The sequence below is a fragment of the Leuresthes tenuis genome, unplaced genomic scaffold (assembly GCF_036924035.1).
Source record: "Leuresthes tenuis unplaced genomic scaffold, fLeuTen1.0.hap1 SCAF_23, whole genome shotgun sequence".
Classification (NCBI taxonomy): Eukaryota; Metazoa; Chordata; class Actinopteri; order Atheriniformes; family Atherinopsidae; genus Leuresthes; species Leuresthes tenuis.
The window spans coordinates 3,591,635-3,654,955 of NW_027325377.1; the positions used below are offsets into that span (position 1 = coordinate 3,591,635).

The 63,321-nt window shown below is 41.7% G+C and overlaps 4 protein-coding genes across 5 annotated transcripts; 3 read left to right on the forward strand and 1 right to left on the reverse strand.

The window, feature by feature from the left end:
* Positions 1-8,711: 8,711 nt before the first annotated feature.
* cct2 (chaperonin containing TCP1, subunit 2 (beta)) lies at positions 8,712-17,439 on the forward strand. The gene is made up of 16 exons (XM_072377270.1): positions 8,712-8,806; positions 10,458-10,532; positions 10,624-10,689; positions 10,865-10,976; positions 12,257-12,333; positions 12,418-12,530; positions 13,231-13,433; positions 13,519-13,619; positions 13,723-13,850; positions 14,483-14,586; positions 14,699-14,818; positions 14,971-15,099; positions 16,562-16,665; positions 16,794-16,893; positions 16,968-17,109; positions 17,187-17,439. The coding sequence occupies exons 1-16, from the start codon at positions 8,804-8,806 to the stop codon at positions 17,215-17,217; spliced, it is 1,608 nt and encodes a 535-aa protein (XP_072233371.1). The 5' UTR covers positions 8,712-8,803; the 3' UTR covers positions 17,218-17,439.
* Positions 17,440-19,852: 2,413 nt separating this feature from the next.
* nots (nothepsin) lies at positions 19,853-28,843 on the forward strand. The gene is made up of 9 exons (XM_072377916.1): positions 19,853-19,958; positions 20,311-20,491; positions 21,709-21,826; positions 22,723-22,841; positions 23,214-23,413; positions 24,673-24,798; positions 25,005-25,149; positions 26,867-26,965; positions 28,434-28,843. Exons 1-9 carry the CDS (start codon positions 19,903-19,905, stop codon positions 28,605-28,607), a joined length of 1,218 nt encoding a protein of 405 aa, XP_072234017.1. The 5' UTR covers positions 19,853-19,902; the 3' UTR covers positions 28,608-28,843.
* On the reverse strand, positions 28,539-49,609 carry LOC140283199 (bestrophin-3-like). The gene is made up of 13 exons (XM_072377910.1): positions 49,151-49,609; positions 46,144-46,238; positions 40,769-40,856; positions 39,667-39,812; positions 39,135-39,289; positions 37,959-38,036; positions 37,672-37,824; positions 34,391-34,471; positions 31,811-31,962; positions 31,463-31,553; positions 30,518-30,636; positions 30,104-30,364; positions 28,539-29,783 (listed from the first exon to the last, which is right to left on the reverse strand). Exons 1-13 carry the CDS (start codon positions 49,300-49,302, stop codon positions 29,396-29,398), a joined length of 1,959 nt encoding a protein of 652 aa, XP_072234011.1. The 5' UTR covers positions 49,303-49,609; the 3' UTR covers positions 28,539-29,395.
* A 2,339-nt stretch (positions 49,610-51,948) lies between these two features.
* Positions 51,949-56,764, forward strand: LOC140282768 (adenylate cyclase CyaB-like). 2 transcript variants are annotated; one of them, XM_072377322.1, is made up of 6 exons: positions 51,949-52,096; positions 53,372-53,534; positions 54,013-54,114; positions 54,191-54,316; positions 55,139-55,180; positions 56,494-56,762. In XM_072377322.1, exons 2-6 carry the CDS (start codon positions 53,379-53,381, stop codon positions 56,590-56,592), a joined length of 525 nt encoding a protein of 174 aa, XP_072233423.1. In that variant the 5' UTR covers positions 51,949-52,096; positions 53,372-53,378; the 3' UTR covers positions 56,593-56,762. The 2 variants fall into 2 exon arrangements, with proteins under 2 accessions (XP_072233423.1, XP_072233422.1); XM_072377321.1 differs by lacking the exon at positions 51,949-52,096 and adding an exon at positions 52,229-52,333 and having other exon boundaries at positions 56,494-56,764.
* The last annotated feature ends 6,557 nt before the right edge of the window (positions 56,765-63,321 follow it).

Genomic DNA, 63,321 nt, shown 5'->3' on the forward strand with positions numbered 1-63,321 from the left:
CTAATTAGCGCCGCGGCTGAAGCTCCAGCTCACTCGCTCTCCCTCCCAGCTCGTAGAAACTCGCTGCTCGGAGTGTTTTGGAACTTGTTTCTATATCCTGTGGCGCTGGGTGAGTCGCAGAATTCACTTTAGTGAGTGACTCATACAAACTCGAGGCAGTAAAAGGAATCGAGTATCCACTAATTCAAAGGAAGTACAGACAGTCCTGCTCTCAAGCACTTGGTGCTGTCTCTTCACGGGCTTCCAAGATTTAGCCAATCAGAAGAAAGCTCAGGGAGGGGACCTTAAAAAGACAGAAAGCTTACGGTGTGTCCTCACTTAACATGTTAAGTTTGATTAAACAAGCTCGAGTTGTTAAGTTTGAACACCATTATCCAAACTTTGGTGTGAATCAAACAGGGACACGACCCCCAGAAAATGTGGGCGTCTGCATCTAAGCACACCCTGATTCTTGATTTCAGTTTGTCTCATTTCTTTACATACAGGAGCCATTTTATCCATACAGAACACCTCTATCCAATCAGTATGTGACCCATGTGTCTGTTTGTTTGATGCCAGCATTGAACACACCCTGTGACCTCCTGCTGCAGACAGTTTAATGACTGAGAGGCTGCATAAAAACCCAGGTTAAGAGAAACAATCAATTCTTTACTTAGTCATTATGCAAAGCTACACAAGTGGGGTCCAAAAAAAGTCATTAAGGACTGACAGTGGGCCCAGAAGGGCCCCTTCAAAGACATTAAGATCATTTGGATTTTTATGGACCATGTGAAATGACAAACATCAGCATGAAAACGTTCGGATATTAGCATTTAGTTCAAGGTTTAAAGTGTTGGCTGTGGGTCAGGAGATGGAAGAGATGACCCACCAATCAGGCTGTTGCTCTGGTCCCTTGTTCAAAATACTGAAGGTGATTTTTAACACAGCCTAAGAGTTATTGATTTAGTATCGGTTTATAGTGAAGAACAAGCAAAACTCAGGTCTGGGACACTATAAACTGTGCAGAATGTTATATATAAAGGCAATTATTTTACAAATCCCAGCATCTTACCTCCAATAAACAGGCAGAGTTTAGAAGAATAAAGCCTGACCTGCTGTGGGGTGTCACTACATACATGTTTTCTATGTTAGATTGTTAACTGTAAGAATAATGTGTCTGTTTCCCTAACTTCTCATGGCTTTGGATACCTTCTTTTTTTTTTTTTTTTACACTCTTGTTCCAGGACATTTGTGCTCGAATCTATACGAGCACAATTTTAGTAGTTTCTCTTCTCCTGAAGATGTGAGTCACTCAGGACAATACTGACCCACAATGATGACTAATTCAGGTGGAGGAGGTGCAACAGAAACGCCGAACTAATTAGCTGTGTGAGTGAAACGTCTCGGCTGCAGAGAGGAAGGTAAAGTTGCAGGTCATGAGGACAGAGATGGACGCCCAGCAGGCCGTAAGTATCTGCTCAGTTAGACTCAGAAGAGGTGCTTTTTCAGACATATTCTTGGCTTTTTATTCATTACATAAGATAGTTTTAAAGAGTCTTAAGGGTGGATTGTAATTTACTCTTTAACCTGAGACGATTCTACACGTTTGGATCTCTTCACGCCTCTTTTCTTCTCAGAAACTGAAACGTATTATTCAGCTCCATCCTTAAATTTACTCTTGAAGCCCTTCGTGGCCTTTCACCTTATTTATCTGCATGTTTAGTCAAGTTTCGGTGCAATCTGTTGGTTTCCTTAGCTAGGATATTATTTTTTTAATTGGCTCCATATGAATTAATTGGATTATAATTACAATGAATTGAATTCCAATTGGCTTGAATTGGACTATATTATATAAGTGCCTTGAGATGACAATTGTTGTAATCTGGCGCTTTATAAATAAAATTTAATTGAATTGAATTGAATTGAATATAAGTCTGAACGTAGACAGATCCTCTGTCTGAGGACTTTTACTTGTTCCAGAAACCTGGTTTAAGTCCAGAAGTGACAAACATTCGTGGTCAAAGCTTCTTAATTCTGGAGCAAACTACCTGATGAGGTCAGATGTCTTCTTTTAAATCTCTTGACACTTAAAACTTGACTTTTCTGATTTAGTTTTTAGTGAACGATTGAAAGAAACTGCCCTAAAGTTTTATTACTTTGTTCATTGTTGCATTGATTTGTTTTAAGCTGTTTTTACTTGATTCTATTTTATCTGTAGCTATGAAGCATTTTGTAACGTTTAGGAAAATGCCAAATAAAGTTTATAATTTATTATAACCGAACATCCTGAATGGACATTTCTGTCTAAAGAGGTCCGATTGGTTGATGTCAGAGTTGAGAGTTTTACAGAGAAAGTAAAGAAGCATTAACGTTTTTAATTTTACAAGAGTTTAAAAATCTCTCCAAGAAAGTAAAGGACATTTTTGCCGTTCAATAGCATCTAATTGGTGATGATATCTATTTCATTAGAGCAACAAAGGGTCACTTAATGATAAAAGTATCAAAAATTGGCAAAGTAATGACGTAACCCACTTTTAGTATTACATATAGACCGGGGGCTCTAATAATTTTACTAATAAGACACTGTACAACCACTAAAGAATTAAATTAAAGGGTTAATAATGTAAGAAAGGATGTAAAGAGCTTCATTATTCATGTGGTGGAAAGTTTAAAGCACAAAATTACCATATTTTGTTAAAACAAACAAATAAATAAATGAAAAGGGCTTTATTGACCTCAGATATAGTCTAATTTATAATGCAATTTATAAGTTGTGTTATTCAAGATGTACTTAGTGGAAATGTGTGTTTAAAGGCTTCTAAACAATGCAATTTGTTTTATGAAACATAAATGTAGGAATCCGTGAGAAAAGGAAGACATTCTGAGCATTGCTTTGGAATTCAGGCCAAAACTGGGTCAGACTGATAGCATTTAGAGGTCCACTTTGTTCCGTTCTGCAGACGTTTCTATTGTACGTCTGCATTGGCTTCAGGTAACCAGGAGATCAGTGGATCTACAACTGTGCATTTCATCACAGCTGAATTATCTCTTGATTATCTCTTGATTTTCTTTGTTTTTTCTTATACAAACTCAGTATGTTTGCATGACACGAGAAAAAATGCATTTTTGTGTCAGTCTGACCAAATCCAGACTTGTAAAATGCATGTAAAGATGTTATTCTGACTGAAATTGTGCAAAATTTAGCTTCACAAGAGTGGATTAACACTCAGAGAGGACGTTCAAAGACATTTTCTGCACATACTTCAGTCAATAGCTTGATTTTCCTCCCTACATGTATACTTTGAGAAGGACAGCGGTCCAGTTAACTGGTCACATGGAGCTCTAACTGTAGTTCAACTCAGCTGGGTAACCGTGCTCAATGTGTAATATTACTAACTACCCACCTGCTAATCCTCAGTCATTAGGTTCTGTTTTGTGTCCTGTTTAATACTCCAGATGTAAACCTTCACCTGTAGTTTTGTTCAGCTCTGACATGTGATGACACACTTTACACTGGACTGTGAAAGCAGCTATTGACCACTGTTAGCTAATGTTGCTAACTTAGCAACACTTCTTCTCACGCTACATATAATTTCTGATTATTTTTCATGATGTTAGTCCTTCCTGGTTTATTTGACACTTATCAGACTTATAATAATCAATAGAAGTAAGATTTTTCATTGCATATACAGATGTTTTTTTTACAGCTATGTGTTTCTGCATGTTTACTTGTTGGATTAGCGAACCTGCTAAAGATTTTCATTTGGATCATTTTCATTTTCATTTCTAATAATCCACTTTTATTATGAATGCCAGCTGCCTTTTTTTGTTTTAACTCCACTTGTAAGCTATCTGAAACACTCTAAAAACTCTCCAACATTTCTTCTGCTTGCTCAGCCACAAGCATATTAACAGGCCTGACCAGTGTGGTTCTGTCACAGGAAGAATTTAGTTTGATGTCATGGGAAACATCAAAAGGTTTGTCAACTCACTGGAGTTAGCACGACTAAAATCCCATTTTTTACCAGGTCAGCAAAAGAGAGAGTGAAGCTGCCATTTCAGCTCTCAGACTTTTAATCCTTTATTTGAGTATTATAATGAAAAATCTGATCTATATAAGATTATTGATCATGACGAAAAAAACATTTGACTTGAAATAAAACAGAAAAATGTTGAGACTTTTTTTATTTTGTTGCTTCTGATCTAAAAATGTAGAAAAATGTATTGATTTATTCAAGCATAGAACATTTTTAAGTCCAACTTTGTGCTGCTGCCACACCTCTTGATATTGTGGAAAAACTAAAAAACTGATTAGTTTAACGTATCAAAGAACATCTAGTTGAGTTTTGTTCTGGTTAAATATGCAGCTGAGGCCTCCGGTGGCATAAAGTGCTGCAGAGACCCCTGTAGGCTCATTTGATTGGACCAGCGAGGTAAATTCACACAGAACAAAACAAGACAAAAACCGGGTGTAGCGTTCCTAAGCTGACACCGGTAACTAATCTCTACTGAGCTGCCAGTGTGTGTGTGTGTGTGTGTGTGTGTGTGTGTGTGTGTGTGTGTGTGTGTGTGTGTGTGTGTGTGTGTGTGTGTGTGTGTGTGTGGGGCCGAGCCTCGGTGTCGCCTGTCAGCCCAGAGGCTGATGGACAGATGTCTCCTGTCACCACGGTAACTGTCGTCGGGGGAAACTGTCTCACTCCTCTTTCAGGATCCGTCTGCCCCCTGTAAACATGTAATTAACTGACACCCTATCCCCTGTGGGTGTGCTTTTGTTCGTTCGTGTGTGTTTTAGGGCAGGATGGGTGTTCGACATCTCTCTCAGATTCAGGAGGAGTCGGACAGCAGAGAGCACAGGTAACGGGTGATCTGTAGGGCTGAGGATCTGTGGCTCTGCGTGGATGTCTGGGTTGTGTGATGGTTTACGCACCCTTTGCACCACATAGAAACACCAGGTTTAATTAAGAACATGTCCATGTTAATGTTGCTGCTATCTGCTGAGGAGACGGAAACTCCATCAGGTCAGATGAATTTGATAAGAGTGAAGTGTGGGTGTGTGTGATCCTGTCCAGTGAAGCACGATCTTGGCACACGGATACGTTACCCTTGTCAGACGTGTCTGAAAACTAATCTTAACGGTTTACATGGAGACATGTGACTGTTCTTGTTTATGTGTCTTAATGGGGACGCAGTGGCTCTTTGGACCTGAGATGTGAGGACATGTTGGGACAAACCTTTAAATGAGTGCCTGAGAGTTCAGACTTAGTTTTAGAGTCCATGTCAGACTCCGGTTTAGAAGACAAAGGTGTGATATATTTAAAGTACTGTGAAAAGCAGCTGTTAACAACCGTTAGCTCCTTTGCTAACACAGCTTTTCCACTGCTTCTTCTAACACTAACAAGTAATCCTGATGTTTGCCTCGTCTTGGTCTCTTTGACACTCATCAGACTCATAATCCCTCAAAAGGATTGTTCAAAACTGTCATAATAAAACAACTCTACATGTTTTTCCATTGCATTTTTGTCCTGCCACGTGTTTCTGCATGTTCAGCTGGTGGAAACTTTAAATAATCCACTTTTATTATAGCTGCCAGGTGCTTTTATTTTAGCACAAAAGTCCTCCAGTAAGCTATTTGAAATACTCTTGCATTTTAGAATGACTCCAATGTTATTGTTTGGGATTATATTTGAATTTAATTCACAAGAAAATGCCTGAATATTATGATGTTGACAGAAAGAAGCAGATTACAGTCAGCTTTGATTCCTCTGCTTAGGTCACCTCCGAGGACATCAACAGGCCTGTGGTTCTGTTGAAAAGACAAAGGTGTTATATAGTCCTCACAAAGATGGGCTGCATGTGTGCTGCTCAACTTCTACATGATGAGCTGAAATATGAACGCATCGCTCTCTCTGTCTGTCAGCACCAGTTTCCTGCCTCCAGTCGTCCAGCAGCAGCAGACAGGTGAAGCAGGTGATGTCCAGGAAGGGCGGCGTCTGTCTGATCCGGCCTCCCCAGCTCTGTGCCACCAGCAGGATGACAACAGAAGCCTGTTGGAGGAGGTAATGTCAATGAAAACCATGAGGTTTACAGAGTGAAACTGCGCCCTGGAGGACGGATTAATATCCCTGAGTTGATCTATCTGTAATTGAGTTAAACCTTCGTTTTGGATGTAAAATTGTAGAATTATCTGCTTTCTTTCAGCTAATATTGAATTTAAGGAATCGCATTTACAAAAAAGTTTACGTTACGTTAAGTTATTTTTGCTTATACGTGTTTTTTAATGCGTCTTTGAAAACATAAGCTTGGAAAATAGATCCCTAAAAGCCACATCTGCTCAGATTTATCCCAAAAGAATCAACAAAGTTGAGTCTAAGTCTTCGGCTCTACTGGAATGAGAGACTTTCTCTACTGCTTTTGGGATTTTATGGCTCTGGTCGCAGTATGTTTCACCATCTCCTAACTTGGAGAACTCAGTGAGGTTATAAAGTTAATAAAGTTCCTTATGCTGGCCTTCACCCACAGATGTTTTTAGGCGCCTCGGTCACACCTGCTTCCTGTTAATCACTCACCTGCCGTCACTCAGCTCATCAACCCTCTCAGTATTTATCACTCTCCGGTTTCCTCACTCATTTGCCAGTACTTTGTGTTCCTGTCCCTGTTTTTTTTTAGATTGTTTAGAGGTTTTTGTTAGTTCTGAATTTCCCGTTCTTCAGCAGGTAAAGAGAGTTTAATAAAGCCGTGGTAGTTTGCCACTGGCCCGTCTGCACGTGGGTCTGCAAAGTGTTGGGGAAAAACTGCATTTTCCAGCTGGTACATCGAGTCATCTGCAGAAATAACTGAATTTAAGGGTTCATATGGTGGGGAAGACATGCCGTTTTTTAAGGTCACTGTTATTTAATGTGGAGTAAAAAATAAGAAAAGCTGTTCTTTGTGTTGATCGAGCTAGAAAAAGACTAGAAAACTGTTAAACTTTGAGTATTTTAACGGGGAGACTTGTGTTTAATTTTCAGCTGGTTCATATCGAGGCGGAGCTTCGAGAGACTCTGCGTCTGGATGAGGAGCGACAGCAAGAGGCTGAATTTCTCCGTCGCCATGGAAACAAACTACTGTGGCAAAACCTGTGTTACCTGAGTCTGAGCCAGCGTGTCGCCAAGTACACGAAAACACAAACACACCAGAGCTCTGCATAATTCAGGATATTAATCTCAGTGTCCAGGCAGACAGTTGTGTTGAGAATTCATCCCTCAGTCGATCCACTTAAAAGCGACTTGAATTCCTCAAACGTCACAGAAGAAATGTGTTTGTTCGCATTTTAAAAGATGCGGTTGCACAACATATATGTTTGAACATAAATATATAAGAAAAGGACACATGTTCAGTCCAGGTAAGCTTCACCTAACTTTGGTCTCTCTTGTTATCTCCAACAGACCCTGGGTCAGCAGCTACTTCCGGGCGTTTCCGATGCACATCTACTGTCTGCCCGTCCAGGACGCCGGGCACAAAGGCAGGAGGCGGGGCCAGAGGAAGAGGAGATGATGGTTAACTGTACAAGGATCTTCTTTTTTTAACTTGGAAAATAAATGTGGTGCCCTAACTGATGACTTTCTGTGAAAAAAATGTGAATTTTCTGCAAACAAACGTTTAAGGAATATTGATTCAGGAGGATTTTAGGCCATTTTTTAAATAAAATAATTAAAGAATCAGTCTTTATGTAGATACAGAACCTTTTTACAAATTAAAAACACTTTGCAACTGCCTGCACACAAAGATACATTAATTAATGATAAATTATTTTAGGAATTGCATTTAAACTAAAAAAAAAACAATGTTAATCAATAACATGGAAAAAGGTTTTTTAATCAATCAATTTAACAATATAACATATCTGTTAACCTTTGAAAGAATAACTGTATTAAAAGAAAAGTAAATAATTTAATAATTTAAAGATTTATTTTTCGTTGTTGAAACAAACAATAAAATATGAATTGATTTGAAAAGGTTCTGAATAATTGGACAAAGAAAAGCATGAACAGCTATATCTATAACATCTTCTGACCATACTGGATTATACTTTTGTTTTTTGATGATATTTTACTGTGTATTTGATCGTCGAAGTTTTAGATTTTTTAGATTAGACGGAAGCAGCTGTTCAAGCTGCCGATTCTTTGGAAACAGATGGACGTTACTTTAACAGGACAACTGGTCCCAGTATGAACTTTGTGGCTTTAAATGGTCTGAGGCTTCCCTTCTCAATCACTCTTCACATTAAAATCGGTTTCATGAAATGAAGAAAACTCACAGGGAAGCAGCTGATGAAGATTGAACTATTAAATCCTTTAGACTTTGTGGACCGCTGATGCAGTTTGATGACATTCTGTTGGAAGAGCCTCTAATTCTTGTTTATTTAACATTTATTTATGTGGTTTGAATTAAATCAAGTGATATTAAATTGAAGGATAAAGTCGTAATCTTAACAAGTTTCTCAACCAAAACGTATTCAACCTGTATTCATTTAATAGCTTTATTAGTAATTGTAATTATCTGTTCAAATGTAAATATTAGAATAATTTGATTATTCTACTATTAAAATGACTGAAACCATATATAACTTATATATGTAACTCTTATTATTCCTCCCCTTCTGGTTTATACCGTATATGGTTCTCAAAACAATATCCAGACTCTGTTAAAAAGCAGATGAAGGCAGGAAGCTGCTTTCCACGATACGCCTTGAACACAGCATTACGCTTTTACGTCTGTGCGTCACTACTGCTTCCAGCCCTTCTTCTGTCTGCGTGCACGGCTTCAGCCTTGAATTACAGACATCATGGTGAGCTTCTGCCTTAATTTATCCTTTTATGAAACAGTTAGAGTCGGACGAAATACAGAGCGTCGCTGCAACAGACAGTTAAACACGTTTAGGTGCGGTTTCCAAGCCATTTGTGACGTTTTGGCGTGTTTTTTAGCTTTTTGTTAGCGATTGATGCTAACCGGCAAGCAAGCACATGGGCGTTGTAGCTGCGCTAGTGGCTAAGCTAGCAGCTTTATTGAAGATGTTAGTTTAAATAAACTGATATAAAGTTGTCGGGTGTTGTTCAGATAGCTTTGTTTTACGTCTTATTTGGTTGTTTCACAGTCTGATTGTTGGTGTTTATCTTAGTTAGCCTGTTAGTATGTTAGGTTAGCATGTCATCTGGTCTTTGTGACTGACAGGAACAAATCCGCAGTAATAGATATTTGTGAATTATCTGTTAAAATATATTAATTATGTATTATTAAAGAAGCAGCACAAACATTCTTCATCTTAACAATGTAATCACCCGCCTCATAGGTTTTTATTTTTTCCGTTTTTTATGTTTATTCCTATTTCATGAAAGCTTCTAGTGGGTTCCAGGATGAAATGGGCGGGGCATAACTGCTGATGCATTCAGTGATACTCGGAAAAATCAGATTTATCTAGTCAAAGCCCCGTGACGATTTATTTATTCTTTTATCAGGTGCTTTAAGCTTAATTTAAGTGAGAAGTTAGAGATGCAGCAAATTATTGTTTGATTAGATGACTGACAGCAGATTTATTTGGCAGCTTTGTGTCCCAACAAAGTGTTTTTCAAGATATCTTTTATAACTGTCTTCTGTGGTGGTCCATTTGTCAAAGCGGCCCAGTCAGGTGCTTTTTTATTTAGTTCATTCAGTTTACGGTCCTTAACCTCACTGTCATTCAGCTGCTTCCTCACACTTTCCTCATTATCTAATAAAATGTTGGAAGAAGGGAAATATCACATTTTAGCATCATTAGATGGCTTTCATTCTACAAAAAGACAACAACGAAGTAAGAGGCAATGATGCTATTTTGTGACTGATATAAATGGAAGTATATTTAAAGAATAAAGACCAAAAAAAGGGGGCGGGGCCCCTCCTTTTAGGCTTGGGTCCTCTACCAGAGGCCTGGATGCTGCCTTCACTTCCCACATCTTTTCACCTTCCTGCTTCAGCCCTTTGTGTTTTTCGTGCTGCTCGAGTTCCTTCTTCTTGGTGTTTGTGTCACTTCTCATCCTGTCCTGTTGTGTTTGTGACTGAATATTTTCTGATTTATTCTGAACATTTGTGGGTTTTGGACTCTCGTTCAGACGCATCCTTGCTTGTGTGACTCTGGAAAGGAGATTTATTTCTATTTTCTGCCGTAAATGAGTAAAAAATGAGGTTCGACTCCAAACTAAAGACTGTTTCTAAAATCCTGTGTTCACTTCTGCTGCTTATGTTCCAGTTTTTGTCGTTTTGTGCAACAAAATAAGAGTTTTTCTCGTTTTTATGAGCAGTAAATAAATGAATTGTTCACAAGTTGATTCTTATGTTGTTGAAACAATGTTGCGTCTGATTATTGTTGAAACTCTGTGGATAAATGCTGGTATTGGATCCCTAAACTTAAACAGGTTCCTTGTTGAGTCGTGATTCTGTCGGTAACTGATGGTTTTGTTCTGCAGGCGTCCTTATCGATGGCCCCGGTCAGCATCTTCAAACATGGAGCCGATGAAGAAAAAGCAGAAACAGCTCGACTGGTGGGTTTGTTTTCCTCAAACCTCTCAGGTTTTATTTTTATTTGGATTGATGGGCAGACTTCTGATGGTGTTTGTATTTTCTCCTCTGCAGTCGTCTTTCATTGGCGCCATCGCCATCGGAGATCTGGTGAAGAGCACTCTGGGACCAAAGGGGATGGTAAGCTCAGATTCTGCTGCCTCAGGTCTGTTATGCAATGGAGCAGGAAGAGAAATGGGAGGTGTAGAAGCCTTAAAGTCGCCACATCGGGCCTTTTTTCTGCAGCGTTTAGTTGGTTCTTGTGTTGCTCGGGTTCAGAAATAAAGACCCTCCGTCTCCTCTCGCCTCTCTGCAGGATAAGATCTTGCTGAGTGGAGGGAAAGGCAGCATAGTGACGGTGACCAACGACGGAGCGACCATCCTAAAAGCCATCGGCGTCGACAACCCAGCGGCCAAAGTTCTGGTTGGTGAGTGGAGACGTTAACTTTCTACGCTCACTTTCTGCTTATATCGGCCTGTTTTTGTGGAGCATTTCCTTCCATCATGTAAATGATGGTCAGGGCTTCGGTAACCCGCGGCGACAAAACGCTGACAGAGCTCAGATTGGTGGTTTTACTGAAGCAGTTTCTCTCAAACTGCCTTATAAAGGCAACGTTAGATCTTCACATTTTGCATAAAGCTGGAGGTGCTTCAGATAACTCCTCCTTCTTCTTCTTCTTCTTCTTCTTCTTCTGCGTTTTGCAGCATTTGAGCGCAGCGTCCTGTTTGTTTTCTCTCAAACTGCCTTATAAAGGCAACGTAAGATCTTCACATTTTGCATAAAGCTGGAGGTGCTTCAGATAACTCCTCCTCCTTCTTCTTCTTCTTCTTCTTCTGCGTTTTGCAGCATTTGAGCGCAGCGTCCTGTTTGTTTTCTCTCAAACTGCCTTATAAAGGCAACGTAAGATCTTCACATTTTGCCTGAAGCTGGAGGTGCTTCAGATAACTCCTCCTCCTTCTTCTTCTGCGTTTTGCAGCAGTTGAGCGCAGTGTACCGTTTGTTTTCTCTCAAACTGCCTTATAAAGGCAACGTAAGATCTTCACATTTTGCATAAAGCTGGAGGTGCTTCAGATAACTCCTCCTTCTTCTTCTTCTTCTTCTTCTTCTTCTGCGTTTTGCAGCATTTGAGCGCAGCGTCCTGTTTGTTTTCTCTCAAACTGCCTTATAAAGGCAACGTAAGATCTTCACATTTTGCATAAAGCTGGAGGTGCTTCAGATAACTCCTCCTCCTTCTTCTTCTTCTTCTTCTTCTGCGTTTTGCAGCATTTGAGCGCAGCGTCCTGTTTGTTTTCTCTCAAACTGCCTTATAAAGGCAACGTAAGATCTTCACATTTTGCCTGAAGCTGGAGGTGCTTCAGATAACTCCTCCTCCTTCTTCTTCTGCGTTTTGCAGCAGTTGAGCGCAGTGTACCGTTTGTTTTCTCTCAAACTGCCTTATAAAGGCAACGTTAGATCTTCACATTTTGCCTAAAGCTGGAGGTGCTTCAGATAACTCCTCCTCCTTCTTCTTCTTCTTCTTCTACGTTTTGCAGCAGTTGAGCGCAGCGTCCCGTTTGTTTTCTCTCATCATATCTGGTCGTTGAAACCGTGATTTTTCTCTAATGAAATGAGCTCCTAAAGCAGATTTCTAAGCAGGTGACACCAGGTGAGCGCTCAGATCGTTGTGGCGCTGCAGGTTGTTTCACGCTTGAATCGCTCTGTTTGCAGACATGTCGAAGGTTCAGGACGATGAAGTGGGAGATGGGACGACCTCCGTCACCGTGCTCGCTGCAGAGCTGCTGCGGGTAAACGCCAGAGCTCCTCCCTGTCTGCGTTATTCACAGGTTGCTGATGATGCTGTTCTTTAACCGTCACTTTTTCCTTCGCAGGAGGCGGAGCTTCTGATCGCCAAGAAGATTCACCCACAGACCATCATCTCCGGCTGGAGGAAGGCGACTCAGGCGGCCAGAGACGCTCTGAGGGAGGCTGCCGCCGACCACAGGTGAGATTCCACTCCAGGTTTCAGTCCGTCGTGTTATTGGTGCTAAATGTTGACTCGTGCATTTTATATTCAGCTGAAGTCATGTGACACATTCAACCCCCACAGGGATCTGTGATTGGTCCACGGCTAATTATTCACATTAATGGTGTAATATGAATAAGTTTTAAATCTAAATTTAGTTTTTGCACTGTTAGACTGTTCCAACACAGACAGGCTTTTGTGCAACATCAGCTGCTGTGACGTGGCATTTTTCTGCTGAATAAAATGATAAAAAGCACGAATGCACAGAAAATATCTTCCAACTGATGTTGTATAAAATTGTCCGTCAGGAAGCAAAAGAAACGGCATCACATCTGAGGTAGTTGGCTCCATGATCCGGTGATCAGCCTCTTTTAATGAAATTATGCTAGCTAGCTCATCGTTAGCATAGCTGCTGTTAGCGCCAGATGAAATATATCAGCAGAACTTACTGAACTTTATGGAGTTTTTGGGCTCAAATGTGTGGCTTCAGTAGTTCATCTGAAACCATCTGTGCACGTGAAAGGACTGCACCGTGCATGTCGGGGGCGTGGCCTACAGGAAGTAGCTGTGAATGGCGCAGATTCTTTCAGCCAAGATTAAGCTCCAATATGTTTTTACCAACTGCATTTCCAGTTAATTCTGATGGAAAGTCTTCTTCTTCTCCTCCCCGTCTCCATAGCAACGACGCAGCTCGTTTCCAGGAGGACCTGCTGAACATCGCCCGCACCACGCTGTCCTCCAAACTGCTGACTCACCACAAAGACCACTTCTCCAAGCTGGCTGTGGACGCCGTCATGAGGCTGAAGGGCTCCGGGAACCTGGAGGCCATCCATGTCATCAAGAAGCTGGGGGGCAGCCTCACCGACTCCTACCTGGATGAAGGTGAGGCCCCGTGACCTCATGGGGGGGGGCTCTGGTTCTGGATCTGTGGCCGACCCGTAAGGTTTTATGTTTTTGCTCCAACCAGGTTTCCTGTTGGACAAGAAGATCGGAGTAAACCAACCAAAAAGGCTGGAGAACGCCAAGATCCTGATTTCCAACACTGGCATGGACACGGATAAGATCAAGGTTTCCTCAGCATCTCCAGAAGCCGTTCATTTTACCGTCAGAGCCTGAATGTGAAGCTTTCTTTCTTTGGGACGTTTGTCTGAATTTTCATCGTTTGTCTCAGATTTTCGGCTCCAGAGTTCGAGTCGACTCGACGGCGAAGGTTGCAGAGATCGAACTGGCAGAGAAGGAGAAGATGAAGGAAAAGGTCGACCGGATCCTGAAACACGGCATCAACTGCTTCATCAACAGGTACAAACCTCAGCTGGAGGATGGATGCTCATCCAGGAAGATGACATGATCTGTTGAAGCAGGATCTGTTCACATGATCTGTTGAAGCAGGATCTGATCACACGATCTGTTGAAGCAGGATCTGATCACATGATCTGTTGAAGCAGGATCTGATCACACGATCTGTTGAAGTAGGATCTGATCACACGATCTGTTGAAGCAGGATCTGATCACATGATCTGTTGAAGCATGATCTGATCACACGATCTGTTGAAGCAGGATCTGATCACACGATCTGTTGAAGCAGGATCTGATCACACGATCTGTTGAAGCAGGATCTGATCACACGATCTGTTGAAGCAGGATCTGATCACACGATCTGTTGAAGCAGGATCTGATCACACGATCTGTTGAAGCAGGATCTGATCACACGATCTGTTGAAGCAGGATCTGATCACACGATCTGTTGAAGCAGGATCTGATCACACGATCTGTTGAAGCAGGATCTGATCACACGATCTGTTGAAGCAGGATCTGATCACATGATCTGTTGAAGCGGCCAATCACAGCGTCTGGAAAGTCTCCTGTTTCCTGTCTTTAACTTCTCTTCTTCTTCTTCTTCTTCTCCTTCTTCTTCTTCTCCTCCTTCACAGACAGTTGATCTACAACTACCCCGAGCAGCTGTTTGCTCAGGCTGGCGTCATGGCCATCGAGCACGCCGACTTCTCCGGCGTGGAGCGCCTCGCTCTCGTCACTGGTACGCATCTCATTAAGTGGAACCCCCCGGAGGCCGCTTTAATCACTGGGCTCTTTGAATTTTAAGGTAATCTGCATAAAAAGAGCTAAACCTCAGTCCTCTGTGTGATCAGGTGGGGAGATCACCTCCACCTTCGAGCACCCCGAGCTGGTGAAGCTCGGTCACTGCAAGCTGATCGAGGAGGTGATGATCGGGGAGGACACACTCATCCACTTCTCCGGCGTCGCCATGGGTACGTGAGAAACGGATTTAATGGGATTTATCACCGTCTGACCTGTGGAAGGTTGATAAATGATGCTTCAGATTCAGCTTCTTCAGATCTTCTTTGAAGAGGCGAAGCAGCCAAACGTAGACGGTGGTAACCTTTGACCCCTCCCCCCTCAGGTGAGGCGTGCACCATCGTCCTGCGCGGGGCGACTCAGCAGATTCTGGACGAGGCCGAGCGCTCGCTGCACGACGCTCTGTGCGTGTTGGCTCAGACTGTGAAGGAGCCACGCACCGTCTACGGAGGAGGTGAGCACACGCAGAACCCTGAAACCGCCACACTGCCCCCATCAGGCCGGGCTGGGAATTACAACATGGCTTTTAAGGTTGTCACAAACACCACAGAGGGAGAGAAGACTAATTATGGAGAGAAATGACACGGTTTTAATGGTTTTAATGGCTCCAGATCCTTCTTTTTTTCTTCTTAATGAAAATAGCAGCAGCGCGTAAATCAACTTGGATACAAAACCGATTCTTTCTCTTTACTGGACAACTGATGAAAGTAGATCATCTGCAGAATGACTACGACAAAAAGATGAGAATAAAAACATTTAAGGTCACTTGTAGAGATGAAAGAGTTCAGTAAATTAAGCGTTAACCCTTCAAGTGCTGAGGTTGACTTTTAAAAGGCTGCAGATTAAAATGGTCAGAGATAAAGATGCTGTAAAGGAGAAAAATACTGATGACATCACTGATGACATCACTGATGACATCAACACATTTCCACGTGGTTTTCTTTTCTTTTTGATCCTTTTCTGACTTCATGAACACAACTATGAACAAAGCTGTTCCAACTTGTGATCTTTTTCATGTTTTTCTGTCTTTTTATCCACATAAAAACGACAGAAAATCAGTAAAATTCACGTCAGTAAGAACCAATCAGGTCCTGGTTCTGGTTTCAGGGTTTGAGTGGCAGAGGACTGGTGTTCATATCTGTTAGTTTCATCTGTTCTCAGAGTCCAGAAATCAGCAGCTCAGTGGGCTCAGCATCTGTCACATCTGTCTCCTCCATGACCAACAGGCTCATCAAAGTGTCTGACCCCCCCCCCCCCCCCCCCCCCCCCTGTGCCCCATCTACATCCACCTTTTCCCCATCATTAAGGCCTCATCGACCGCTGCCTCCCTCACTGAACAACAGCTTAAAGTCGCTGTCCTCCCATCTGCTTTCACCAGTAAAGATTTTAACCAAAACATCTCGTCTTTTTAAACACTTTTTATACATTTTCTCTAAATTTCTTCCATATGAACACTTCCTGTTAGCTGCCTGAGCTAACGGCCGCCACTGAAACGGCTTTTTGGTTCATTCGCTTCCCCATCAGTTTACTGGAACATTTTGAATATGAAGACACCTTAACTTGGGCTGTTAATTCAAATAAAACATGTCTGCCATCTGGTTGAAACCAGGTCTGATGTTATGTGGGACTTTTAACCCGTTTTATCCAGTCTGGGGGCCCACAGGCTGTTTCAGCGCAGGTTGTTGGTTCTGAACTGTTTAACGATGTTCAGGTGGAATAAAGGTGAACCTGTTGGGCTGCGCACACATTATGTTGTTTCACTTTAACTGGAACTATATTCCAGGGTGTTCTGGCAGGGTGTTGATCTCAAATGTCGGGTGGTTCTGGTGCTGGAGCCTGAACTTTGGTGGATGGGACACAATCACCCCTCATACCTGCACATTCTGACCAGATTCATCTCCCCTTCTCCTCATCAGGCTGCTCTGAGATGCTGATGGCCAAGGTGGTGACTGATCTGGCCAACAGGACGCCAGGAAAGGAGGCGGTTGCCATGGAGTCCTTCGCCAAGGCTCTGAGGATGGTGCGTCTGTGGTTTTTCTGTCTGCTCCATGCTCGGCCGTCTCCTGCAGAACGCCTCGGGTCTCCCTTCATCTCAGGGAAGCTCAGATCTTACAGCTGTCAGACTATTCACTCACTTGTGTTTTCCAGCTGCCGACCATCATTGCAGACAACGCCGGCTACGACAGCGCCGACCTGGTGGCTCAGCTGAGAGCTGCACACCAAGAGAACAAGACCACATGTGGACTGAGTGAGTGAGCGCAGAGATTTGTGAAAGCTTTGGGGTGGGTTTGAGTCACATTGACGGGTAACGTGTTCCTGCAGACATGTCTGAAGGCACCCTGGGAGACATGACGGAGCTCGGCATCACCGAGTCCTTCCAGGTGAAGCGCCAGATGCTGCTGAGCGCCTCCGAGGCGGCCGAGATGATCCTGAGGGTGGACAACATCATCAAAGCTGCGCCCAGGTCTGTCCTCCGCCGCTCGTGGTCATCTTACGGTCAGCGTGTGCGTTTTCTGTGGCTAACGGAGCGTCTGTTTGCAGGAAGCGGGTCCCGGACCACCACCCCTGCTAGAGGAGGAAGCAGACGAGCAGCAGGCTGACTTTTATTCATCACCTCTGTGTAGCTCAGACTAAGAAGTGCTTCGCTGTTGTTTTCCCCCGCAGTTTTAAACCCTGTCGCACTGCGGGGGCTCGCCGGCCGCCGCTCGCCGGCCGCGCCCACACCGTTTAGAAAGGAAGTTTGGACGTTGTTTGTTTTTGTTTACTGAAATAAACGAAGTGGTCATTAACCGTTGGTCTCTTTGTGTCAGTCTCTTCACTTTAGTCATGAAAATGTGTGAAATTTAACTTAAATGAAGCACAAAAAGCTTTAGATGGAATTAAATATTTAATAAAAGCCTAAAAATATTCCTTTTTTCATTCCATATGCACGGATTCAGTTTATTTGTGAGCAACCTGTCGTCTGAAGGCGTTTTAACGAAGCGTACGAACCAGGTACAGGTGAGCACTTTAACTGAGTCTGATTATTTATATGCTTTGGTTGGAGGCTTTTATTCTACATGTGCCTCATTTTCACTTCATCTTGAGCTCATCTTACCCCACCCTCGCCTATAAATTACAGCCACAGCTGGAAACCAGCATTCAGAAGAGCAAAGCAGCCATTTTCTAGCTGCATTTTATGCTTTATATCATAAAATGTGGCCCTGAAAGCCTTTCTGCTGCAGATGTGTACTGAAGGCCTCCATCCTTTGGTGTTTTCCCCCTTTTACTTTGAATATTTGGTGTATTTGTGTTAATTTTAGCTGTGCACATGCACTTTATTGCAGTTCATGGTGCTAAAATCTACTTTTTCACAGCCGTACTGAGAACTCTTTACTATCTGCACACGTCTTTGTGTAAATTTGTCTTCCTGCATGTTGGTTTGTGTTCAAACTCATCAGGTCAGAGTGACTGAGTCCTGGCAGTGTCAACACACCGATGTTACTCAACCACACTGTCAACAACGAAGCCAACACACACACTCAGCTTTCAGTGTGTTTTTGAGCTCAAGGTGAGACTTCAGCTAAAAGTCCCTCCAACAGTTTACTCACAGCTGTGAAAGAAACTTAGACTGTAATCATAATAAGATCTTGATATGTAACATTGTGGACTTTATTTAGCATTTTTATTCAAGTTTCCATCCAGAAGAGGAAGATGAATTTAGTTTTGGTGGATGTATAAATCTCTGAGGTGATGCAAATCTTTTTAGACTGAGGATGACTTACACTTTCCAAGCTTTTCATATGTCTGATGTTCACAATAATCCTTCATTAAAACCAGCCTGAGAATCCTCAGCATATATTCCACCGATCAGAGCTTTTATATTACAGGATTTCTTCTTTATGTGGTCCTTTCTGCTTATTCTGACCTTTTATTGCTTTGAGTCAGTTCAACAATGGACATTTCCAGTGTTTTAATCTTATTTTCTTCTGATTAAGCTCTTCTTTTTCAGTGTTAGCAGTACTAAAACATTCAAATTAAACGATGATGCCGTGTACTGCGCAGCAGACATAGTTTATTGTAGAGAACATTTTAGATTAGTTTCCCCTTAAGACACTCCAGTGTTGCTTTAAGGGTTTTAAAAAGGTCTTTTTTCTCCTGTACCTTCCATCATTTGTTCACTTCTAATTTCCCTGCCACCCTCCCACAGCATGATGCTGCCGCCGCCGTGCTTCAGTGTGGGGATGGTGGTGTTAGGGTGGCGCCACAGGGTTTGTTTTCCTTAATTTTAATCTAGTCTGACCAGTGTTCCTTCTTCCTCATCTTTGGGGATTCTCTGGATGCTTTTCATGGCTTTTTTTTTCTCCACTCTTTTATTTCTTTGTGGGAGGAAAACTCAAAGTGGTACCAACAGCCTTTATCACCTTTCTGACCTCTGGCTCGGTCTGAGAGTCGAGCCGACATGTGCTGACTTTGTTTTACTTGTTTCATTTACTGATAATAGATTTAATTGTACTCTGACATATTCGGTTCATTCATTTTGTCTCCAACCATGAATATGAAAGCTGTAAGAAGAGCTCATTGGTCTACATTGAGTTGTAGACTCTGGAGCCTTTAACAACAGGCGTAAAGAACTGAGATCAACTTATATCAACTAACCACTCAATTCAGTTCAATTCCATTTTATTCATAAAGCGCCAAATTAAAACGAATGAAACGATGTGACCTGGCAGCAGCAGCTCATAATTTAAGGCTTCAAATCACATGGGGCAGACAAGTATGCACCATTTATCGTGTTCTCAGGTTTTTTTTTGTTCTATTAAGCATTTTTTCTTCTAATTTCACCGCATCACTGTGGATGTTGTGCAGCTTGGCAGGTCCAGTGGATGAGATTCGCACATATGTCTGCTTAAATGACAGGTTGACTGGGGGAATCGCTTTATTTCCTGCACAGCGGGTGCAGTAAAGTCTCATCTGTTGAAGCAGATGTGCCACAAAGATAATCAGACTTTTGAGCCTTAAAACAAAGCTAACTTCCCTACATCTGGAGAGTTTTCCACGGACTGTTGGCTCATTTTACCCAGTAACTGCTCATGTTTCCGGGTGTTCAGGTCATGAAATAATGTGTGTTTCTGCACACACTCAGAGGACGTGATTTGGGGTGGATTTTCTCTCAGTTTCACCACAGACTCAGATCCAATCAGAGCAGCAGCTTCCTCTGATAAACCTCCAGATCATCTGCCAGCCGGCAGTTTGGCACACACAGACACAGAGGAACATGTTGAGGCTGCTGTTCCTGCTGCTGTGGACATGGACGAGCTCAGCGCGGCTCAGGTAGGAAAAAACACACCTTTCCATCAGATCTGTTTGTCCTGCAGCCACCAGAGGGCCCCCAAACAGGCCCTTATTTGTGTTAAATGTTCAGATTTTGTTGTTTTTTTTTACCAAACATCTGAATACTTTTTCTGCTTTGCAAACTAAATTGAAGAACTGCTTTGTTCAGTCTCATGTGACGACAATATATAGACTAAACAAAGTAGTTTTAACACATTAATCAGTGAAGGTGCTGATTTCAGCCTGTCTTTAAGTTCCAGGTATATATTTACCATAGAGATGATCAGGAAAGTGCTATTTTTAAACTAAAAAAGGAATATCACCAATGATATTAAACCAATTGCCTGCTCAGGGTCCCTCTGACTCGGGCGCCCTCGATTCGTACCCAGCTGCGAGCCAAAGGTCTGCTGGAGGAGTTCCTGCTGGAGCACCGTCCCGACATGTTTAACCGCCGTTACGCTCAGTGCTTCCCGCCGGGCACAAAGTCACTGAGGCTGGGACGCTCCAGCGAAAAGATCTACAACTTCATGGATGTGAGTACGGCAGCGAAATGTGCCCTGCAGTGCTTTGAAAAACCTCTAGAGGTCAGTGTTGTACGCAAAACCCGATGGTGTACGGAGCGTTTGAGAGATTACGAACTTTAACTGACTTTAAATGAAAAAGCTGTCTCAAATTCTTTGTTTCTCAGTCACTGTTTATGGTTTTTTTGTATTTTTTTATTGCATCTTTCAATCATAATGGTGTTTGTTGTTATTTATGGAAAAACTGAAACTATTATTTGCGTATATTTGAATTGTCATTCTTCATGTCACCACTGGATTGTGCCAAAATATAATGTATTTAATTCCACTCTTCTCAATCCAAAGGTTTTCACAATGTTGTGGGACATTTCTTCTGCAGATTTGGTTATAAACTGTACTTTATTTGAACTAAAACCGAACTGATGGTGCTAAAATAAGACGTCTAATATACAAAGTCTTTCTAATTAAAAGCATTTCTTGAATGGATGCATTCCTTTGCACTTTTCAGCTTTTAGTGGATGTAATGTTGGCAATAAATTAGTTTTGGAGCTCTTTAGTGTTATATTGTTAAACGCTCTTCTTCTGCAGTGCCAGCCATAGATTTTTCACCATCTGCTTTTTATCTAGTTGAACCAACTATTTCCATCCACACAGTGACAATATATATGTGAGCTGGCATTATTGTCCTTTCCCAATTTTTCTGGAAGATTTGGATGGAAATAGAGAAGGTGTAATGCTTGACATCACCTCTAGGTGGCACCAGAATTAAACAAGTAGTTTGTACTTGCCTCACAGGAAGTAGGTTCCTGATTTTAGGAAATCCTGAATATCTAAATTCTTCTTTTGCATTTACAGTGAAACTTTTACATTATTTATTCTTGATATTTAAATGTTTTTGGTGTCAAGTTTCCACTAATATCTGCTTATATAGAATATGCTTCTCTGAATAGAAGCATTTATTTGATTATTTTTCTATTATTATTATTATAAGTCACTGTAACTTCTAATATCCTAATATACACCAAGATAAGATATTTTAAGACTATTTTAATTTAACATTAGCCACATTTAGTCTTTCTTTGCATTGCCAAGTTTTTCTATTTTACTTCAAACCTGAATAGCTCATTGTGTTAATGACCATATATTCAGCTCTGTTTAACGAGAAAACAAGTTGTTTTTTTAAGTTTGTTTTAATCACAACCTTCATTCATTGTCATTTTGTGTGCCAGGCTCAGTATTTTGGTGAAATCAGTTTGGGGACTCCGGAGCAGAACTTCTCGGTGGTTTTTGACACCGGATCATCAGATCTCTGGGTGCCGTCATCCTACTGCGTCAGCCAGGCCTGTGGTACTACGATACACACAGCATTAGACTCTGTGATACATCTGAATACCTTTGAAGTGACTTCAGATGACCTCCAGGCACGATATAAATAAAACTGAATAGAAATTATGTTGAGAGTTGTGGGTCATGTCAACATGACTTTGTTTTAGCTTGTTGCTGATAAGAGATAAAAAGTTCAAGGTCTGTGTGCAAGAGTATCTGTGTTGGCTGTTCTACTGAGGACCTGTCTCCCTTCTGTATATATATATATATATATATATATTGTGGTGGAAATTTAGTAATGCACAGAGTCAGTTATTTTCTTCTGAGGAGATAAGAGGCTTTAATAATAATATCTTGCAAGAGAGAACAACACAGAACAGAATACAGAGTTACTCTGACCACTGAAGCAAAAACACAGTTATATTGTCCTCTTATCACGTCATCTGTTTTTGGGTATAGTTGATTGTTCTTCTGACTTTCCTCCCCAACCATCAGTTAAGGTTACCCAGATCCAGTCGTAAATACCAGTCTCAGCCCTTAAAGTGCAGCTATTTCATTATAACAAGCACACCATTGTAAAGAGGAATTTAAGAAAACAGGGCAGGCTGGTACCGTGCAGCTCGGTCATTTGCAGGTTAAACACTCAATACAATGCATATAAGAATTAATTTTCCATTACAATATATATATATATATATATATATATATATATATATATATATAAACAACTGAAACATCAGGTTCGATGTAAGGTCTCAGTTTCTAAGAATCACCAAGATGGGAATGTAAGTCACTACAAAGTCATGTAAAGTGATGAGGACCTGTCTCCCTTATATATATATATATATATATATATATATATATATATATATATATATATATATGATGAGGACATCACTATTTGTGTGTTTTCACAGCGTTACACAGGTCTTTCAAGGCTTTTCAGTCCACGTCTTTCCGCCATGACGGGCGAACATTTGGGATTCACTATGGATCAGGACACCTGCTGGGAGTGATGGGCAGAGATACGCTGAAGGTGCATCCTGTTCTATTTTACAAATGAAATGGGAAAATTCATTTCATTTCATGATGTAATGTGATAAGATCCTTTTACATATTGCCTAGAGTTTGAGTGCTTCTAATTAACACGGATCAACAACTGAAAAACGCAATTTACAGTATTAATAATTCACAATATTAATTGAATAGATACTCACTTTAAGCCCATATACTGTATCTATTTTGTATGTATTGTTGTTGTTTCTCACCTTGTTTTATATATATATATATATATATATATCTATACTGAGCACATTATGCAGCACAAATGTAAAGATGTGAAGGATTTGGTCTGCAGTGATGCCTTTGGATAATCTGAATTTATGCTCTGATTTACAATGTTCTGCAGATTGGGGACCTAACTACCCTGAACCAAGAGTTTGGGGAGTCCGTGTATGAACCTGGGGCTACGTTCGCAACAGCAAAGTTCGATGGTGTTCTGGGACTCGGCTACGCATCCCTCGCAGAAATCCTTGGAAACCCTGTTTTTGACAACATGATGGCACAGAAGACGGTGGAAGAGCCGGTGTTTTCCTTCTACCTCACCAGGTGCTTTCACAGCTTGTTTGGTGTCCAAAGGGCTTGTGTTCAAAGATGGTTTCAGAGCCACTGTACGAATATAAGACTTTTTAATTTGGGTGGAAGGGTTCTAATTGTCCCAAAGTGTGTTGAAATAGGTTTCCCTCAAAGTAATCTTCTCTAAAGTTCAAAAGTCCACAAGTCGAAGGTCGAGGAGTTTAATGATCTCGAGGTTTCAGAACTTTTGGAAATCCCACAGGGCTTAAAGGGGAACTCCGGTATTTTTAAACCTGGACCTTATTTCTGGCATGAAATACGTTCATCTGCTCACCGAGAACAGTTTGGTGAAAGTCGGCGTCCTTCTGAAGATATTTAGATAACTGGAGATCCATATAACGGAGTGAACGGGGCTTAGACGATGCAGCCTCTAAATAAGGCATTATCTGTCTTTATTTCACCAATACTTTAAGAAGAATGAATGAATGAACGTGTGCTATAGCTCTGTTAGCTCATAGCTCTGTTAGCTCATAGCTGCTGTTATGTGGCTACTTGCAGCTATAGGAGAGCTAACGGAGGGATTTCTACACAGGCACTCTACTGGGACCACTTCATCCACACGCCCCCCTGCAGCACAGTTTATTCACTCCGTGCTCTGTGACAGTCGGCTAACTTCACACAGAGTTTGCTGCTGATAGTTTTGTGCAACTTGGCAGGATATTTATCAGATTTTGACAACGTGAACGAGGACTTTGAGTAAGATGGACGTTCTTACCGGAGTGAATAAGTATACCAGAGTTCCCCTTTAAGGTGAAAAAGGAGGTCTCCTTGTCTCTCAGAAAGTGAAGAGACCCAGGAAGGGTTTCAGTAGGAGTTACAAAGCTCTAGCCATTCTTTTATCCAGAGAGTTTCAGTAGTTGGAGCATCTGTTTTCAGAAAAGAAAATCCCAAACTCTCTAGGAACCTCAGGAGATTCTCTGGGATTGTGGGATGGTCCACGGTCTCCAGAAAGGTCCACTACAGACTTTAGGTCTAAAATCTTGGGTTTTTTACTGATTGCCACGATAGCCATGGATCCAGGAGTCCAGCAGACTCTAAAAATCAAAGGGAATTACAAAGGTCTCCTTCTTGTTTAGGAAATCTAAACGATTTAGAGTCTATGTTACAAAGCCAGTAGTAGCAGCAGTTTCTCTGTGGATTAGATTATCTGATCAGTTTCTCTTGTTTGGAGTATTCCACTAAACAGAGACCGTTGGTGTAATGATGTCGGTATGACTTTTTTGGGATTGCAGGAAAACGAGTACCAGCAGCCCAGAAGGAGAACTGTTGCTAGGCGGAATAGATGAGTCATTGTACAATGGACCAATCAACTGGCTGCCTGTCACTGCCAAGGGATACTGGCAGATTAAAATGGACAGGTAACTTTTTTCTTGATTAAATACCACAGTTGTGTGTTATAGTTACTGCAGTGCTGGTGAGATATGAATTTTGTTCCGTTATCACTTGGTAGTACTGTACTGTAGTGTGCTACGCGCCCTTTGTCACTTAGCCAGTCCTTAAGAAGAAATGGCCGGAGCGCCTTACGTATACGAATATTTAAGATAATGTTTTATGTGTCTTTTAGTGTGGCTGTGCAGGGCGTGAGCTCCTTTTGTCCCCGTGGATGCCAGGCGATTGTTGACACTGGAACCTCCCTTATTGCGGGACCGACCAATGACATCCTCAATCTCCAGCAGCTGATTGGAGCCACGCCCACAAACATTGGAGAGGTTAAGGGTCAATCTAATCACATACATTGTTGAGAGGCCAGAGAAAAGATTCTAATATTCTCACAGAAAATTAATATACATTAATAATGGCTGTAGTTCACTAGAAGAAGGTTAAGCTGTTCATCCTGGTTCATTGTCAGCGATTACTGGGGTAATGAATTGCACTTATTTAATGAAAAGGTTCGTGAAAAGGACGTAGAATGCTAGCTGCTAACCTAAGGGTGTTATTTAACCAAACAACAAATGCCAGACAATCGGTGCCAATACCCCACGGATGAGCTGCTAGTCACTGACATTAGAGTGCTATTTACTGGCCAAGAAGGCTAGGAGCTAATCTAGGGGTGATATTTGTGAACAATGTAAGTTGTTCAACCTGCAGGTGCTATTTAATGAACAAGGGATGCTAGTTGCAAACCTAGATGTGCCATTAACCAAACAAGCAACGCCAAGCTCTGACTATTGGGTGCTACTTAACAGCCTTGGATGCATTGCTAGCCTAAAAGTTAGGTCAGAGCTTGTCAAGTTGATTCGTATATGTAACACTTGGAAAAACAACAGAAATGGACCATGGTGCTTAACAGTCAATAAAATATACAGCCAATATCAATGTAATAAGAAGCAATAAGCCTAAAAATGGTGGTCACTCGCCAGGAAGTTGCTGGCTTACGGATGATAATGGTGCTGGTGGTGGAGGTCCAGGCTTGTAAAGTGAAGTGATTCATTAAATGGGTTTTATGTATAAATATCCAAGCTCACTATAATCACTAAAGTGATTTTGACATAGACAGAGGCTCTTCAGCCCCAAGTAAGTCGTATTTAATAAGTCTTTTTTAATGATTAAGTCTTATTTAATGAGTAAGTTTTATTTAATGATTAAGTCTTATTTAGTAAGTAAGTTTTATTTAATGATTAAGTCATATTTAATGAGTAAGTTTTATTTAATAGGTAAGTTTTATTTAATAAGTAAGTTTTATTTAATGATTAAGTCTTATTTAATGAGTAAGTTTTATTTAATAAGTACATTTTATTTAATGATTAAGTTTTATTTAATGATTAAGTCTTATTTAATGAGTAAGTTTTATTTAATAAGTACATTTTATTTAATGATTAAGTTTTATTTAATGAGTACATTTTATTTAATGATTAAGTTTTATTTAATGAGTACATTTTATTTAATGATTAAGTTTTATTTAATGATTAAGTCTTAATTAATGATTAAGTCTTAATTAATGATTAAGTCTTATTTAATGAGTAAGTTTTGTTTAATGAGTAAGTTTTATTTAATAAGTACATTTTATTTAATGTTTTATTTAATGAGTACATTTTATTTAACAATTAAGTTTTATTTAATGAATACATTTTATTTAACAATTAAGTTTTATTTAATGAGTAAATTTTATTTAATGATTATGTTTTATTTAATAATTAAGTTTTATTTAATAATTAAGTTTTATTTAATGATTAAGTTTTATTTAATGATTATGTTTTATTTAATAATTAAGTTTTATTTAATAATTAAGTTTTATTTAATGATTAAGTTTTATTTAATGATTAAGTCGTATTTTTTCCACCCCAAATGTTCAATATCAGTAAAGTTATAACACCTGATCTGTCATATTAGACATTTGAAGTGAGTAATGCTTTAACTTTTTCTTCTATTCTAAAACCTGTCAACATGTTGATTTCCTTTTCTGGTCTTTTTCGGTGTTTGTTTCAGTTTGTCATCGACTGCGCCAGATTATCCAGTTTGCCTCATGTGACTTTTATCCTGGGAGGAACGGAGTACACGCTGACCTCCGAGCGCTATGTCAGAAAGGTGAGGAAATTCTATTTTTACAGAAATGTAGCTGATGTTTAAACTTTAATTGATGTCTTCCAGCAGTTTTAATGTTTCTCTGCTTTGATGCATCAGTCCTGAAAGAAGTGAAGCCATATTTTCTTTGGCAGATGTGACAAATACACAGTGGTTGAAGCTGACTGAGTACATTAACTCAAGTGCACTACTTCTGTGAAATTTTTAGCTATTTGTGTTCTCAGTAAAAACAATTATAATTATGTTGTACAACTTTTGATCCTTTTGAACTTTTAAACTTATCTAATTGGTTGAATTATTTCTTTTTTAGCATAAAAAAGTCTAAGTTTTCATAGGATTTATAAAATTGTTTTAAATTGAGGGATATTGTGAGCACAGAAATTCTCAGAGCTTCACTGATATGAATTTGTTTTCATGTTTTTAATAATTTTAACTCATTTCTATTGTCTTTATGTTTGATCTGTACACTTAACAGAACAAAAATTTTCCACAATTTGGGTTTTTTCTGTTATTTTTTAGAATAAAAACCATTAATTAAGAAAATAATATGATACTGTTAGTTGTAGTTGTGTACATCATTAGCTCCGCATCTCAATCGTTGCAAATGAACCGCAGCCTCAATCTGAAAGTCTTATTCGCCAGTTTTATGCACTGAATGCTTAAAGGGGAACTCTGGTGTTTTTAAACCTTATTTCTGGCATGAAATACGTTCATCTGCTCACCTCTACTGATAGTTTTGTAGAAGAACGTCCATCTTACTGAAAGTCGTCGTTCACGTTGTCAAAATCTGATAAATATCCTTCTTGGGTCTCTTCACTTCCTGAGAGACAAGGAGACCTCCTTTTTCACCTTAAAGGGGAACTCTGGTATTTTTAACAGTTTATTTACTCCGGTAAGAACGTCCATCTTACTCAAAGTCGTCGTCCACGTTGTCAAAATCTGATAAATATCCTGCCATGTTGCACAAAACTATCAGCAGCAAACTGTGTGTGAAGTTAGCCGACTGTCACAGAGCACGGAGTGAATAAACTGTGCTGCAGGGGGGCGTGTGGATGAAGTGGTCCCAGTAGAGTGCCTGTGTAGAAATCCCTCCGTTAGCTCTCCTATAGCTGCAAGTAGCCACATAACAGCAGCTATGAGCTAACAGAGCTATAGCACACGTTCATTCATTCATTCTTCTTAAAGTATTGGTGAAATAAAGACAGATAATGCCTTATTTAGAGGCTGCATCGTCGTTATATGGATCTCCAGTTATCTAAATATCTTCCGAAGGACGCCGACTTTCACCAAACTGTTCTCAGTGAGCAGATGAACGTATTTCATGCCAGAAATAAGGTCCAGGTTTAAAAATACCGGAGTTCCCCTTTAATGTTTTTTCTTAAGCAACACTTTTTAATCATCATCTAACGAGTCCAGTGATATTTATTGAAACAGCCTCTTCCAAGCCCACTTCTGTGTTTGTCACCACCAGGAGATGTTTGGCAACAGGGAGCTGTGTTTCAGTGGTTTCCAGGCCGCGGACATGATCTCCCCCGAAGGTCCTCTGTGGATTCTGGGAGATGTTTTTCTGACCGAGTTCTACAGCATCTTTGACAAAGGACAGGACAGAGTTGGCTTTGCTCATGCTAAACATCCCATCGAATAGTAACCCATTAATTATTTAGCTGACAACTGTTTGATCGAAAAAATACTGTACAATTAAAATCCATTTTGTAATCCTTACCAAGGCACCAATCCTGCACTATCCTATAGCCAATATCATCATTTTTCATTATTGGTGACCCAGTAAGCCAACTTTTTATTGGAAAAAAGTATAGTTGTTAGAGATTTAGCAGCAGAAACTGATAGTGTACATTCAACGATTCAGTTACATTAACATAAGCAAATAAACAACAAAATTATGATCACATGAAGTCGGATGATTCTTCTCCAACCCGAATACTTCAGTAAGAGCTACAGTTCCTGCTTTGGGCACTAGATGGCAACCAAGAAGACTTTATTGTCGTAAATGAACCCCCCCCCCACACAAAATTCTTCCTTTTACAACAAATTCAGCATTATTCTGCATCTTATATTGTGCTTTGAGAATCATTCCATTAAAATGCCTGATTTGGGGCATGCTTACAAGCAATTTTTGAAGCTCTAAAAGGGATTTTGTTCATATTTTCTGATGTTCTGTGTCATAATATTGAGCATATTGATTGGAAATCTGTCAGGTTGAAGTAAACCCTGATCATCCTTTTATGGAACTGTCTCCGGTGACAAAGCGAGCAACAAATGGTGAACCCATTAAAAAAAATCCCACCAGAAGTTGGTATGCCAAGCCTTTAAGTTGTTTGAGCCCCCCATTTGCATAAAATGGTGACTCCTGTTGGATAAAACCATTGCCAGCTTGGAGTTTGGGTCACTTTGACCTTTAAGTCATGAATGCTTTTATTTCTTCTCCAAACTCGGTGAATTGGAGCTGATGTTTTGGACCTCCTCACTGGGGTCGGCTGCCTCCTTTTCTTCGTCCTCACTCCCTGCCGTTCCCTGGAATTCGCAGTCGTAATCAGGCGGGGGGGGCTGCAAAGTGTCGGGAGTTGGACCGGGGGATCGCCGGGACTGAAATCGACCCAGGCCTCTTCTCCGTCGCCCCAGGGCGCTGGGGCTTGGCAAGCTGCGGACTGACGCCTTTGATGTTTGCCTGGAAAACTGGAGCGAGAACTGGCGCCCTCGTGGCCGAGCTGGAAGCCCATTCTTGCCATTTAACGTTTTCCAGCGAAACTCCTTGGGTCCCATTTCAGAGGGGGGGCAGCAGATGGAGCCAGTCCTGGAAATACTGAAAACGGATTGTGTAAAAAGGGGACGTGGTCACACTGGGTTAAGCAATTATGCTAAGAATTTGGGTAAAATCACACAAAATGGCTGCAACTTCGACAGAATTGGACAAAAAAATTTAATTTGCACTTTAAGCAGGAAGTAGAAGATTGCCACCTTTCATGTGGGAGACCTGGGTTCAAATCCCCTGCATGAAAGGTACTACCTCCAGTAGGGGACCGTAGGCAAGGCCCCCTCACCCTATCTGCCTATCTGTAAGTCGCTTTGGATAAAAGCATCTGTTAAATGCATAAACATAAACATAAACAACTAACTCATCACCTTGGGGCTTCCCAGATTGATGGCTCCCCAGTTGGGGAGTGATTTAGGCCATTCTGTTGTTTTCCAGAAGAATCTTCATTGTCTGTAGTGTCACCAAACAATGGCGGGCTGACGACCAGCTGTGGGAAAACAATAGAAGACGAGCTCTCAGGTGAAGGAGGGTTGCTGCTCACTTCTCTTAAGGTGGACAAGGTGTCGACTGAAGTCGGGGGCATCACCAGGGAGGAGGGTGGTGCCGTTCCCATTGGACCAGGATTGATTCTGGATAGATTTAAATCAAACAAAGTCACCAGCAGAAAACATAAAGGACATGCAGATCCTTACTGTTCTCTGGAGACAGTTCTTTGCTGGATGGTTTGTCTAAAACACAGGACATAGTCAGCTAGTATTCATAGAGCTTTACACACACAATACCTAAAGTCTGGGAAGAAACTGCCAGTTGCATCACTGCTGTGTCGCTTGAAGATGGGTCGAGGATGTCTGAGATCAGGAGGCTCCTGAACACTCAGCAGTCGGCGAACTCGGCCCAGGACCTAAAAAGATTGAAAATGGACCATATAAACTTAAAATCTGTCCCTTTTCAGACAAGTTAATGCCTTTTAAGGGAAAAGTTATCTGCACAATCCTTTCAATTCGTTTTAAAATACATTTATGAGAACAAAAAGCTTCTGTTAAAGTTAATTATTATTCAAGTAAAGGGCTTCACAAAGTATCTCCTCAAAGGGAAAAAGGAAATATTACTTGAGTTGTACAATAAAAGAAGACATTGTGTCAGGCTGCAGCATTGGTTGTTTTATTTCCTGTCTGCAGACGATGCACATATTGATTTGATGGTGAATTGATCTTCATGCCGTACAGGAACATGAACTCTGATGTGGCTCCTGTCAGTCATGCTGCACACTTTTGGGACTTAAAAGTCATTGGGAAGACCTCACAGCATTGAAATGAGTTATTCTTCCTGATAAAACATCTGAAAGAAAACAGCTGCAGAAAGTAGAGTCTCACAGTCAAAATCAGTTGCTGGCTATGTTCATTTTAAGGGAATTTTGTGCAACAATCTAATTTAAGGGCTTTCTTCAAACCCTTAAGTACTTCACTTATCTTAATAAAATCCCAACAGCCGTACTTAAGTGATTTCATTCCAAGGAAATCTTTCTTCTGACTTTCTATTGAGTGTTTTGTGCAGCTGATGTTTATCAATCTGTTTGATTTGGTTGCTTTTGTTCAAGTCCTAAAGGAGTTTGCCAACTAAATGTTGGCAAATTCATCTAATTAAAAACCTTATTTCTCCTATTTCTGTTTTTACAAGAGAATAAGAGATTCATAAAACTGAAAAAGTGAGAGAAATTGGAGCTCTACCGACTCTTGACGCCGAGTCAAATTACAGTCCTGTTGCCGTGGGCGACTGTCACAAATATCCGCCTCATCGAGCTGCAGGATGTCGGAGAGTCTGCAAGAGACATTGGACAAGAAAGTTTATCATTTAGGCGACAAATCTGAACCAATTCTCACATAGCTGGCCTCATTAAGTCTTTATGGTGTGACCCACTGAGCCATGGGGTAAAAAACGTCCAACCTGGAGAGGAACGTGGCTTTGAACATCGGTTACCACTCGTCTACTTTCTTTAAACGTTCACATTTACAGCTTTGGCTAAACTTTGAGGCCAAACTCCTAAACATTGGCAGGTAAAATCATCACATAAAGACCCCATGTCTGTTGTGGAGCCGAGGAAGGAAGGGATGCAGTAATCTGCGGCGGCCAGCGTGTACGGCGGGCGCGCGTCACAGTCGTTCCAGTACATGTCTTTGGTCATGTGAGGAAGGTTCATGTGCATCTCGTCCACCGCCAGCAGAGACACCTGGAGGGACAGGTGAACAGGAAGTGGAGAGGATCAAAGTAGGTAACATTCATGCTTCAAACGCTGGTTCGATCTGGTTTTACTGAGTTAACTTCTCTGAGATATTACATTTTTTAAATACTTTATCGCAGCAATGCAAATCCTAAACTGACATGTTCTTACATGTAAAAAAAAGAATAGTTTTGACACTATTATTTAACACAAATCATTTTACAATAAGTAATTTTTAAATAAGTTTACTTTCCCATTAAATAACTGTGGGCCTGTTCCTTTAAAACTCTCTTCTCTGGACACAGAGTTGAAGTTTTGAATGGAGCTTTATTTAGTCTTCATATCCAATGCCAGACAAACATCCTCCTGTGGGTTATATAGAGCTGGAAATAAACCTCATGGTTTTTGTATAAGGTTGAGATTTATTCCTGACTCATCTGCTATCTGATGTTCACACAGCTTCTAAATGACTTCTTTTCCCTAGAGCTGGAGACTCGCTGATGTCCAGCTCAAAATAACAAGCATTAGTTACCATATGATGGCTTTGTGTCTGTGCACCTGCTGTAGCTGCTTCCTGATACTGCTGCAGAGGGACTTTCATGCATAAACACAGCAAAATAAATGTAAAAAAATAAAAAAGATATTCAATTTTTTCTGTTTTGAATAAAAAATCCTTTATTTCTACTTCTACAGTTTCATCTTGTAACTATTTAAAGGGGATGTATCATGAAAAAAGCTCATATTTAGGTGTCTAAAGTGACTACTAACTCAAAGACTCATCACACCTGCTAACTCTGAGTATTGTTGTCCAGATTTTTCATCTTTATCTTCTCTCAGCTGCAAGTTTCAACCCAGCTGCATTCACTGTACGTGCGTTTATGTTAACAGCAACTTCTTATTTAACTCAAAACATAATGATGTTCTAGTAGTTTGTTTACTGACTTATGTCCAGAAAAGTTATAATTCTCTTCCCAGCTGGAAGTTGGAAATTCTGGTTTTCTCTTAGCCCCTGAAGGCAGCACACAGACCTTTAAGTAGCCTTTATAAGCAGCATTTCTTAACATTAGACACTAAAAAGCTTAACAAAACAAAAAGAGGGGACCAGCAGTGAAACTCGGGGTTTATGGAGCCGAAATGTGGCGAATTAATTACTACATGAGGTTTGAAAGGTTGAGTTAAGCCACCTGACAGAACCTTTGTTCCTTCACCTGTTTGTCTGTGATCCGGTTACTGTACCAGAAACCTGGTTAGTGGAACTATGAGCTCAGCTCGCTGTTTTTGCTTTTTGCGACATGCTTCAAAAGGTATTAAGTGCATTTTTTTCTTCCAATTTACAGCCCTGGTTGCAGTGATTTATATATCTTATAATCCACAAATGTTTGAACATTAGAACCGAGAAAACATATAAAATGCTGAAAGTGAGACACTTCTACATGACAATATTTGCTCATCTTGAATTTGATGGCAGCAACAGTTACTCAAAGTGCCCAGAAAACAGGATTTAAATGAGAAAGTGTAATTTCATTCTCCAGTTCAGAATCAAAAACAATGAGCGCCACTAATCGGCCTTTTCAGTCACCAACAACCAAATCATTTAGGTCAAATATGTGCCGATAATGATCAGAGCCGTTGTTTCTTTTCTTTTTTGTTTTCTGCACCATTTAAATAGCTGTTCCAGACGAGTTGCCGCCATCAGATTCAAGCCAGTGTCTTTCATGTTGTATTTGAACTCTGAAAGAAACTCTAAAACAGATCTCAGTTCAGAAATACGCCACGGAAAAGATGCTGGAAGTGTATCAAGATGGTTTAAAACACACAGCTGTACTGTCTCTTGTGTATTTTCACCAAAACATTTTACACATATTTTGATCCCATGCTCATACTTGCAAATATGTGGCAGATTTAATCGAGTTTCTAAGTAAAAAACGTTTTATTTAACGAGGAAATACTGTGATATTGACTAAATCCAAACTGTCACAAAGCAGAAGTGAATTGAATGAGTGAAGAAGAAAGTTTTATGCAGTTTTATGCAGTTTGGTCATTTTTATTCCGCCAACATTAAGAACACTATCTAAACCATCCAATCATTTCGCTTTGGAGGTATAATAATAATTCTGTAATAAGGTTTGGTCTATCAAGCCTGCATTTTTATCAATAAATAATAAATCAATGGGAAAATGTGTGAAAAAATGCTCTGATTCTCTCAGTTTGCGCTGCGGTTCTCCCTGATGCAGCTTTGCTAAAGCGAGCAGTGACACAGGAGTTAAAATGATGTGTAGCTGCGCTCCGCGTGACGTCATGCGCTCCACCCGCACGATAAAAATAAAGCGAAGTTGGGAAATGATCCAGAATATATATTTTTATCCATCTTGCACACACGAGCAACATATGATCAGCCTTTTATGAAGCAGTTATGGCACCTTTACTGCCTACCAACCTGAAGGTTCCTGTCAATGATCCAGTTAGCCTCGAAGTCGTCATCGTCCTCCCCAAATGGGTTGATGAGCTGCTCTGCTACCTAAAAGCACGATACAGATGTGTGGGATTTCATCTTGAAGTTAGATTTTTAGTTAATCGGTGGCCACAGAGGCTGCTGCTTCAGTTTTGCATCATATTGTGGGTTTTTCTGGATTGTTGAGGCGCATGTACGTAAAGTTTGAGGAAACGCTCCCAGGATAAACTATGTTTAGATGAACTAATCCTTTTAGGGCCACACAGAGGACAAACTTTACTGTTTGTCCTTTTCTGACACTCTGTCTCGCCCTTTATTTCCGGCTCATATTCTCCAAGTTGGTTATTAATAACTTCATATGATGTGTTCATAATGTAACGGGCCAGAGATAAAAACAGATCTACAGATCTTAAGTCTTGTAGTCAGGAGGAAAATAAGACAGAGTTACAGTTATTAGATCAGGGAATACTTTTCATAAAGATACATGTGACTGGCAGGTAAAGGGCTAAAACACGGACCCTATGGCAGCTTCCCGGGATGTGTTGGTTTCTGCTTTAGAATAAAACCTCTGTGAAAGGATTTCAAAACTCATCTCAAACAGGTCGAGACACAGAATGCAATTATTTGCTCATTTACTCATAAACCAAAATTTTATCTGGAATAACACAAAGAAAAGGTGTTGAAAGTGAAATGTTTTGCTATTTTGTGAAAGATATGTTGAATTTGAAAGCAGCAACACAGCTCAAAGCTTGGGACAGGTCCATGTTTACCACCGTGTGGCACCCGGACTAAAACATCTGGACTGCAGGCAGGTCAGTCCAGCAGCCTGACTCTTGAAACATCTGGACTGCAGCAGGTCAGTCCAGCAGCCTGACTCTTGAAACATCTGGACTGCAGCAGGTCAGTCCAGCAGCCTGACTCTTAAAACATCTGGACAGCAGGCAGGTCAGTCCAGCACCCTGACTCTTGAAACATCTGGACAGCAGGCAGGTCAGTCCAGCACCCTGACTCTTGAAACATCTGGACTGCAGCAGGTCAGTCCAGCAGCTGGACTCTTGAAACATCTGGACTGCAGGCAGGTCAGTCCAGCAGCCTGACTCTTAAAACATCTGGACAGCAGGCAGGTCAGTCCAGCACCCTGACTCTTGAAACATCTGGACTGCAGCAGGTCAGTCCAGCAGCCAGACTCTTAAAACATCTGGACTGCAGGCAGGTCAGTCCAGCACCCTGACTCTTGAAACATCTGGACTGCAGCAGGTCAGTCCAGCAGCCAGACTCTTGAAACATCTGGACTGCAGCAGGTCAGTCCAGCAGCCAGACTCTTAAAACATCTGGACTGCAGCAGGTCAGTCCAGCAGCCTGACTCTTGAAACATCTGGACTGCAGCAGGTCAGTCCAGCAGCCAGACTCTTGAAACATCTGGACTGCAGCAGGTCAGTCCAGCAGCCTGACTCTTAAAACATCTGGACAGCAGGCAGGTCAGTCCAGCACCCTGACTCTTGAAACATCTGGACTGCAGCAGGTCAGTCCAGCAGCCTGACTCTTAAAACATCTGGACAGCAGGCAGGTCAGTCCAGCACCCTGACTCTTGAAACATCTGGACTGCAGCAGGTCAGTCCAGCAGCCAGACTCTTAAAACATCTGGACTGCAGGCAGGTCAGTCCAGCACCCTGACTCTTGAAACATCTGGACTGCAGCAGGTCAGTCCAGCAGCCAGACTCTTGAAACATCTGGACTGCAGCAGGTCAGTCCAGCAGCCAGACTCTTAAAACATCTGGACTGCAGCAGGTCAGTCCAGCAGCCTGACTCTTGAAACATCTGGACTGCAGCAGGTCAGTCCAGCAGCCAGACTCTTGAAACATCTGGACTGCAGCAGGTCAGTCCAGCAGCCTGACTCTTAAAACATCTGGACAGCAGGCAGGTCAGTCCAGCACCCTGACTCTTGAAACATCTGGACTGCAGCAGGTCAGTCTAGCAGCCAGACTCTTGAAACATCTGGACTGCAGCAGGTCAGTCCAGCAGCCTGACTCTTGAAACATCTGGACTGCAGGCAGGTGCTGCTGGAATAGAAGCTGGATTGTGGTTTGACGCAGCCTCAGGTTCTGATCCATCTGACCCACTCTGCCTCAGTCCATTTTAAACCAGCTTTGGTCCAGAGAAGATGTCTCTGGATCACATGTGGCTTCTTCTCTGCCTGATGGAGCTTTAACCTGCATCTGATGGAGCTTTAAGCTGCATCTGATGGAGCTTTAACCTGAATCTGATGGAGCTTTAACCTGCATCTGATGGAGCTTTAACCTCCATCTGATGGAGCTTTAACCTGCATCTGATGGAGCTTTAACCTGCATCTGACGGAGCTTTAAGCTGCATCTGATGGAGCTTTAAGCTGCATCTGATGGAGCTTTAACCTGCATCTGATGGAGCTTTAAGCTGCATCTGATGGAGCTTTAACCTGCATCTGAAGGAGCTTTAACCTGCATCTGACGGAGCTTTAAGCTGCATCTGATGGAGCTTTAAGCTGCGTCTGATGGAGCTTTAACCTGCATCTGATGGAGCTTTAAGCTGCATCTGATGGAGCTTTAAGCTGCGTCTGATGGAGCTTTAAACTGCATCTGATGGAGCTTTAAGCTGCATCTGATGGAGCTTTAACCTGCATCTGATGGAGCTTTAACCTGCATCTGATGGAGCTTTAAGCTGCATCTCTAAATCCGTTGATGACATTATGTTCTGTAGATGATGGAATATATAAAGCCTGAGGATCATTCTTTTGAAGTTGCTCCACTGTTTGCAGACAGCTTTTTGCAGATTGTTGAACCTATGCCCATCTTTATTTCTGCCTTTTTAAGTTTTTATAACAAATATCCAGTCGTGTTACTGACCTGCTGCCAATTAACTTAATTACTTACAACAAGTTTCTCAAGCTTTTCTTTTTAGAACCACTTACTTTTCCAGCCTTTTGCTGTCTCTGTCCCAACTTTTTTGAGACGTTTTGCTGCCATCAAATAATAACTCATTTTCAACATTAGATGTTTTCTATTTTTAATCAAATATATTGGTTTATGAGGTATGAAAAAAATCATTGCATTCTGTTATTATCATAATTTTACTCAGCATCCGAACCTCTTTGGGACTGAGGTTTAATTTTTGGTCATTTTAGTCATTTCAGTTTTGGTTACTTAGCAACTTGTTTCAAAGGTAAACAAACTGTCGATGCCAGTCCTCAGCCAGCAGGGTCTGCTGTAAAAGATATGAAGGAGTTGTCTGACCTTAAGCCAGCCTGAATAGAAGAAAAACTGCAGCAGAGTGAAGACGGGGACGTAAAGATCGAGGTCATGCCCGGGGTGACCCTGAGAGGGGTCCAGAAACTGACGACCAATCAGACAAGCGAAGAAGAAGGTGTAGACGGCTAGAGTGACGACCTGAAGACACACAGAGAGACAGACTTTACAGACTGTGCATCCCTCCCTCCCTGCATGGAGAGGCAGAGCTATGATTCAGTTACAGTAATTATTCCTGATGCAATTAATTTTCAAATGAGGCCGGGAGGACAGACCTGAGTATAAACCAGTGGGATGCCGACCCAGTCGTAGCCGAAAAGAGTCGCACACCACGTCCTGAACAGATTCATCTCCTGAACACAGACAGGAAACAACAGTAACAACAGTTACAGTTTCTGTAACTCATTATGCTAACTGTCAGAAATCCCTGTCATCCACCCTTCTGGAAGCAAACAGAGTGTCAAATTTCTGTTGTTTGTAGTCACTAATAGGGCTTTAAATTGGCTTTTAAGGATGAGCAAGTGCTTAAGAGCCTTTTTCTCTCCAACAAATCAGATTTTGCACTAATGGTGAAAATGTCTTTGGATCTATTTGGTGACATATATAAAGTAAGTCGGATTAATAAGATATCATTATTACAGTTTCTACAGGATCTGAGGTTATTATCTTGGTTGAATGTAAAACTTTTGTTAGAAACATACTACATGTGGCTGATAAAACAGAATAATTTACCTTCTTTCAGTTTGTAAGGCACATTTTTACAATTTCCCTTCAATTATTGAGGAAGTTTAGTCCAATATAACACTGGGAAACTTCAAACTAACTTTAAAAAATGTCTCTTGTGGCGGAGTAAAGACAATTCTCCCACTCTGCGGCCTGTTTGAGGTGTTAAAATAAATCGGTTGTGCTACCAACCTGAGGTCTGAGGTTGCAGAATCAAGAAACAAACCAAATAACTAACAAAATGGGAACTAGCTCTCAACTAGCTCTAACTGAAATGTTGTTTTTTTGTGTGTCTTAGTGGGATTCGTGCAGGGGAGGGCTGAGGCTGAGGAGAGCGTTCAAATCTTCATAAAAGGCAAATTCGAAACAATGGATTAAACTGATTTGCTGCACATCTAGTGTGTCATTAATCATGCACTGATGCTGGTGAAATAGCAAACTGAAAAGCATGAGCACAAATAAGGTTTTATGTAACCGCAGTACAGGTGTGAGGGCGTGTTGTGAAACCAAAGTGTAGTTTCAGTCCTTTGGCCTCTAAATTACTTCCATTTAAGACTCAGGAGCTTCCCATGAACACAAAGTCTGCATTTGATGTCTAATATTATATTATATACCAACTATACTGACACACCAGCTCTGAACCCTAACTCTTTGTGGCATGCAGTGTAAAGAAAATAGGGTTAAGTGCATCTCAGAAATGAAATGTTTAGCGTAATCAGAGGCGTCACATTCAGAATGTTCTGCAGGTCGATGCTGTCTTGGATGCGTCCTTCCTGCCGAGCTTTAGATGCCAGGTTGGAGAACCACACAACAGGAATCCAGTACTTCAGGTGAGGAGAGCGAATGTTCTCAAACACCTTCCTTTCCTCAGGAGTCATAAAGCCTACAGGTGGAGACACAGATCATTAAAAACCAGTGACCTGCAGAGTCTGTTTGAAGGAGGTCACTAGAACACGATAACCTAGCAACAGCCTGTAGTCTAAAACACAGTGGGGCCCACCTTTTCCATCTTTCTCCAATGTGGAGGTGGAAATAAACCACACAGACAGACATTTGAGCTGCAAGAAGGCCTAATTGATTTTGCAGCTCCCAGTCTTGCTCTAATTTGTCATTAATGAGCCGATCTCTTGAGTCAGATCAGCCAGTTCCAGGAAGAGAGACACAGACTTGAATTTGACCATTTCAGATCAGACGAGTACACAACAGACGCACTTATACAGAACAACTGCACTATAACTCGCTATAAAACTGGTCACAAACCTGCCTCAACCACGTGGTCAATGGTGGGGAAGCGTTTGCAGACGGCCGTGCTGACGGAGCGAAAAATGAGGAGCGACGTCAGGTTGACGTAACGTACCATTGTTCGCCGCAGAAGGCGCCCGTATTCATCTTTGCCCTGAACACAGCTGAAGGAAGCAGAGAAGATGGACACGGTCAGATGGACTGTTCATGGTAAACATCAAGTGAAACATCCAGTTTCCTGTTATTCTGCCGCCTCAAACATGGCTGTAAAAGGGTTTCCAACCAGTGGTGAAACGAATCTGAAGCACATTTATTACCTAAAACTAAAGAAAATGCCCATCAAAGCTTGGGATGAACAAACCAAGCTGTATAGTGTCTGCAGGTAGTAAAACCAGTGGGCTTGGCCATATGCAAAGAAGAAAAATAGGGGTGTTCGGGATTTTATTTGTGTCCCTTGTTCCTATTTATACCTGCAAAGAAAATACACTGTTTATAAGAGACTAGCCTGATCAGACCTTCTGGAAGTAATCCCAACACTGAGTAGATATTAGGCCTCAGGAATGCATATTTTTCCAGTCCAGTGGTTTCACTCTCCAGCTCTACCCTCTTGTCCAAATATGGTCTGGCTAAAAACAAACAAACATCTAAAGCCCCAAAACTGAGGTCCAAACCAGTTTTATTTAGCTACCATTACAAGTTCTCCAATCAAAACAGCCAGATATGCACTTAAATATGACCTAATTGGGTTGTCCTCTAAAGTTCAGCCCCCATAGGTACCAACTTACAATGGCATGATGTAATCAGCCCTCTTAACCATGTGGTGCGAGTTCAATGCCATGTATGACCTCAGTGCATCACTGAGTTAAGGTTAGATATCAAAACCTTTTGTTTCAGATAAAACAAACCTTTGGGTTAAAACTAAAACACATTCTTTGTACCACACTAATGTTAACTAAAAGCTCTTAACATGCACTTCCTCTCACGACCACTGGAGGCAGTTTGATTGTTATTACTGAATCCCTGCCTGCATGAACAAAGAATCGACGGCGTTGTTTTTGAAGACAGTGTTTCTGCAGTGCCTGTCTCTGCCTGTAGAGGGCAGAGTAGAAGTTGAGCTTACCTGGAGATGTGAAACATGAGTCTGTCAGGCCAAGGAAGGTTAACAAACTGATTCCACCATCGATTCACCACCAGAGTCACATAAAAACCTAAAAACACAAACACAGTTCAGCTAAAAGAGCGAATCACATTTACACGTAATGATGATGATGAAGATCCTCAGTCATCCAGGTTATTTTAGGAGCTTAAATGAGGGCAACTGGACTTCTTCTTGGATCTTGAAGACGTTTCAGCTCTCATCTGTAATCATATTGGTCGGGGGTCCGGCGACATGTGACGGTAATGACCCTCTCTGCTTAGAAGCTGATAACCCCCACTGTCAGGACTCGGTGACACTTTATGTTTTGAATAATGTTTTGACTCATCATTTCCTGTTTTATTTTGAAATATTAACTTCTCTCTCATTTGTTTCACGATAACTTTCATAGTTCCTTCTTTAGTGGAGCGTTTTGCGTTCTTAGAATAAAGTTTTATAGCGCCTCCATTAGAAGGAGTGTTTTTGTTTCATGTTAAGTTTTCATAGGGCCTCCGTTAAAGGAGAGCCTCGTGGTGCCTCAGTTAGAAGGAGAGCATCGCGGTGCCTCCGTTAAAGGAGAGCCTCATAGGGCCTCCGTTAAAGGAGAGCCTCATAGGGCCTCCGTTAAAGGAGAGCCTCATGGCGCCTCCGTTAGAAGGAGAGCCTCATAGGGCCTCCGTTAAAGGAGAGCCTCATAGGGCCTCCGTTAAAGGAGAGCCTCGTGGTGCCTCCGTTAAAGGAGAGCCTCGTGGTGCCTCCGTTAAAGGAGAGCCTCATAGGGCCTCCGTTAAAGGAGAGCCTCATAGGGCCTCCGTTAAAGGAGAGCCTCATAGGGCCTCCGTTAAAGGAGAGCCTCATAGGGCCTCCGTTAAAGGAGAGCCTCATGGTGCCTCCGTTAAAGGAGAGCCTCGTGGTGCCTCCGTTAAAGGAGAGCCTCATCGTGCCTCCGTTAGAAGGAGAGCCTCGTAGGGCCTCCGTTAGAAGGAGAGCCTCATAGGGCCTCCGTTAAAGGAGAGCCTCGTGGTGCCTCCGTTAAAGGAGAGCCTCATAGGGCCTCCGTTAAAGGAGAGCCTCATAGGGCCTCCGTTAAAGGAGAGCCTCGCGGTGCCTCCGTTAAAGGAGAGCCTCATAGTGCCTCCGTTAAAGGAGAGCCTCATAGGGCCTCCGTTAAAGGAGAGCCTCATAGTGCCTCCGTTAAAGGAGAGCCTCATAGTGCCTCCGTTAAAGGAGAGCCTCATAGGGCCTCCGTTGAAGGAGAGCCTCGCGGTGCCTCCGTTAAAGGAGAGCCTCATAGGGCCTCAGTTAAAGGAGATCCTCATAGGGCCTCAGTTAAAGGAGAGCCTCATAGGGCCTCCGTTGAAGGAGAGCCTCGCGGTGCCTCCGTTAAAGGAGAGCCTCATAGGGCCTCCGTTAAAGGAGAGCCTCATAGGGCCTCCGTTGAAGGAGAGCCTCGCGGTGCCTCCGTTAAAGGAGAGCCTCGCCGTGCCTCCGTTAAAGGAGAGCCTCATAGGGCCTCCGTTAAAGGAGAGCCTCATAGTGCCTCCGTTAAAGGAGAGCCTCGTAGTGCCGTGTCTGTTTTTCATAGAGCCTCCATGAGTGGATTATTAGGACATCATCTTTGTTTTCGTTACGCCTCTTGATAGAGAGCATAGAGTTAATTTGTAAATTTCTATAGGTTTTGGTTTTCCTCCTGGAGTTTTATAGTCACACTCACCTCAATATATTAATCGAGGTAAGTGTGGTAGGTTTTCCGCAGCCCATTGCTTTCCTCTGTCAAGGAGAACAACGAGGGATTTATTATAATAAACACTATTATTGTGAAGATCCTGCATCTGTGTCCTGCCGGTTCCTGACACCCAACATGTAGTTCAGAGCTGAAGAAGCCTTTCGGATGAGACGTGAAATGTCTTCAAGATCCATGAAGAAGAAGTCCAGCTGCCCTTATTCAAGCCCTTATGATTAATTAATGATGAGTTCATATGTAAAATGGGGCATGTATAACTAACTGGGTCATAAAGACAGGTTATTCAAATTTGGCCAAATGTTAAACAAACAAAGGAGCAAAAGATCCTCATCCGTTGTTTAAGTATCAACTCATTTTGGCTAATTTGGCTAACCCAGATGTGATGATCCATCGTCTCCTTTCATATCTTATATGCTGTTTTTTAAGAAACTGAAGAAACAAAGATATTTAAGTAAAGCCCTCGAAACTCTCAGAGAAGGTTTTTCAAGTAAAGTCTTTAACATAAATTCAGCTTTTCCTCTTTAACTTGTGATATTAACTCCCTACATTCCAGTAAGACCTGTTTAACCTTCTCTAATATGTTGATTACATATTATACACAGATGTCTGGGATGGTTCCCAATTTCCTGTTAGGTCCCAGCTTGGGGGAAGAAATGACCCTGCTTATTAAGTCTCTGAGCTTTCCTTTTACTACTGTAGGTGTCTTCCTGTATTCTTTTGTGTTCCTACAAGCTTTTTTTACCCATGATTTTTGTTGATATTCTGAATTTCAGCCTTACTTCACGAAAGATTAAGTTTATAGTATCTTTTGGCAAATATATTCTTTTCCTAAATTCCTTCAACTCCCTCATGGGAATGAATCCTTTTAAAAGATACATTCACTTCTTTCTTATTCAGTAATTTATAGATCTCAAATACAAGTTCACATCTGCACGATTTCAGAGTTTTAGTAGTTCTGATTGCAGGCAGACCATTGGTAGATACCACATTACTTTAACCCATTTTAATGCTGGTGATAATTTCATTCGAGTGGACTGATAGATGGTCAGATGTGCTCTCCAGTTTTTATTTGTTTTGCTGATACTGGAGAAGCTTTGAGTGCTCCACATCATGCTTAAAGTTACCACAGCTGTTCTTCTTAGGTTTTGGAAACACATAATTAAAGAAACTTTTAGAAAAATACACTAAATGATCGGTGGAAAGCATCTGGTAACATCCAGATAGTGTGCAGGATCAGGGTGGAGATGAGCTGCACACACACCCATCCTGCTTTTAGCTTTCTCTGCTCTTTAATGATCTGTTTCCATTAGCAGTCTGCTAATGTGACAAATAAACACCCTGTTTGTCAGCTGCTGTCTGCTCCAACAGGAAACACAGTTACAGCATATTTAAGTTGTAACCAATTAGTTTTCATAGACTTTTATCTGTTCACATATGTTTTAGTTCTTTATGGTTTATTGTAAACCCGACACTCATCTGTCAGCCTGTGGGACTGAGGGTTAAGCTCTGCTCCATGTGGACTGACATTAGCTGGGCTTCCTCTGTGATTGTTATTAATAACACACAATAATAACTTTAATCCCTTGTAAACCTGACAGCTCTGTAATCTACAAGCCAACTTCACGCAGTCCCACATATTCAAAGTTACACTTACTGCATATTAATTTTGCTGGTTATGCTCAGCCATCGTCAGTCAAACAAACTGTGATGTCAGCACAGGTTGTTTACTGTTTAAAGAGAATTTAGTTTCGTTGGCCACTGTCACTGTGTGACATTAATTTCATCCTCCTCACCAGTCCACAGAGGCCACTGGATGCCTCTGCGTCCAACACAGCCTGAACCCTCTGAGACAAGCTTTCTGTCATTTCTTTAAGGAGTCTTCAGGAATAGTTCTCCAGGCTTCTTGAAGGACATCCCAAAGCTCTTCTTTGGATGTGGGCTGCCTTTTGTTCCGTTCTCTGTCAGATGATCCCACACTGCTTCAGTAATGTTGAGGTCCGGGCTCTGGGGAGGATTCATCCCTCCATAAGACCTGTTGCCACTGATTTTCAGTCCACTTCTTGTGTCATTTGGCATAGCTCAGCCTTTTCTCCCTGTTTCCCTTCCTTAAGAACGGCTTCTTGACAGCCACCCTTCCATGGAGACCATTTCTGATGAGGCTTGGGCCAACAGTAGATGGATCAGCTGAAGGTCCAGATGCATCTCTCAGGTCCTGTCAGGTCACAGCTGGATTTTTTCCTCTTTCTTAAGGACATCACTTTCAGATCCTGTTCATCTGCTGGAGATAGTTTTTTAGGCCTGACACTTCTTCTTTTGTCCTCCACTTGTCCAGTTTCCTCAAATGTTTTAAGGACACACTGCACACCATGCTGAGATATGCCAAGTTTTCAGCTAATAGCTCTTTGGGAATCACCTTGTTGCTGCAGAAATCCTATTTTCTGTCTGTCAAACTGTGTTTTCTTTGCTGTTTTTCATAGATGCAGCTAAAGAAATGGGAACAAATGATGTGTCTTTGTGACAGGCTGCTGGTAACAAAGTGCCTAAAGATCCAGTTTAAAATGGCTTCTTTGCTAAGTTGTCTGTCCTGACCTTCAGAAAGCTGGAGAACTATTGATCAGGACACTTTAAGAGATTAGAGGAAAGTCAGGCTGCTTGGAGGGAAAACAAAGAAATGAGGGCTGGATTAAGACCGACACAGTACTGTACCATACACTGGATATCTGCCCATGCATTGGCCTAAAGATACTATGTACAGATGAGTCCTAACTGGTTTGCATACATGTTATCCATGTGGCCTCATACTGCCTTTTGAGTCACTTTCAACTCATTGCAGTCTTCATCTGAACAGTAGGTGTCCTTCATGGGAAAATTAAACAGCTAAACCGAACAAGAACTACTCAAACATGACTGTCCTTTTATAACATCTGCAGAAGAACCCACTTTGGTTTCCATGGATTGTACCAATGCCTGTAGAGATCTGCTCAAACACTCTTCCCTGCAGCTCTTCCTAATTTTCAGACATACCCATGCCTGGCAGATTGAGACCACCCCAGCTTCTCCATTCTCAAGCTTGTGGTCAGCTATCATAAACTTTGCTTGAGCTTTTTTTATTATTTCATGCAGCAGAATTAAATTGAAAACAAATACAACATGAGGAAGGTATGACCTAAAGAAAAAGGTCACATTTGCAACACCAAACGCAGCCCTTAGCTAATAACGCAGGTCAAAAAGCATTTGCAACTAATCATATTTCTGAAACTAGTGAAAGACAAACCTACTGAATGTGGCCCCACTGAGGGTCCAGGGCCCCGGACCTCAGCTACATCATCATTTGCAGAGTCTTTGTGACATTGTTCTGCACTAAAACTAAAAACCAGGTGTTCGAAACATCCTGCAGCTGTAAAAACAAGCCATTACGATGGGCCTCACCCTCATCATTCTGTCTGTATTTATTCATTGTAACAGGGAAACAACATCAAGAAGCTTTTCAAATCTAACATGGTCTAAAGAATTCATGCTTTAAAATCATTGATGATTGATGAAAGACAAATAGTTTGATGAACATCAGGGAACTGAGCCCTTAATTGAAGTAAAGCCTCAGTTCTGCAGCACTTACCCAGGACGAAGGTGACAGGAATCTGCTCGGCGTATCTGTCACAGTACATGGAAAGCTTCTCAAACAATCTCTTCTGCTGGTCAGAGAGAACGAGCCTGGAGGACAGAGGAAACTTTCATCACAACTGACCAACAGGTGTCTATAAAACTCTTCTTCTTCAGCCTGTGAATAGAGCTCCATAAGGAAGAAAATGGGAACTATACAGTATTTATTGTACATGGTGGCAATTAACAATAATTGATTTGTTAAAAGATGGGCTTATAGCTAAGATGTGTGGTCACACCTCAGACTTTCAGGGAATTCAGCAATCTACTTTACCATCATTTAATTAAATGAATGTTCACAATATTTCTATCATTTGTTGAACTCTGCAACAGCCTCAGATCATAAATATTTCTGTGATTCTTTATTATTGGGCTGTCCCACATATTCTCTGAAAAGCCTCCAGCTGATCCAAAATGCTGCAGCCAGAGTTCTGATGAGAACTAACAGCAGAGATCGTGTTTCTCCAGTTTTAGCTTCTCTTCATTGGCTCCCTGTTAAATTCAGAGTAGAATTTAAGAGTCTTCTCCTCACATATAAAGCTCTTAATGACCGAGCTCCATCATATCTTAAAGATCTCATTGTTGGATGTTTTAGGCTTAAAACTTTCCTTTTTGATAAAGTTTATAGTTAGGGATGGCTCAGTTGACCCTGAAACATCCCATAGTTAAGCTGCTATAGGCAGCATATAGCCTGCTGGGGGACCTCATCTGTCACACCTTTCCTCACTTTGCTCTTTTTCCCCCTGTTTAATTTCTCAAATGATTTTATGTCCATGTGACATTATTGTGGTTATTAACCTGTGTTTCCCTGTTCCAGCAGGTATCCTTTGAATGGTGTTATGGGGTTTTTCCCCCCTCTTTTCCCTCTTTTCCCTCTTTACTGTCTTCTCAAACCCCAGCTGGTCGAGGCCGATGGCCACCCTTCCTGAGTCTGGTTCTGTCAGAGGTTTCTTCCTGGTTCTGGTTCTGCCAGAGGTTTCTTCCTGGTTCTGGTTCTGCCAGAGGTTTCTTCCTGGTTCTGGTTCTGCCAGAGGTTTCTTCCTGGTTCTGGTTCTGCCAGAGGTTTCTTCCTGGTTCTGGTTCTGCCAGAGGTTTCTTCCTGAGTCTGGTTCTGCCAGAGGTTTCTTCCTGGTTCTGGTTCTGCCAGAGGTTTCTTCCTGTTAAAGGGAGTCGTTCCTTTCCACAGTCCCTCAGGCTCAGGACGGGAGATTGGACTGAAGACAAGTTTCGGTGCAATCTGTTGGTTTCCTTAGCTCGGATATTATTTTTGAATTGGCTCTGTATGAATGAATTGGATTATTTTGAAATTAATTCATTGGATTTCATTGGATTATGATTACAATGAATTGAACTCCAATTGGCTTGAATTGGACTATATTATTTAAGTGCCTTGAGATGACAATTGCAGCTAACAACTTCAGTTTCCAGCCCTGGACCACACCCTTTTTCTTTATGGTAACTTGACATTTTTGTGGGCTTTTGATGGTATATTATCTGCCTCCTCAACATTACAGCAAATTCATATGTGTGGCTGTACATGTGCAGGGCTCTCATGGAGATGTATTTTTAGAACTGTGGTGTTACAACCTACAACTGTCGGAGGAACTAAAGAGCCAAAAATTGGCCACATACTTCAGTGATACTTTAAGCCATCTCAACTACCTGGTTACGTTCAGTAAAAAAAATCGTAGTTGTTTTAAAATCGATGGCTTCATTCTGTTGATCCAGCACATTGGAAAATAAAACGGCTTCCCTGAGTTTTTCCTGCACATTAAACAGTTAGGCTGAAGAGTATTTTCTTTGTTGATTTGTAACGGGGTTCTGACAAAAAATGGTAGAATATAAGAGAGAATGGGCTGTTCTGCCCTATCCAAATGTGAACACAAACCCCTTGAATGTGGCCCAAGTTGCTGTTAATAATCTCTTAGAACGTGATCAGTGAACAACAACTAGCTCATACGACTGAAAAGTTGTGTTCTCTGCTTGCTAGCTATAGCGTTAGCATTAGCATTAGCATTAGCAAACAACAAAAGTGTAATATAGTTAAAATACTGCAGGGATCCACCGGTTAACACATTCAGTGTGAATTCTAAGAAAGTAATTGGTAACCACTGGCTAGCTAGATATCGGCTTCTTTTTAGGACAAATTAGTTGCGTTATCAGTTTGATAGCTGTAGCATCAGCATTATTAGCATTAGCATAATGCACAGTTCCTGAACAGAAATCTGAGGATGCCACCAAAAAGCACTTGACACTGTCTGTTTGATCAGAAAAATAATTAACATCTTTAACTTTTTGTTCCAGTAAACATGGACTGGGCAGAGCGTAATGCCTACAACCAACCAGCAGAGGGCAATCTAAAAATCCGGCCTCACCTTTTAGGAGCCGTCACATTGTTCATCTTTACATACAGTTTAAAGCAACACAAGGGAGGTTAGTGAACCTTAAAATGTGTTTCTGACTTAGTTTGATGTACGTTAGCCTTTACTGTGCACATTCCTGGGCCTGAAACTGCCCTAGAGCACCTGGGGGCTGGGATACAGTAGTTTACAACCTGCACCACACTGTTTTGCTTTACGGTGTCTTGACATTTTTGTGGGCTTTTGATAGGGTCTTTGCGGCCTCTTTAACGTGAACAAATTCAACGCAACTGTAGGGGAAGCCAAAGAGCCAAAAATGGCCAAATTCTGTAGGATTACTTTATCATAGAGTTAACTTATTACCAAGCTAGCATCCAAATAGTAGTTTTACTAAATATTTTGGCTTCACTTCTGCTGAGCTGTCTTATCGTCCGTCTTTACATTCATTTTAAGTTGTATCAGAGGATATGGAGAACATAATTCATTGTGCCAGATTTAGTTCCTTAAAGGTACAAAATAGAGTATGATTGTAAAGATTGTGTATGATGCACTTGTCTTCTCTTTACATAAACCATGATTTTGTGTTTTGTGAGTGTACGCGACCTGTATATGATGCTGAGGACGGTGTAGAGCACAGCGAACAGGATGAACTCTCGGTATAGCAGCTTGTAGATGCTCCCCCTCCAGCGCAGCAGCAGCCGATGGAAACTGAGGAAGGTGGCGTTGGCTACTTTGCTGGAATAAGTGACGGTCATCCTGAGACTGTCCAAACGGAGGAACAGATAGAGATCCACAGGGCACTGATAGTCCCACTATTCACCCATGACTACGTTTCAGGTTAACCCCCGGATATTTACCACTGTTGTAAAAAAGTGAATCCAAATGATCACTCCGAGACGCAGAAAAACCTCTTCATTTTTCCCTCAGCCGTGCTTTTCATCAGTCTTCTTCTGCCCAGTTTTCTTTTGCAGGGAGACAAAACGACACCCCCCTCGCTCTCATTCTCTGTTTGTGGTGCTCTCTCGCTCCTGGTTTCTCTCCACCATGATGATGTCAAGTTGCCCAGTAATGCAGCACACGCACACACAGAAGGACACACACTGCTCTGAGTTATATTGATGAGCAGGCGAGCTAAATGTGGTCATGTTTCAGCGGCATGTGTTGGCATAGGCTGCTGTGGAGGTAAACATGTATAAACAGAAACACCATCTGAGACGACATGTTACAGCAGGATATGGAAGCAACCAATCACAGAAGCAATCTTTTCATTTAGGTTGTTTTTTCATACGTGGGAAGACTTTAAATGATTCAAACCTGTCGCCTCAAAAAATATTAAACTCGAGTGAAGTTAACTTTAAGTGCAGAACATAAAAAAGGTGATGCAAATGAGTATGTTGTGATTACATAAGGGTGTACAAAAAACTAAACAATTAATCAATCGATCCATCCAACGTAAGGTCACAGAGGCAACAGGTCCACGAGGGAAACCATGTTATCCCTCAGTGACACTCTTCAGCTCCTCCTGCTGGATCCCAAGTGAACAAGATCCCCAGATACTGCTTCATGAAAAACATTTTCTATACTCCCTTAATCCAATTCAGGGTTGTGGTTGGTTGGAGCCTAACCTCGCTGTCATTGGGTGAGAGGCGGGGCACATCCTGGACAGGTCGTCAATCCATGAAGGAACACAGAGACAAACAGGATGGTAACCATACACGCTCGCACCCACTTCTAGGGTCAATTTAGTATCACCAACTGACCAACATGCATGCTTTTGGACAGTGGGAGGAACCTGAAACACCAAAGGGAACCCACACATACACTGGGAGAACATGCACACTCCCCATGACCCCAGCTGGGATTTGAACCAGGAACCCTCTTAGTGTGAGGCAACAGTGTTAAACACCACACCAGGATGGGCTTTTCAAGTTAAATCTCAGGGGGATTATTCAACCATTTTTTGATATTTTTCCAACCCCCCATGACACAAACATGACAGTCACCCTTATCACAATGCTCACTTGTTGTGCCATCATGCTCTTTAACGATACAATGCTGTAACAGTATTGATATATAAATATATCGTTAAACACAAACTGTTTCATACATCAGTAGAAAAAAATAAAATAAGAAAGTGAGCAGGTTGCTTCGCTCTCAGATAACAGCGCAAGGTTGTGGTGGATTCATGGCATGCTAGCTTTTATCTGGAAGATAATTACATTTTTGTTTGAGTCTTTTAAAGGAGATGCACCCAGAAGTGTTTTACAGCTTTCGCTTCACCATTAGCAGCTAAGCTCACAGCGTCATATACGAAGTACTTGAGCCAGACCATCATGAAGCGCTCTTTTACTACCATCTTGTGGTTTTAACTCATTACTACCAGCTGCTGGTTGAATCTGAATAGCTCCACCACAATACAGTAGTCACAACTATTAGAGTTCTTATCGATCAACGGTTATTATAGAAAATGAAAATCATTTCCGATTCCTTGTATCTGCAGGGAAACTGCCTGCACAACCGTTTTAAAACACAGGGATGCAGAAGTAAATGTGCACAGCTGCATAAGATGAATGACCTCCCCAAAACATGTGAAGATATTCATCTTTTTTAAATTTACTCAACTGAAGTGCATTAATTTATTCGCCTTTTTTTATCCCAAAGTACACAACTCACTTAATGAGAAGTGTTAAAAACAACTTTATTAGATTTAACTTTTATTTCCTTGTGGTGTCTCTCATGATGCTCCTCTCCTCACTTTGCCCTCTTTACACTTTAAGCCAGAAATATACAGCATTTGCTTTTAAACCTTGATTTCATGTAGGCTACCAGCTCCTTGTTAAGTCCAGTCTCAGGCAGTATAATGTTAAACTGAATTAACATCCTAGAAATACTGTCCTTTAATAAAAATATCACACACATTTTGCACCAGCGGGGCTAACTATAGAGGGCAAAATGAGTCTGTTTTATATACCATGGGTCTTTAACACTGCTGTTCAGAAAAAGTCAATTTAAGAAAGCAAATTTAAAAATGTAAGTAAGTGGTTATCGAACAGGAAAAACGACACAAAAAAACAAAGATAGAAAAGTGCATTGGGTCTGCTTAAGACGTACACTTTGTTAGTTATTTTCAAATATAGTCAAATTGAGCTTGTCAAAGGTTTTTGAAACTAAAAAGACAGATTTTTTAGGCTAAAGCTTCTTCCAAAGACGCAGCCGAGACCGAGACTGTTACTTTTGCGAGAGAAAAAAAACTAAGCAGAGTGAGATGTCTTCACTTTTTTCTTTGTGTTGTTACCGCGCTGTTCCAGGAAATGGCACAACGTCATCCATTCTTCTCATTTTGATTGGATGGCTCTCCCGTCACTCAATGCAGTTCTGAGATCAGATTGGTCTATTTCTCGCTTCCTGTCTGCGAACAGAGTGGCGTTGTTTCTCCGCCTCCACAGGGAGGATTTCGCGGTAAAATCAAGCGTTATTGACAGCGTGTCAAACAGCAGCAGAAGTACAATAATAAGGGAGAAGCAACGGCGTGTTAAGAACACTGTTGAGGTACCATTCAGTTTATTGTCATGGATATATTAAACAGCTAATGGTGCTAGCTTTATAACATCGTTTAACTACAGCCTTTAAGGTCGCCATCTTTGTTTTGATTGAGACATAACTGTGTAAATTAGGAATTGAACTAAATTTTTTTAGCTGTTGTTGATCAGTTAGCAAAATACATCTAACCTGGATGATTAGAGCCGTGTTTGCAGAGTTTGTAACATTCAGGAGAATGTTACATCTGTAAGTTTTTCCAAACTGGTTAATTAACTCGAATAAAGAAAAAAAAACGGTTGTGTAAAGCAGGTGCGCGAGGCTGCCGGCTAGCTAGCTAGTAGCCTAGCAGGCTAGCTGGCTAATGTTGGCTGTCTGAAACGTTTATCCTGCGAGTGTGATGCTGAGTTTACAGTTTTTCTCTGTAGAAATAAATCAGTCCAGCGATTTAGGTTTTCATTCAGGTCTTAGTCTAATGTTTGCATGCGAAAAATAAACGACATAGCCCTTTACATAATTTTTACAAATAAAATAATGGTTCCACGTACAACAAACAAGGTATTAATTAATCTCTACTCTCTATAGAATAATTCCGTTCAGATTTGGCCAGTCTTACTACTGTGGTTTAAATACAATACCTTGTTAAGGGTAATCTACGTGCCAGAAGCAGCAAAATTACCCTTTTCTGTGTTTTCACAAATATAATAAAAGTTTCACACATAACAAAGTGTGTTTCAAAGAATCTAAACCCACTGTAGAATAATCCAGGTCTTAGTGTTGTGGTTTTAGTACAGAATCGAGTTCAGAGCGACCTACATGCCAGACATCATGTCTGTACTTCTGTGGTTCAGGACTTCTCAGATGGCTAAATGAATGTGGACTGAAGTGGTGTCCCATAATGATAAACTGGGCATTGTAGTATTCGATGAAGGTAACACCTAATAACACGAAAACACTCTTTACAATGATCTTGTATTTGAACTAAACCATGTTTGATTTAAGCAGCAGCGTGAAATGTGGAATAATCTGATTTATAGTCCTATAACACATCCCACCAGAAAGTTTTAAACCTGCAAAATATTTGACTCCTCTGCTTAAAAACTGACTGATCAGGAGGATGACTCAGTTGTAGGATATGTTAAAAGAATTTGCGGTTTGATGATGCACACGTAATGAACTCTTAGTTGAACGAAGGATCAGTCGAACTGCTTATTAATCAGTTTAATGCTAAGCAACCACCTCACACCTGCCTTAACCTTTTGTTCTCTTGGTTCTGCACATGCTCAGTAGAGAGATGCCGTCCAACGTAGAGATCAAAGCAAAAGTGGGCGACCCGGCGGTGTTCGCCCAGAAGGCTGCTCAGCTCAGCCAATCAGAGGGCACGATCATCAGGCAGCACGACACTTTCTTCAACTGCAGTCAAGGACGCCTGAAGCTGCGAGACTTCATGGTACAAACAGCTGTTTTTGAAGTGGTTCTGCACAGGTTCCTGGTCTTTTAGATTCAGTTCATCTATATCTTAGACTGGAGTTTTGTTTTGTGGTGGTTTTAGACTCTTATCAGACAGGTTTCAGCCTCCAGAACCTTTTTTTTTGTGCTAAATGTTAGCCGTGGTTAGTTTGACTCCATGATATCTCACTCTCTGGTTGCTTGGGCTCGTTGTCCTGCTGCAGGATGGATTTTGGAGGATCGGATCCTTCCTGAAGTTACTGTGTGATGGAGGTGTGATTCAGGGTGCTCAGAACCAGACACTGGACCGTGAGCTCCACCTAGTGTCTGCTGGGAGAACAGCAGCCATTATGGCAGTGAAGCGTTTGAGGAAATGTTGTGAAATGAACAGCAAACCTAATTTATATCTGATGTAATTCTGTCTGAAATGCCACATATTGTCCTGATGTACTGACTGGACTCACTTGTTTGTTTGGTAGAACGGATCGGGTCAGCTGATCTTCTACGAACGTCCAGACACTGATGGACCCAAACTGTCTCGTTACTCCATCAGTCCGACCAGCGAGCCGTCGAGCCTCCAGGTGAGCCTCGTCAGAGGAGGATGATGGTAACGGTGCTGATGATGGTGGTAATATTAATGTGTGTGTGTGTGTGCAGACTGTGCTCTCAGACTCTCTGGGGGTCAAAGGGGAGGTGCGTAAAGAGCGGCGGCTGTTTCTGATTGGTCAGACCAGAGTTCACCTGGACACAGTGGAGGGACTGGGACACTACATGGAGCTGGAGGTCAGCACACACTCTCACTCACACTGTGTTGTTTTTAGGTTGGAATAAATCAGGTCACTGATGTCATCGTGGGCTGGATAGTGTAGTGGTTTGATTGCCACCTTTCATGTGGGTGACCTGGGTTCAAATCCCCTGCATGAAAGGTATTACCTCCAGTAGGGGTCCTTAGGCAAGGCCCCCTTACCCCATCTGCCTATCTGTAAGTCGCTTTGGATAAAAGCCAAATGCATAAACACATCATCGTGTGTCGTTTGAGTTTTTGGAAATAAACAACGACAAACATCCAGTTTTCTGCTCAGTCGATACGAAGCTTTTACCGACTGTCCTTTAAGTTTAAGTTTTAAAAAAAAAAGGTGATAAACAACAAAAATAATCGGTCGTATCTGTAAATCAGTGAATTATTTAATCATCAGAAGCAGGATCTCGTCAAATCTCCGTTGACAAACTCCCCAGCAGCAGGCGGAAACATCTCTTAAGGAAGACAACGGCGCCGCTGACAGACCTGATTTAATTTTCATTAAACGTGGACATAATTTAATCAAGTCCCCGTTTCAGCTGGGAGCAGATCCAATAAGAAAAACCTTCACGCCGCGGCGCCGCGACTGACACCGACTCCATGCTACATTAATTATAGTCGTCACAGTTATATTGAGGCTGTGAGAGATTTCCCAGTGAGGCTGAGAGCTCAGAGAGCAGCAGGTTACAGAGCTGGATATCAGACAAGCAGGTGAGGACTGATCCTGAGCTCTGAGCTCTGAGCTCTGAGCTCTGAGCTCTGAGAGGGAACCTGCGCCTGAATCATCTGTTTGTCTGTTTCTTCAGGTGGTGATGCGACCGGAGCAGACGCTTGAAGAGGGACAGCAGGTCGGTTTGAACTCAAACGCATGAAACACAATTCAGAATCCTGGGAGCTGAGTTCAGTGTAAATATTAGGATATCCGGCTCTGCAGGGAGAAGGTTTCTGAATGATTGAAAATGAATGAAAGGAGCTTTTCTGTTCTGTAGTAACGGCTCAGCAAAAACCTTCAGTGTGGATGTTAACTGCTGCAGTTTATATGAAACAATAAGAAGTGGAGATCATGTTTAATGGAATTATATTCGTGTGAAAAATGAGGTAAATCCAACCTTGGATGAACAACACATGACATATTACACAAAAGGCAGAAAAACTAAGTGAACCCTCACTGCTTCCACAGGAACTAAGAGGGTAAGAAGCAGCCAGGAGCTGCTGATCAATGCTCTGATTAACTGATCCTCAGTCAGTGTGAGCAGCTCTATAAAAGCAGGAGTTCTGTCAGTTTAACACGATGCCAAGGAGGAAAGACACCAGCAATGATCTTAGAGAAGCAGCTGTTGCTGCCCATCAGTCTGGGAAGGGTTATAAGGCCATTTCCAGACTATCTGGAGTCCATCATTCTACAGAGAGAAAGATTATTCACAAGTGGAAAACATTCAGGACAGCTGTCAATCTTCCCAGGAGTGGACGTCCCAGCAAGTTCACCCCAAGGTGAAGAAGCCCAGAGCTACATCTCAGACTCTACAGGCCTCAGTTAGCAGGTTAAAGGTTAAAGGTCATGGCAGCACAGTTAGAAAAAGACTGAACAAGGATGGCTTGTTTGGAAGGGCTGCAGGAGAAAGCCTCTTCTCTCTAAAAAGAACATGGCAGCACAGCTTAGGTTTGCAAAGCTGCATCTGAACAAAGCTCAAGACTTCTGGAACAATGTCCTTTGGACAGACCAGAGCAAAGTGGAGATGTTTGGTCCTAATGCACAGCAGCACGTTTGGAGGAAACCAAACACAGCATATCAGCACAAACACCTCATACCAGCTGTCAAGCACGGTGGTGGAGGGCTGATGATCTGGGCTGGTTCTGCAGCCACAGGACCTGGGCACCTTGCAGTCATTGAGTCCACCATGAACTCCTCTGGATACCAAAGTATTCTAGAGTCAAATGTGAGGCCATCTGTCCCACAGCTAAAGCTGGGCTGAAACTGGCTCATCAACAGGACAAAGATCCCAAACACAGCAGCAGATCTACAACAGAATGTTCACCAGGTTGTGTTTCATCTGAGGTTCCCTCATTTCAACACCTGGGAAGGAGCAGGTCTTACATAATGTTTCTGATCTAAATCTGCTTTTTGTGAACAGGAAAATGAAAAGAATGCTTTGTTGTTCAGGTGGCCACAGACCTGATGGAGCGGCTGGGCGTCTCAGCAGAGAGTCTGGTGACCGGAGCTTATATGGACCTGATCCTGAAGGGACACAAGGAGACCTAAAACAAACGCACACCTGTACATGTATCTGTGCTGGAACCAGATAGTTAATGAGCTACAGGAGCCGGTCTGTAGTGGCTCTGTGACAGAATCACATCTTTTAACTGGATCAGTGTTTCCAGCTGTGATTAAAAATTATGTCGAGGTTTTAAAAACCTGCTGTTTTTTTTCCAAATAAACGATCTCTGCGATCAAAAAGCACCAATATCAGTGTGATTGGATTCAACTTGCACAGGTCAAAGGTCAGCTTTGCACCAGACAGTAATACCAGTAGATTTCTCATGTGGTGTGTATGGGTCCAGGGCCAAAACCGTCAGTTCGGCAGCCAATACTGAAGCTAATTCACACTTCCTAATACGTTTCATCATTAAGATGATCTGATGATCAGGTCCTTTTGTTAGATATTGATTGTTCAGAGTATAGATTTCTCTGTTTCAATGTTTTTGTCTCACCAGCTACTTTTAAAACCCAAAAAGATCATTTTCTGTTTGCCTGAAGTCTTTTTGAGATTTGAGATTAAAAGATGAAGGTAAATATGATATTAATCAAAAAAGTAGCATCCAAGAGTTTTAGTCTTAAAGAATGTGTCATCGGGAAGCTTTTAAAACTTTTAAAACAACTCAAATCCACTATAGCAAAGCATTGTGTTCAGGTGCAGTAAATTCTGTGCTTTAGTCGCCATTTAAAAGCTGTTCGTCTGATGAAATAATCTTTTAATGTATTTTTTGTGCATAAAGCTGTTTTGAGGTATTTTAGGCCAGTTTCTTATATACAGCACTCTGATGGATTCTTACCCCACTTCCTGCTTATAGTTTTTGGTTCAAAGTAATCAGTTGATGGTCATTCCAGCTCCAAAGTTGACTGATTGTCTTTAAATGAGGAGGTTAATCCTGAGGATAAGATCCTTTGTCAGGTGAGCATGAATTCCTCAGTTTGAGCAGCTGCAGCCTGGCATCGCCTCGGACTCACCTCAGGTACACACGGGTTTATGATCTCCTACCTTGGGCTGGTTGCCGTGGTAACCCGACGGTCGGTTGACTGCATGTTCAGCCTGAAATTAAAATGTAAATCCCAAAATGCAGATTTTCAGCAGAGGGTTTCAAAATCCCCTGAGAGGTGAAGAACAGTGGAATTACGAACAGGATTTTCTATCTGCTGCCTGTCTGTGGCGCCGTTATCGGGCCGTTTCAAGGTGTAACCCACGGAAACGCTCGCTACAGCCGTGTTTTCTCTGCTCAGGACCACAGCCAACAGAGGTCGTTGTATATCTGCAACAGTCAGGACCACAGCTGGTTACCGTCACTGTAAAACTGTTTCTTTAAGCCTGCAAAGTTGGAACTTTAGTGCAGCTTCTAAAGGAAACTAAAAGCCGATGCGTGTCAGTGTTTTTAAATCTGTGTCCCAGCCTCCTGGTTAGCATGGCTCCTTATTTCTTTAAGCTTTACGTGGCAGTACATCCTTTTCAAAGTGAAAGATTTCTCCGTGTTCTCTCGTTGAATCGGACTAAACATCTAATATTAAAGACTAGGGTTCTGAGAACAAACTTCCATCCCACAGGAGGAAGATATTTGGACTGAAAGAGATGCGCTACTAGAAGTAGAATTAGTCATTTTTTGGATCTGAATGTATGTAATATTGTGGGGGTTTATGTGGTCTGTTGTGTTGGATCTCTGGGATGGTTTTACACCCCTGCGTAAGTGTTTTTCATATCTTTTTCATTGTCTTTGGTGTGTTTGAAACCTTCAGAGGTCTCCATCAGTGGCTTGGGCTGTTGTTTCTGTAGCTTAGCAACAACTCAGCTGATGATGTCACACACAGCGTCAGCAGGTAACTCAGGTGAGCTCTCAGCAGACAACATGGACAGAAACTCACAGCCAGCAGTTCAACATCTGGGCTGCAGAGACACGTCCAGGATTCCACCATCTGTTGTTAACCAGCTCTGTGATCCTCCTCCTTTACTGTTAGCGCTCTGTCTGCAGTCTCTGTCTGCAGTCTCTGTCTGCCCGGATAGTCTTAAAGCTGAGCAGAGAGCTGTTAGAGTTGTTCCTGCTGCCAGGTCCAGGATTTAAAATAAAAATCCCCTCCTGATATACCATCTGCAGCCTCGTCAGGGGTCAAAGCGCGTCCATTTTATCCACCAGTGATGTCACACTTCCCCTGATGATCAAAGGAGAGAAATTATTTGCACGACCTCCTCCTCTTTCTCCATTTTGTTCCAGCTCTCCATCCAAGACTTTTCCTCCTCAACTTATCTCAATCAGCTGCCAAATGCAAACCGCTTTTCCTTTCCTTTCCTTTCCTTTCCTTTCCTTTCCTTTCCTTTCCTTTCCTTTCCTTTCCTTTCCTTTCCTTTCCTTTCCTTTCCTTTCCTTTCCTTTCCTTTCCTTTCCTTTCCTTTCCTTTCCTTTCCTTTCCTTTCCTTTCCTTTCCTTTCCAGCAGTAGTCGTTCCAGCTCCACAGCATCCTAACCGATAGTTTCCATCTGTTTTTGAAAGTCTTTCATCCTTTTAAGGTGATTTTGTATCTATGGCTGGTCATTTTGTGCCTCTTTCTTGTGTTTTTACTCCTAAAACTGTACAATGGAGCAACATCTTCTCTCTGAAAGCTCTGCTTCAGCTCCTGTTTCTTTAAAACCCCCTCCTGAAAGGCCCAGTCTGCTCTGATTGGTCAGAGATGAGTGTAAACAGTTGCTCACTCTGTGTTTAAGATGTGCCAAATTAGCCACAAGGCAGGCATTATGTAATTGTTTCGTGTATGTAAGGAGCAGCAAGACACGCTTGGACTACAAAAGAGGTGTTTCAGACGAATCAGCAGCTTCTTTACTGGAGGAGAGCGACTCCCTCTGGTGTGGACTTTATGGACCTTTCTCATGCATCCAAAGCTATAAAACACACAAAAAACCAAGCCTAAAACGCACATTATCCCCTCTTTAAGGCTGATCAGTAGTCTGTACCTGTTAGTTAGTGTTTAGCTGTGTGTCAGCCTCCGGCTCCTCCCCCCTGATGTTATCGTGCATTTTCTGAAAGGTGACCAACCTGCAGCCTGTTATTTCTTTCAGCCAAGGCACAAAAGCTCTGACACAGCTGCCATCGTATCCCAAAAAAATATGCTGCAGTCTGAGCTAACATAAGCTGCAGAGCTTTCTCAGCCTCCTTATGTAACTGTATGACAAACCAGTTGTCTCATTGAGAACATTTAAGCTCCATCTGCTCTGCCTGTTGTCTTCCCCTTTTCATTCAGGAATAAACAGATTTTGGGTTCACTGTCATTTTCTTTCATCTACAAACGATATTTGCAGCAGATCTATAGAGGAGGGAAGCGAGATTACGGGTTTATCTGCTGCGGCTGATTCATCCATCAAGTGTGATGGCTCACAAAAAGCGTCTTGTCAGAAGAGCTTTTTGTTTTGCATGCATTATACTGAGACTGACAGTGCAGACGCATGCAGCAGAGGCAACACGTTCAAACTGCTCGCACTGATTGTGACATCCACCAAAGCTCAGCCGCTGAGAAAAAGCTGCTGTTTGTTTCATTGTTTTAACTTAAAATGATTGAATATGAATGGATAAAGGCAAGTTTATTTGTAGAGCTCAATTCAAAGTGCTTTACAGCTGCATAAAATCACAAGAAGGCAAATAAAATCATCCCATAAAACATAAAAAGAATCTTTAATTAATTAAATTAAAAGCTCAGAGTGCAGATAAATACTTTCAGCTGTCATATGCACAGCTAAATAAACTGTTTTCAGCCTGGATTTAAACATTGTCCAGATGTTAGGAGCATAAAGCTGAAACCTTGTTCAGTCCTGACTCTGGGCACCAGCAGGAGACCCCCCCCTGAGGTCCTCAGAGTCCCAGCTGGTTCTTATGGCTCTAACATGTCAGAGATGTACAGGAACAGAGCTGTTTTAAAGTTTATTCTCTGAGCGACAGGAAGCCAGAGCAGAGACCTGAGCTCTGGACTAATCTGGTCGTTTTGGTCAATATAAGGACGCCGACTTTCCCCAAACTGTTCTCTGTGAGCAGATGAACGTATTTCATGCCAGAAATAAGGTCCAGGTATAAAAACACCGGAGTTCCCCTTTAAAGCCTGTGATTTTATTCATCCTAGACAACTCGTCTCTCGCATGAATTTGCTTCAGGTTTCTTTCCAACTTTCTGTACACCTTGCACTCTCCTCTTCTTTTTTCAGCTGTTTTTGAACAGTCTCCCTCCCCGAAGGCTTTCTTTTTGATGTTCAGCAGCTTTTGCAGGTCCCTGGTGATCCAGGGTTTGTTACTGGGGAAGCACAATACTGTCCATGTGGGAATAATACTCTCCATACAGAAGGTGCCGCCACACAGTAGGTGAAGGCATTGATATCATCTCTATATGAGAGCGTTCCAGTCAAAGCTCCCCACAGTTCATCGTAAGTCTCCTGAGAGAAAACTGTCAAAGTTTGTCCAGTGACAGGCCTAACAACGGGGGGATATATATATCTGATTTTCCCAGAGGAGGTCTTCTACGTTAACATAGAATAACTCCTTTAACTTTGTGTTTTCTGTCTTGGGGAAGTTGACAAACTGTTGAAAGGTTGGAAGTGTGGCTGAGAGGGAGGCTCCAGAATCTCCAGAAACTGCTATGAATGTGTTGGGATGTTGCGTTTGAAGCCTGGTAAAGACTGAGCTGATGATGTCACAGACGGAGCAATTCAATTCAATTCAATTTTATTTATATAGCGCCAGATTACAACAATTGTCATCTCAAGGCACTTAAGTAATATAGTCCAATTCAAGCCAATTGGAATTCAATTCATTGTAATGATAATCCAATTAATTCATATGGAGCTAATTCAAAAAATTAATATCCTAGCTAAGGAAACCAACAGATTGCACCGAAATGTGTCTTCAGTCCAATCTCCCGTCCTGAGCCTGAGGGACTGTGGAAAGGAACGACTCCCTTTAACAGGAAGAAACCTCTGGCAGAACCAGAACCAGGAAGAAACCTCTGGCAGAACCAGAACCAGGAAGGGTGGCCATCCGCCTCGACCAGCTGGGGTTTGAGAAGACAGAAAAGACAGAAAAGAGGGGGGAAAAACACCATAACGCCATTCAAAGGATATCTGTTGGAACAGGGAAACATAGGTTAATAACCACAATAATGTCACATGGACATAAAATCAATTTTGAAATTAAACGGGAAAAAGAGAGCAAAGTGAGGAAAGGTGTGACAGATGAGGTCCCCCAGCAGTCTAAGCCTATAGCAGCAGAACTATGGGATGTTTCAGGATTACCTGAGCCATCCCTAACTATAAGCTTTATCGAAAAGAAAAGTTTTAAGCCTAATCTTAAAAGTGGAAAGGGTGTCTGCTTCCCGGACATTTACTGGCAGCTTATTCCACAAGAGAGGGGCCTGATAACTGAAGGCTCTGCCTCCCATTCTACTTTTAGAAACTCTGGGAACAACAAGTAAACCTGCAGCTTGGGAGCGAAGTGCTCTGTTAGGAAAATATCTTACAATTAAATCTTTAGCAGCTCCCAGAATAACACAAGTGAGCTGTCTTGGTAGATAATATGGACGTAAACTCATATTTAAGCCCACATTATGCTCCTGCAGCCATGTTTCAGTGAAACACACAATTCTGCATTCTTCATACTCTTTCTGTGTCCTCCTGAGCGCTCCAAGCTCATCCATTTTGTTTGCAAGTGATCTAATATGTGCAGGAAGGCCTGGTCTGTATGTCTTCCTCCTCCTGTTTCTCTGTCTGGCTCCTGCTCATCCACGGTGTTTCCTCTTTGGGCCTTTAGTTGGAAAGCTCAATGAAGTGCTCCCGTAGGTAAGCGACTCTTGCGATGGTGCAATAAGTCATCAAACAGATGTGGAAAAGTGTAAAAACATATGAGAATCTACTCAAGCAGAAAACAAATCTCAAAAATCACTTATTTGTAGAAAAAATTGCTCAATATGAATCCCAAAAAACAGAAAATACACTCATGAGCTGGTGGAGCCTCTGCAGCTTGCAGCCAGCTCAGTGCAGCACATTCCAGGATACAGGAAAGCAGTTTCCTTTTTTGCTCTTTGGCGCCACCTACAGGTGTGGGGTGTAATGCCGCTGTAGTAAAAACTAACCGATACATGTGCACACAGAGCCGTTTATCGTACCAGAAAACCTCCAAGATGTGGGTGTGAAATTAGTTAAAACTGACCTGAGAAGAACTTATTTCCGTGTTGGTCTGAAACAGAACTGAGGTGCTAATAAATTGTAATAAATAACATAACATGGATGAACACGCTGCTGTTGTAATGTTCTTCCTGTTTTTTTTTCTCTCAGCTCTCTGCAGCAGTAAAATCCAGTCTGATGTTTATTCTTGTCTCTTTCTCTGTACTTCCTCGTTGTAGCGTTGTCTTGGCCTTAGTCCAGCCCCAACAGCACCTTGAAATAGTGCCATATATCCAGTAAAATATCTCAGCATGTTCTTCGTGGTCCCCAGAGGATGAATCCTCATGTCTTTGGGGCCCAAATGACCTTGAAACAAATATCTCCATCAGTGGATGGACTGTGATGCTATTTGATTCTTTCATTTTCCTCTCAGGATAATGTGCAGCAGCTTTCATTAACATCAGTTTTCTTCAACACCTTCATTTGATGGTTTTGCTTTGGTCTTGAGCAATAGTTCTCCAGCTCTCTGAACATCTTTCAGAGTTTCATCTTCAGTCCTTGTACCTGAGCATTTTCATGTGTTTTTTCTTTGTT

What these genes read in the sequence shown, in the direction of transcription:
- cct2 (XM_072377270.1), top strand. An exon ending in GAGGCTGCCGCCGACCACAG is followed by an intron (nt 12,531 to 13,230) that starts GTGAGATTCCAC and finishes CCGTCTCCATAG; the next exon opens with CAACGACGCAGCTCGTTTCC. An exon ending in CAAGACCACATGTGGACTGA is followed by an intron (nt 16,894 to 16,967) that starts GTGAGTGAGCGC and finishes GTGTTCCTGCAG; the next exon opens with ACATGTCTGAAGGCACCCTG.
- nots (XM_072377916.1), top strand. Translation starts at nt 19,903, where the DNA reads ATGTTGAGGCTGCTGTTCCTGCTGCTGTGGACATGGACGAGCTCAGCG. An exon ending in ACGAGCTCAGCGCGGCTCAG is followed by an intron (nt 19,959 to 20,310) that starts GTAGGAAAAAAC and finishes TTGCCTGCTCAG; the next exon opens with GGTCCCTCTGACTCGGGCGC. An exon ending in TTTTCCTTCTACCTCACCAG is followed by an intron (nt 23,414 to 24,672) that starts GTGCTTTCACAG and finishes TTGGGATTGCAG; the next exon opens with GAAAACGAGTACCAGCAGCC.
- LOC140283199 (XM_072377910.1), bottom strand. Translation starts at nt 49,302, where the DNA reads ATGACCGTCACTTATTCCAGCAAAGTAGCCAACGCCACCTTCCTCAGT. An exon ending in TCCCACTGGTTTATACTCAG is followed by an intron (nt 37,825 to 37,958) that starts GTCTGTCCTCCC and finishes GTGTGTCTTCAG; the next exon opens with GTCGTCACTCTAGCCGTCTA. An exon ending in TCAATCTGGGAAGCCCCAAG is followed by an intron (nt 29,784 to 30,103) that starts GTGATGAGTTAG and finishes ATCCGTTTTCAG; the next exon opens with TATTTCCAGGACTGGCTCCA.
- LOC140282768 (XM_072377321.1), top strand. Translation starts at nt 52,281, where the DNA reads ATGATTAGAGCCGTGTTTGCAGAGTTTGTAACATTCAGGAGAATGTTA. An exon ending in TTCAGGAGAATGTTACATCT is followed by an intron (nt 52,334 to 53,371) that starts GTAAGTTTTTCC and finishes GCACATGCTCAG; the next exon opens with TAGAGAGATGCCGTCCAACG. An exon ending in GACACTACATGGAGCTGGAG is followed by an intron (nt 54,317 to 55,138) that starts GTCAGCACACAC and finishes CTGTTTCTTCAG; the next exon opens with GTGGTGATGCGACCGGAGCA.